The following is a 70,943-nucleotide window of genomic DNA, read 5'->3' on the forward strand; positions in this document are numbered from 1 at the left end:
TTTTGTGCCTACGCCGTCCGAGTGGGTCAGGCAGCCAGGCGCTTGACAGGCGCACTCTCCCTGGGTGCAGCAGGCCTTCTGCCCTCCGCGTCCTCAGCCCCAGTCCCCGCCTGCGCCTGTCGGGTGCGTGCGCCTTCTGCCCTCCGCGTCCCCAGCCCCCGTCCCTGCCCGCGCTGGTCGGGTGCCCCAGCCCTGTGTCTCGCCGCGACCCTCCCGGCTCAGGAGGTCTTTGATTAGAAAGTGGAGGCCTGTTTGCAGTGCAGTAGGGGATGCGGTCCTTGGGCCCCAGCCTGCCCCTTCCCCTCCCCTCTGCCTCCTGCCTCCGGCGAGCTCTTCTCTGGACTTGCTCGGTCCCTTTGTTCTGCGATCGGCCGGCAGTGTGTTCCGGCTGGTTAATTTTCTCTCTCTCTTTTATTGTCCCACAGTTTAAGTTGGTAACTCACAAAAGCTGCCTCCGATTGTCCTCAGGGCACTCCGGCCCGGTCCTTACCCTAAGCAATGCCGCCTGCTCCTCTCCATTCCGCCCCCACTTGCTGGTGACGGATGCGGGCGTCTGGGGTACTTTTCTGCTGGGAGTTGCTTTTAGGCACGTAATCTGTGAGTTTTATTTATTGTTCCCCTCCCAGTCAGGTTGCCCTCCGAGATTCAAAAACTTCCCCCAGACCCGCCAGTGCGAGGGTTTCCTGGTGTTTGAAAACTTCCTCTATTAAGAGTCCCTTCCTGGGACGGATCTCCGTCCTTAGCTCTTTTGTCTCTCTTTTTATATTTTGTCCTACCTCCTTTCGAAGACAATGGGTTGCTTTTCTGGGCGCCTGATGACCTCAGCTAGTGATCAGAAGTTGTTTTGTGAAGATTGCTCTGCGTTCAGTTATTCTTTTGATGAATTTGTAGGAGAGAAAGTGGTCTCCCCGTCCTATTCCTCCACCATCTTGGCTCCTCCCCTATGATATGTTTAATAAGCCCTCCTAACTGCACTTCCTGACCCTAGTTGTGCAACTTTTCAACCTCGTCTCCATATTTTAGGGAGTTTTTCTCTCTTTTGTCTTTAATTGTTCATTGTGCAAGTGATATATGAATTTGTCTTGCTTACCTTAGTCTTATTTCAGTTGACATTAAAGACCTCTTGATTACCTAAAGCCCCCAACTCATTCAGTTATTCCTAAGAGGTGTGCTGTTACTACTTGAGAGGTTATTGTTGCAGAATTTTTCTACAACATGTGTATAGATTCACAAATATTTAGCACCACCTTAGGAGAGAGAGAGAACAGATATGTCCCTTAACAGTATCATATGATGCAATACAATATTTAGAGCCAGGTGCTGATGCAGAGACAGAATTTTACAGGAAAGAAGTCATGAAATATGAAGCCAATAATATCTGAGTTTGAATCCCATTTAGTAGCTTTGTAACCTCAAACAAAAGAGTTGGGGTACCAGTTCACCTTACCTGTTTCCTGAGAAACCTGTATGGGGCTCAAGAAGCAACAGTCAGAACCAGACATGGAACAACTGACTTAATCAAAATTGGGAAAAGAGTATGTTGAGGCTGTATATTGTCTTATTTATACCCATTTATTCAATATACCCTGCTTATTTAACTTATATGCAGAGTATATCATGAGAAATACCGGGCTGAATGAGTCACAAACTGGAATCAAGATTGCTGGGAGAGACAACAACAACCTCAGATATGCAGATGATACCCCTCTAATGGCAGAAAGTGAAGAGAAACTAGAGAGCTTCTTGATGAGGGTGAAAGAGGAGAGTGAAAAAGTTGGCTTAAAACTCAACATTCAACCAGCTGAGTTTGGTTGGCAACCAGTCCCATTGCTTCATGGCAAATACATGGAGAAAAAATGAAAACAGTGACAGGTTTTATTTTCTTGGGCTCCAAAATCACTGTGGATGGTGACTGCAGCCATGAAATTAAAAGATACTAGTTCCTTGGAAGAAAAGCTATGACCAACCTAGACAGCATGTTAAAAAGCAGAGACGTCACTTTGCCAACAAAGTTTGTCTAATCATAACTATGATTTTTCCAGTAGTCATGTACAGATGTGAGAGCTGGACCGTAAAGAAGATTCAGCACCAAAGAATTGATGCTTTGGAATCGTGACACTGGAGAAGACTCTTGAGAGTCCGTTGGATTGCAAGGAGATCAAACCAGTCAATCCTAAAGGAAATCAACCCTGAATATTCATTGGAAGGACTGATGCTGAAGCTGAAGCTCCAATATTTTGGCCACTTGACACAATAAGCAGACTCATTGGAAAAGACCCTGATGCTGGGAAAGACTGAGGACAGGAAGAGATGGGGGGGGACAGATGATGAGATGGTCAGATGGCATCATTGACTCAATGGACATGAATATGAGCATACTCCAGGAGACAGTGAAGGACAGGGAAACCTGGTGTGCTGCAGTCCATGGGGTCACAAAGAACTGGACACAGCTTAGTGACTGAACAACAACCTCAAGCAAGCTATTTAATCTTGTCATACCTCAGTCATGATGCTTAAAGAGGAAAGCATTCTGCACACAGAGGTTGTTGAGTTACCTCTTCTATATATCATCTATCTATCTTCTCTTCTCTCATTGTCTTTCCCTTTCTCCCTCTCTTACTTTCTCTCTCTCATCTGATATATTCATTTATTACTAAGGAGATATAGTCCCCTTGTCTCAAAAGCTGGTTTGGAAAACAAACATTGCCCAGCACCACAAAGTTTGTGGGTTTGCTTTTTCCCAGAAAAGTTCACTGCTTGACAAAGTCCAGGATTCAAGTTACCTAAGTGCTGCCGGTGGCCATGAACTCTGGCCCAGCCCTCTGTTCAGGAGGGTATAAATCTCAGTGGCTCGGGTCTTGCTTCATCATCAGCACACAAAGGCCTCAACTAGCAACATGAAGCTGGGCGGCCTCTTCCTCCTGGCCAGTCTCCTCACCCTCAACACAAGGCTCCACGCAATTGGTAAGTCTTGTCCCACCTCCCAGAACAAGAGAGTCAGGAAGTGGGAAATCTAGGACTGTTCTGTGCAGTCTAAAGAGGGGATGGAGCGGGGATGGGTAAACATGGAGAACAGTCCACATGAGGGGACGCTGGGACACACTTTAATTTTCCCGACGAGTCCCCATGACAGCAGCCCTCTGGGTCTGCCGACCTCCACTCTCCCTTTTTCCAAAGGCCAACCTCTCCATTTGCACTGCCCTCACCTCCCCCTCTGACTCTGCTCCATCAGCTTCTGGATCTCTCCCCAGTATTTCTAACCCTCTTCTCTCCATTTGATTCTACCTACAAGCAAATAAATTCCCACACTGTTGAGAAAACATTTTTCTGAACCCTCTTCTGTCTTCTCTTTCTCTTTCTTCCAAACCACTGGCCCCTGAGCCCTTCCAATACAGCTTCAACCATCATCATTACAGTCACCACTGATACCAACCCCCCACCCCCAACCCACACTCCACTCTCCAAAGGCACCAATACCTTCTCGCGTGACAATCTAAGAATTTTTCTCAGTTGTCAATCTCCTTGGTATCTCTGCAGAACTGACATTGTTCAGGATCTTTTCAGTCTGAAACTCTCTCTGATGGCTTCTCTCTTTGCTCTTCCTTTTCTGTGCCTTTGGCTTTCTTTTCTTTCTATCAATACCCACCCCCAACTTTATAGGCTCATGGTCAAAGATGATTTCTTTGGTTGCCTTGCTCCTGCCTTGAGCTCAGTCACTAAGTCGTGTCCCACTCTTTGAGATCCCATGGACTGTAGCCCACCAGGCTCCTCTGTCCACGGGATTTTCCAGGCAAGAATACTGGAGTGGGTTGCCATTTCTTCCTCCAGTGGATCTTCCCGACCCGGGGATCGAATCTATGTCTCCTGCATTGGCAGGTGGATTTTTCACCACTGCGCCATCTGGGAAGCCTGCTCCTCCCACTCCTATGTAATCAATGACCAGTCTTTGTGAAATCTTCTTTCACAACTTCTCTTACAGCCTTTCCAAACTGACCTGTACCACCCTAGTTACATCCCTGGACCCTTGCAATACTCTTGGAACTCTCTCTCACCTAAAACACGTGTTGTGTGTTGAATTCCAGCCAATTCTATGCATGAATGTGAGATTGTTCTTCCCAAAGTGCAGCTCTAATCAGGTGACTGATTTCCTCAAAATGCAAATGTGTTCTTTTATGTGACGACCTCCCCAACTCCTGCCTGTGGAAATCTCCTTAATCCTTGAAAGCCCCACTGTACTGGCTATTTCCACCATAAGCATAATGAACATACTCATTCCTTCTAGATTAGGGCAGTAATTCTCAAACTTTAATATGACAGGAGTCATCCGAGGATCCTGTTAAATTGCAGATTGTGATTCAGGTCTGGAGTGGGGCCCAAGATTACGAGTTCTTAACAAGCTTCATGGTGATGCTAATAACCCTGGCCAACAGACCACATTTTAGGTAGAAGAGACTCTGCCAGCACTTTTGAATCACCCCAAAACGCTTGTTAAAAGAGACCAATGCCAACATCCTCTGCTCAGGCTGTCTGAGGTCTCTAACTTTCTCTGTGTGGGGTGTGTGTTTTTACTGAGATAAAATTTACCATTTTAAGGTGCACCACTCAGTGCTTTTGGTATATTCACATTGTTGGACAGCCATCACCATCATCTAGCTGTAGCTCATTTTCATCACCCCCAGGAGAGATCCCATATCCATTATCCAGCTCCCTGTTCTGTCCTTCCCCCACCCCCTGGCAACCTCCAACCTACTTTCCATCTCTAAGCATTTTTATATTCTAGCTATTTCATATAAAGGAACTCATTTAATAATGTGGTCTTTTGTGTCTGGCTTCTTTCACTATTTTCAAGGTTCATCTAAGTTGTGGCATGTCAGTACCCACTCCTTTTCACGGTTGGATTGTTTAGATCTGCCAGATATGATTTATACATTCATCAGTTGATGAACATTTGGGTTATTTCTACTTTGTGGCTAGTATGAAGTTAATGTTGCTATGAACGTTTGTGTGCAAATTTTTGTGTGAACATGTTTTCAATTCTCTAGGGTAAAATGGCTAAGAGAGGACAAAAAATTGCTAGGAGTGGACATAGTCACATAGCAAGTCTATGTTTAATTTTTTGAGGAACTGCCAAGCTGTTTTCCACAGAGCCTGCACCAATTTAACCACGATCAACCAGTGAGAGTTCCAATTGCTCCCATATCCTTGCCATCACTTGTTGATACCTGACGTTTGATTATAGCCATCACAGTGATTGTGAAGTGGTATTCCATTGTGGTTTCAATTCACATTTTCCCAGTGACTAATGATGTTGGACACTTTTTCATATGTTTAATGACCATTTGCTTATGATGTATTCAAGAAATAACTATTCAAGTCCTCCTTTTGCAAAATAGAAGTGTTTGCTTTTTTCTTGCCGAGTGATATATTCATGATATATTCTGGATATTAGACTTATGATATTAGATTTTATGATATTAGATTAGATATTAGATTTATGATTTGCAAATATTTTCTCCTATTCTATGATTTGTCCTTTCATTTACTCAATAGTGTTCTTTAACGGACAAAAGTCATTAATTTTATGAAGTGCAATTTCTTTACCTCTTTTGTTGCTTGTGTTTTGGGTGTCAGTTTTAAGAAATCATTGCCCAATTCAAGGTCACAAAGATTCACAATGATGGTTCCTTCCAAGATTTTTATAGTTTTAGCTCTTATAGTCAGGTCTTTGATCCATTTTGAGTGAATTTTTCTGTATGTAGGTATGTATATTATGTATGTATGCATTTATGGTTTGAGGTAGTAATCCAAATTTATTTTTTTTGCATGTGGATATCCATTTGTCCCAGCATCATTTGTTGAAAAAAAAAAATCCCATTCTTTCCCAATTGAATGGTCTTTGTCAGTGTGTGTGTGTGTGTGTGTGTGTGTGTGTGTGTGTGTGTGTGTGTGTGTGTAAATCCCAGCTGATTCTCTAGCACAGTAATGGTTAAATCACTCCTCTCCACTCTTTTCAGTACCTCTTTCATGTCACTTTCTATCAAACGTGTTTAACATTGTGAATTACAGTCGTTGAGAGCAAACTTTGATTTCCCATCCTGATTATTTCTGCCTTGCTGATATGAAACCTGACTCATACCTCTATTTCCTCAAATATCTAGTCCCTATTCTCTACATATAGTAGGTACTTTTTAAAGAATAAGTTGATGAATTAGAAACAAGGGAATGGATGAGTAAATAAACTATGAAAAATGAATGAATGGCTGAATATTAACGAAGAGTTATGATCCCCAACCTTCCTCCACAAATTGGCAACAGCTTATGAAATCCTAAAATGTCAGAGACATGCTGTCTCTGGGAGCATCTCTAGTCCAGCTCAGCATCAGCGTCATCTGGAGCCCTTATTAAAATATACATGTATAGGCTCAACCTTGGAGAACCTGAGTAATCAGGTCTGGACCTGGTCCTACTCTCTGTAGTTCATTTGAAAGCTCCCAGATGATTCTGATCATCAGCCACACTTGAGAGTCACTCATCTAGTCCAGCTGCTCTTTACTTGCTCAAGCCACACACCAGACAACCCCCATTTACAGACGATAACAGGGAAACTGAGTGAGATTCATAGTGAGGGTGACAGAAGCAGGTCAACCGCTGGCAGGACCCACAGTGAGAATCCTCTTGTAGGTGGTGATGTGCTTGTTGGTTGAGATGTTCTTTTGCCCAAGACTTTGAAGCAGCTTTGAGGGTCTGCCTCCATCTTTAAACTCTGTCTCTATGAGTATCAAGACTAGAATCCAATAAGTGCTTCCATCAGAAATAGTTTCTTTGTTGATATGTGGCAGAAACACAATGTTGTAAAGCAATTAACCTTCCATTAAAAATAAATATTTTTTTTAAAAAGTTTCTTGACCTTTGGGGACTCAAGGTTAATCTCACTGAGTTGCATAACACAAGGGACGTGTGCTTTAATGGTAAACAACCCTGAATTCAAATCTGAATAACCCAGATCTTATTTACTGGAAGGGTCAGATGAGGAGTTCATGTTTACACAGTGAAGTCCTAGATCAAAGTGTATCCTGATGTTATTAGGTCATGCTCATTTACAGGATAAATGTTCATGGTATTTAAGTGCCTCAACCCAGTCTTTTCTAACCGTGAAGGTGTCTGTGTGGAGCAGTGCAGAGGAGACCGGGACTGTGCGGCAGGAGAGAAGTGCGTCAGCAAGGGCTGTGGCCATGTGTGCTCACCAGCCCCGCAAGCAAGTAAGGCTGAGCGCCCTGCCCTAATTCCTCAGCTCAACAGGAATATGTTTGGTCCTGCCCAACCTTCCAACTGCTTAACACAAACACACACCCAAATAGCTCAAACAGTTACCTTATACTAAGTTCTCTGAGTACTACCTACTACCCCACGTGCTAAGTCCCTTCGGGTTTGTGCCACTGTGTGGCCCCTTGGACTGTAACCTGCCAGGCTCCTCTGTCCACGGGATTCTCCAGGCAGGAATACTGGAGAGGGCTGCCATGCCTTACTAGGCCCCACTTTGCTATCTCTCCAGTGCTTGGGTTAGCTGACAATCCATCCTTAGTAGATTCCTCAGGAGGTTCCCATGGAGCGATGTCCCCAGTTTTCTCCATCAGCCACCGCATTGCTGCCCACAGATTTCTGCACGGAGGCAGACGTCTCATGGCTCTGGTGGGGTTTAGTGCTGTGTCTCCTTTCATCCACTCGTAGTTTGGACTTTGAGGGGATACCTTTTTGTCTACATGTTTTAAGTTTTGCTATTTTGATAGCTTTGTGTGCTTTTACGGGGAGATTTTAGAGAACTCAAAAATGTATGCAATCTACACAATTAAAACCATTTTTCCAGAATCTGACATTATATTTGTTGAACAAATTCTTTTGCCTTTATGAAGCATCTGCTTGATCCTTTTGCCCATTTTTCTGTAATGTCATCAATTGTTACTATTGATTTATAAGGAATTCTGGATGCAAGTTGTTTGCTGTATGCATGGATTATAAACAGTTTCTGCTAATGGGGCTTTCTTTTCACTCTCTTAATGCTGTCATTCAATGAAGAAACATTACTATTTTTAATGAGATTCCATCTACCTATCTGTTTTAACGGTCAGTAATACTTCTGTGATATTTAAGAAATACTTGCCTATCCCGAGATCATAAAATTATCTGTTATAGTATCTTCTAGAAGCTTTATTGCTGTACTTTTTACTTAGGTCTATAACCTATTTGGAACAGATTTTGTTGTGTGGTATGAGGTAAGAGACAAGATTCCTTTAAAAAAAAATATATATATATATATATATAAAAACAATCCAGTTAACCCAATTTCATTTCAGTTCTGCAGCTTTGCTTAAAATTATCTTATTTTCTTGATTATTGTTGGTTTGGGGGAAACTTTCATATAAACTTTTAGAATAAGCTTATCCATTTTTGTGAAAAATTCTTCAATGATTTTGACTGGGATAGTATTAACTTTATTGGGGTGGGGGACATGATATGTTTATGACACAATCTTTTCATCCATAAACATGGCATCTCTCTCCATCTATAAGATAGTTATTTTTTTCTTAGTAGTCTCACATATTTCTCTGCACATATTTGGTTAGATTTTTTTTTGAATGTTATTGTAAGGGCATTTAAATTATTTATTTTCGAACTCAAGACTTGAAAGCTTTTAACCGCATCCTTCCTCTTGTCAGGCATCTGTGTGAATGAGTGCAGAGACGACAGGGACTGCGGAGTAGCAAAAGAGTGCTTCCAAGATGGCTGCCGGCGCGTCTGCCTGCCTATGGTCATAGCAGGTGAGTCCTGACTTTCTCCACCACCGTCTGTCCTGGGAGGGTTAGGAGCTTGGGGTTATCTAAAGTTGCACAACTGTGTGGTCACCCAGAGAAACACTGGAATGCCTGAGGTGTCTCTCTGTTCTTGCCTTTTGAGCAAAAGATTGGTCACCACACCCTTTTTCCCTACATTGTGAAGTCTGGGAATGCTGGGGGGAAAAAAATCTCATCTAATTTTGCACAAGGAATGTATACTTATTACAGAAAAGTCAGGAAGTACAGGGCAAATTGATGGCAAGATGTGCCTATAATTGTATTACCAGGAGATAAACATATGTATATGTTCATATCCTTCCACATGTATATTCTGAGGGTAAGGCCTTGGCACCACAATGAAGATCCCACATGCTGCAATTAACAACAGAAGGAGCTAGAAAGAAAAAAAGAACAGAAGGAAGGAAAGAAGATTTTTAAAAAACAGAGAGAGCAAGAGAAGAAGAACTGGATGGGAGCTGGCGAGCTAAGAATGGGTGGAATAGAAGCCCTAGGAAAGAGAATAGCATATGCAAAGGTCCTGAGGTGAAAATGAAGATCCTACATTTGAGATGAGACAAGAAGATTGGTGTGGCTGGAGCTTCAAAACAAGGGAGCAGGCTGAGCCTCAGGAGACAGGCAGGGACCCAATTATGGGTCATTTGGCAGGATATGCTACAAGGATTTTGAATTTTATTCTGGGTATAATGGGAAGCTTTGGAGGGTTTTCAGGTGACTGCAGTGGAGAATGGAAGGGATGCAGGAAGAATGGAAGTGGAGAGACCTAGTGGAGGATATTGTGGTCATCAGGGTAGGAGATAAGGATGATTTCTATTGGCATGAGTTTTTTCATGTCTGCAGGTAAAGTTTGTGTGTAGGAATATATTGCAGTTACTTTGATTTTTAAATGAATATTCAGTAAAGCAACAAATTAAAAATATAGCCTACCAGGGGATAAAGAAGATGTGGTACATATATACAATGGAATATTACTCAGTCATAAAAAAGAATGAAATGATACGATTTGCACCAACATAGATGGACCCAAAGTCTGTCATACTGAGTGAAGTAAGTCAGATGAGAATCAGAAACATCATATGGCATCCCTTAGATGTGAGATCTAAAAAGACATGATGCAAGTGAGCTTATTTACAAAACAGAAACTGCCTCACAGGCTGAGAGAATGAACTTAGGGCTTCTGGGTGGAAAGGGGAAAGCGATAGTAAGGGAGTTTGGGATGAATACGTACATACTGCTATATTTTAAATGGGTAACCAACAAGGACCTGCTGTGTAGCACAGGGAACTCTGCTCAATGTATGTGGCAAGCTGGATGGATGGGAGGGAGGGGAGTTTGGAGGAGAATGGATACATGCGTTTGTATATGTATGGCTGAGTCCCTTTGCTGATCTCCTAAAACTATCACAACATTGTTAATGGGCTATACTTCAGTATAAAATAAAAAGTTTTTAAAAAGGAAGAAAAAACATAGTTTCCCATGTTTCACCCATCTTAGCCTACTTATAGCAAAATTTAAGAAGTCCTTAATGAATGCTTAATCAAGTAGAACAGATCAGTCTTAAACAATCTTTCCTATATAAATTTTTGTGGATTAAAATTTGATAAACAATTAAGCTGCTTTGATTAATTTATTGAATTTTAAAAAGTACTTTCCACACCCAATCTAACCCTCAGAACCTTCTAAAGTACTGGACTCCTGTAAATATAACAAATTAAACTTATGACTCTAGAAAAATCAAGTTGTGTTAAACATGTCAATGTTCTCTGTTAACTTAGCCAAGTTCTCTTACATCTCTCAACTCAAAATCACAAGCACAAAATAAACTGTTTAATTACACATCTTATATTAGAATTACAAGGATAATCTGTTATGTACTCTAAGAGGCCATTAAAAAATATAAGTGCTCTAAGTTCAAAATTATGTACATGATTCCAGTGATTACAAATTTATGGGAATTCCCTGATGGTTTAGTGGTTAGGACTCAGCGCTTTCATTGCAGAGAGCCCGGGTTCAGTCCCTGGTTGGGGAACTAAGATCCAGCAACCTGCATAGAGCTGCCAAAAAAAAAACAAAAAACAAACTTTTAATTAATCTCTGCATCTGAATATTAATAGTTTGGACCTGGTTTATATATTTTTTAATTAATTAATGAATTGTTTATTAACCTATTTGTCTGAGTTGAGTCTCAGCTGGTCCGCAGGATCTTCCTTGCATCAGTGAACAGACTCTAGTTGGGTCGTGCGGGCTTAGTTGCTCCAAGGCATGTGGAATCTTAGCTCCCCGCCCAGGGATCAAACCCGCGTTCTCTGCATTACAAGGTGGATTCTTAACCACTGGACCATCAGGGAAGTCCCCATATCTTTCTGTGTTTAATTACCACCTTTGTGAGGCTTACCCACTGAAGTGCAGTGTTACTATCTTACGCAAATTGAGATTACTGGGCCAATTTTATATGATCACCACCAGATCATCATCCCAGCACTGGAGGGTGCTTATTGGCCAAAATGGACTTCTGACCTGGGTTTGTGCACTTCAAGTGTGACGCCATGACTGGGTACATGGAACTCTACTTTAATACTCAAAATGGCAACAGGAGGCTTGGAATTCACGTCTTTTAAATAGGGTTGGTGTCTTCTAAGTTCTGATTAGACCCTTGAGTGCTTCTTCGTGTGACTTGTGTAGACAGAAGCCAGCGCCTTCACTGAGGGTGTAGCAAACAGTCCTAACGGCTATGCTAGACTTTGTTCATGTCTTTAGCTCTTTCAGGACATTTATTACCCTTCCCTCTGGCACTAACGATGCTTGAAACCAATCCATCCGTCTTTAGATCCCGTAATTCTGTAATTCTCTGTGATCTATCTGTGTGGATAGAATCCTGCATCTTCTTCTAAGGTTACAGCAGATGCCCTGCAGCAATTTCTTCCCACATAATTCAGTTCTGAATGCCTGAGTTCTTCCTGATGCTCAGCCTTGACTCCAGGTGCCTGGTTGGATTCTGCACACCGACCAAGCTCTCATCCACTTCTGAGGCACATCCTGAGGTCATGCGGATGAGAGCTTGGATGGGGGTGGTGGTGGAGAAGCCAAAGTGGCTGGAATTGAGAGAGGTTTTGAGAGAGTTGACAGGATTTATTGATAGACAGGATTTGTTGATAGATCGGATGGATGGATCAGGGAGAGTGTTTCAAGGATGACTTCCTGTTTTCATCTGGAGCAGCTTGGAGGATGGAGGTTCCATTCCTGAGGAGGGGGACTCAGGGAAGGAACGCAGCGGCGGTAGTTATAGCTCCACATTCAGGGGACGCTCGGTAGCCACCCAGCTCCCCGCAGGCCCGAGCACCCCAGTCACTCAGGAGGAGAGCCAACCTGCCTGGCAGCGGGGGTGAACGGCCACAGTACGCCACTCTGTGGAGCCTGTTCTGCAGAGGTCGTCAGGGGCCCCTTCTGTGCCCACCCCCTCCCTGCCCCTTCGCCCCTGCACTCCCGCCCGTCCTTCCCGGAGACCCCAGGTCTCCCCACCTCCTCACTCACTCTAGTCCCTTTGGCTTTGAGATTTGGGCTCCCATCCCATTTGAGTGTGGATGGAGGTGCAGAGAACTGGTTTTCCCATGGGATTTGTGTGCAAGAGCACAGAGGTGCTAAGGACTGGAGTTTGGAAGAGGAGGGGGCCGTCAGGTGAGGAAATGGCCCTGACCAGGGCAGCTATGGGCTCTGAGGACTAACTGTGCTCATTTCCTGACTTTGCCCCTGACAGTAGGTGGTCGTCCACTCCCCACCACTAAACTCATGGATGTACAGAGACCTCTGACCTCTGGTGTTGAAGAGCATCCTTCCTCCATGGGAGTTTAGGGTCGAGGCCGACAGCCACAGAGTGCCTTCTCCAAGGACTGAGTTGGAGGGCGTGCGCTGGGCCACCCTGGTGTCCCTGAGGCCCTTCTGCAGTCTGAGTCCAGGGAAGCACGGCCAGACTGAAATCAGCCTCTGCCTCCTGCCTGCCTCCCTTTCCTCCTCACGCCCACAGAGCACTGCCCTGTACCTGCCTCTGTCCTTAGTTGAGGAGGTGGTGGGGAGGATGGAGTGGAGAGGATGGCTGCATTTCCAAGGTCACTTTTACCCCAGGTGTCAAGGATAAGGGCCAGGCAGGATCTAAAGAGACTGTAGGACTTCAGTGTTGGGGTGCACGGATTGGGGAGGGAGCACCGATTTTGGGGGAGAGCTCAGGCTATGGTTTCTCCAGTGGTCATGTATGGATGTGAGAGTTGGACTGTGAAGAAGGCTGAGCGCCGAAGAATTGATGCTTTTGAACTGTGGCATTGGAGAAGACTCTTGAGAGTCCCTTGGACTGCAAGGAGATCCAGCCAGTCCATCCTAAAGGAGATCGGTCCAGGGTGTTCATTGGAAGGACTGATGCTGAGGCTGAAACTCCAGTACTTTGGCCACCTCATGCGAAGAGTTGACTCATTGGTAAAGATCCTGATGCTGGGAGGGATTGGGGGCAGGAGGAGAAGGGGACGACAGAGGATGAGATGGCTGGATGGCATCACCAACTCGATGGACATGAGTCTGAGGAAACTCCGGGAGTTGGTGATGGACAGGGAGGCCTGGTGTGCTGAGATTCATGGGGTTGCAAAGAGTCGACACGACTGAATTGAACTGAACTGACTGAACAGATTTGAGGGGGGAGCACAAGGGGGCGCTATTATGTTTTGAATGGCTGAGACCTGAGGGAGAGCTTTCTAGCAAGGGTGAGCCGCACCGCCCACTTGGACGAGGGAGTGAGGAGGTGTGTTTGGAGTGCACCTCAGCTCTGCACATGCAAACAGAGGGTCTCCCCACGGTCGTCTGTATTCACACTCTTCCTCTTATCTAAGGGCCCTGAACTGGGATCACTGTTCATCCCCCTGATTCTAACTACACCCCCATCATTCCACTATTTACATCTACTCCTACTGAAATGTTTACAAGGCCCCGGATATGCAGTAAATACCATAGATGTGTCTATAAAATCAAAGAAATGACCAGGCTGTCATGTAGAGAACCAATTTAAGCCACCAGTCCCTTTCTGCAGCACAGATTTATTTCAAGACCTGAGCGCCTGCAAGGAGACGACAGATGCTTTCCGAGGGCCACAGTCTCCTCTGGCCCCAGGAGGCGGAGCTTCACAGCAAAGCTTCAGGAGAGCGCAGACCATCAGAGCAGGAGCAGGGAGACACACACACGGGCTTTCATTCAGGCCAGGACTTGTCCAGGGCCCATCTGGGCTGAGGGAGCTGGTTGGGGAGGGAAGGTGGCTCTGTGGCCTCTTCTCATGATCCCTCGACTGTGAAGGTCCCACTGCTCCCAGCTCCCTTGGACTTTTGGTCAGGTATTTGATGTACTTCTGCACCCAGGCCTGGCCTGGGTCGGCACAAATCGATCACCCATGTCTGGTCTGGAAGCTGAGGAGCGAGAAGGAGAAGATGAGAAACGGAGAGTCAGCAGGCAAAGAAGAGTCCACCCTGCCACCCCAGCCTCTCCCGCCGCCCCCACCAGCAGCTCCTCCCGTGTCACCCCCCCCCACCCCATTCTTGTCTCTGTTCCTAGAGAGTCCTGCCCCCCTTCCTCCCAGCCCTACTGGTTCTTGAGATCGCACCCTTTCCATTGTTGGGGGGCTGTACTTACCTGACCCCTGGCTGGGACACTGGTCCTTGGGTAATTTTCCAAACGAGAGTGGTATTGCCATTGACATGTAGGAGAAACAGCAGGTTATCAGCTGGTTCTGCCACACCTAGGGCTGTAAGATGCTGGAAGCTTCTCCGTGAGGAAGCTTAGACCTCTATCTGCACCCTCACAGCCCCTGAGGTGGGGGGGGTGTAGGGAGGGAGACAGGAGACTGGAGCATCTGGCAGGAAGTGTTCTGGTCTTCCTCCTCCCCACCCCACTCCCTTTTTAAAAACCTTTTGGCTGCGCTCCCAGGCATGTGGGATCTTAGTTCCACAGCCAGGGGTGGAACCAGAGGCTCTGGCAGCACAGAGTCTTAACTACTGGACGCCCAGGGAAGCCCCCTCCCACCCCTTAAATTGTCCTCCTCTGAGACATCTTCTCCCTCCTACTGCCAGCCCCTCCCAGCCTCATCTCCCAGACCCTCTCCAGGGCTGGGATGGGAGTCTGTGGTCCTAGTGTTTCAAATTTCTGATTGTCCTCAGGATTCAGAAATAAGAAATCAGAATTCCTAGAAAATCTCAAATCATAAATTTTTTCATATTTGTCTTTTTTTAAAAATTGAGATATAAATGGACGTATAACACTGTATTCATTTTAGGTGCACTGTATGTTTAAATTTTTTTAAATTTTCATTTTATTTGAAATTATTTTATTTAAATTTTATTTTATTTTGAAGTATAGTTTCTCTACAATGTTTGTTAGTTTGTATATTTTTTGCAGCACTTTATTCTCACTTTTAAAAAATAATGTAACTACATAGTAAATAATGAATCATTTTTTACTGATAGGGTTTTTTTTTTTTTTTTTAAGTTTCAGAGGTTTTCTGTAAAAATAAATAAATCCAAGGTAATAATAAATGATGTTTCTATATATGGTGACAAGATGACTCAGTAACACGTTGAATGTTCTCTAGCAGATAGAGACAGTTGATAATAGAAAACATGAAGAGAGGGTCCATTAACACAAAGTAAAGGGTTGATGAAAATCATTTAAAAATTGAAAAAGTGCTATAACTATTTGATATTTGAAATATTTAAAATTTATCATTCAAAAATAAAAATTTTAAACATAGGAAGCATTGAGACTTCCATGGTGATTCAGTGGTTAAGATGCCACACTCCCAATGGGGCCCATGTTTGATCCCTAGTTAAGGAACTAGATCCCATATGCTGAAATGAAGACCTATGGCAGCCAAATAAATAAAACAATAAAAAAAACCTAAACAAACAAAATAAAACACAGGAAACAGTTGCAAGTTATTTGTAGTCTTTACTTACCTCTGTTTAGCCTCAAATATTTCAGACATGGAACATTTTTTCCATATTGGGTTAGCCAAATTGTTGAAAGTATGTCTAAATGCATTTTCAAGTTGGAGTTTGAATACTAAATGCTTCATATAATCTCATTTCCTATTTTAACAATGGACATGTCTTGTCTGCTTGTCCTGAATTTAGTTTCTCCTTTCAAATTGGTATTGCTTTGGCAAATTTAGATTTTACAGAAAAGTTAGCCAGTGTTTCTGCTGTCATGTCCTAGTATTCCATAACATTTACACATTTACTCTGTGTATTTTTTCTGTCCAAGAATTTAGGAAGAACTATCACCTTCAGCAATTATTCAAACCCTGGGCAACTGAACATTATGGGCAATGTCAGTGAATGTTATTATTCAAATAACATAATATCCACATCTCTGAGCAAGAATCACAGTTGGAGTTGCCCACTTAAGGACATAATTTGCTTCTCCCAACTTGTTCTTTCTTGAAACACCACTTACATGATTGTGAAAGTATATGAGTTTTACAAACTCATTAGCATTTCTTAGCAACAGATGGAGCTGTGAACTCACACTTTTACCGGGGCAATGGTCTCAAGCTACCGGATGGGGATCACCTCTCCCCTAACTGCTTCCATTCGCTCCACATGCTGATCTTAACCTTGAACTCCACGTGCCAAGTGTTTACCGCTTTTGTTCCTGATGTCAGCAGATTCCTTTAAGTCAGTAACATCTCTCTGTTGAGTGTCATGTGGTATTCTATCAGAGAATTAGAATACTTTTTCCCATTTTCCCAATTGCTCTACTGAGTTTTGGGGGGACTTGTAATTTAGAAAAAAACACATAATTTCCTGAGAAATATAATTTCCCACATGAAGATGCTAGTGGACGCCTAGGGTAAGCCACAGCAGGGCGGGACTGGTCCCCTGCATCTGAGAGCACCCTCCCTCACAGGTCTGGCAGTGGTGGGCACTGCTAAAAGTAGGAGGTTTGCTCGACTCAAGGAGCAGGGCCTTGGCTAGGAGGCAGGAAAGCTCCATCTGTCTTTGTTTCTTCTCCTGAAAGCTATGTGACTCCAGGCAGGACACCCACTCTTTCTGAACCTTTGTCCTTAAAATGGCAAATAGTAGCCTTAGGGGAATTACTGTGCAAACTGATATTCATACCGGTGATTGTTTTGTGCAATAAAGGCCTTATTACCCCCACGGAACAGACGAGGAAGCTGTGGGTCAGGAAAACTAGACAAGACACAGAAGGTCACAGGCTGGCCAGAGCAGAGCTTCCAGACCCAGGCTCCTGGGGAGAGATGATCTGCTTCTGCCCCCAGTGCATTCCAGCGTGTTGCCTGAGCGAGTGGCACAGAGTCGGCTTTTTGTGTATACCTGGAATAGATCCTCTCTCGGGATGCTGGGCAGGGCAGCTGCAGCTCTGGGTCGGGTATGGGATCACCAGGGTCAACACTGATGCACTTACCACCAGTCTGGACCCAGACAACCATGCTGTGGGTCGTTTTCAGTACAGTGTTCAAAAACATTACCTGTGTTAGACAGCATTCCATCATGAAATAGGCTTGTGTTGGATGACGTTCCCCGACTGTCGGCTAAGGTGAGTTCTGATGGGCAAGGCTAAGCTATGGTGTCTGGGAGGTTCGGTGCATTATATGCATTTTCAACTTCCGGTATTTTCCATTTCCGGTGCGTTTATTGGGAGGTAACCTCCTCGTGAGTCGAGGAAGATGTGCGTTGAGACTCTACTGAAGGCCTGGGGCCTGGCTTAACTCCTGATGTGGCTCATCTCCCTTCCTCACACCCTTTGAGAAGTTATCACTGATCCCGTTTGCAGATGAGAAGTCATACGACAATAACTGAAATTATTGAAAAGCAGTGAAAAGCTCTTTCGCAGTCAAAATTCCTGGAAAATAGCTGTCAGATATGCCATTTGACATAGCAGAGTGTCAAATGACAGTCCTAGCATGGAGTGTTGTTCAGTCTCCGATTCTGGTTGACATTCAGCTCAGGAGAGTCGTTTCTTGGGAAGCCTCCTCCCAGGTCCACCTTCTCCCCTGGCCCCAGCCCCCTGCAGAGAGGCAAGCAGGCCTGCTGAGGGCAGTGAGCTGGGGGTCAGGACACTGGGGTTTGGCCCTGCCTCTTTCACAGTCACCTGCTGCTTCCTCTTCCGGTAGCACAGGTATTTACTGAGAGCTCAGCACACGGCTCTGGGCCGTGAACACACTGGACAGGTCTTGCGGGGAGAGGAGGGAAGCGGACCTGGGTGACTCAGGCTCAAATGCCCCGAGACCACGCAGACAGCAGCTGGGTGTGGCGGGCAGTGGGCACCCTGAGGCCTGGGCAGCGCCCCCTGTCTAAGGGGGCAGCACCCCCACCTCAGTCCCAGTTGGAGGTGAGCTTGTGGGAACTCGGGCTCGTGTCTGCTTGGTCTTCCATATTTGTGAAAGAAAGGGGCAATAGGGGTTTTTAATGTTTCCAGTTTTTCAATGTTGGCAACCATCCAAATATGGTCAGACCCTGTCTAAGCCATGAAGAGAGTGTGATCCTTTATGGTTTCCTCTCGCCCAGATTCTGCTCCTGCCTGGACGCAGCTGAGCAGACACCCGGAGGGCTCTGGGTCAGCTTCTCGAGGCTGGGACCAAAGGCCAGGAAGGCTGTTTTCAGAGAGGTTTTCCCCAGCCCAGGAGAGGCAGAAGTGAGCCCCGACCAGAAATGGGGAGACACCCTTGGGAAAGACACTGTCTGTTTGGCAGGAACCCCAGACCATGTTTTCCAGACCACACACACCTCCTCACTGCAGCCCCCGACCCTGCCCACCCCCACCTTCAGTCTCCAGCCCCTGAGTTCTCTTTGTTCAGAGCAATGAGAGTAGCCGCTCTCACTTTCATTAGCCTCTGAGTGCAGGATGGCAAGAGTGAGGAGGAAGGCCAGGGTAGCCAGGCTGACCCTCATCGTTCTGGGTGCCGACCAGCAACAGGAACAGGGCTGGGCTGAGGACTCCTGGGTTCTCTGGCTCCTTGAAATCTGGGCTGTGAACCTCCTTTATAAGAGACTGCTGCTCAGGAAGTCAGAAGATCCGAAAATTTAAGGTTGCGTGGCAGTTTTGATTCTTTGGAATTGTGACCAATGACATATGTAAATTATGAGAACTCAGTCAATTTAGGCAAAGAAAAGAGGAAGGCAGAGAATGACCCTGGCTTTCGCATTTGACTGGTATCTTGAGGGTGGTGGTGGGGGAGGCCCGGAGACCAGGAGCTGTGTCAGAAACGGCCCCCCTCTCCTGGTCTCCCCTGGGAGCCTGGTTAAGCCCGCTCAGTGAGCCCGACCTCAGGTGTGGACCGTGAGCTCAGAGGCCGGGTGACTGTCTCAGGATCAGTAGCTCCGGCCGGATGCCAGGAGAGGGATTTGGGGGTGAGTGCAGGGTTCACCCTGAGCACAGCGTCCAGGTCTGATGGGGGCTGGGGGGAGGAGCAGGGTCCAGGGGGTCCTGGGATGGCTGAGCCTTACCAGCCAGGGTGGACTGGAAGTTCTTACCTAGACGGAGCTGAAGCGCCCTGCCCCCTGCCCAGCCGAGGGAGCTTCATCAGACCCTTAGCTACCCAGGCAGGGGCCCGGGCTCTCTGCTCAGCCAGGCCGGCCTCCAGGACAAGACTGAGGGCAGGTTTCTTCTGGACTGAACTGGGGGAGCCAGAGGCAAGGCAGTGTTGTCCACAGAATACAGTTGTGTCTTGTCATCCTAAGTGTGTGCTGCAGGGGCCGTGCTCAGGATGTCAGGATGGTTTAGTGACCGAGATGAAAGGTGCCAACCATCCTGGGTGCCTGGGACCAAGGAGGTTCCTGGGATGTGGGACTTCCAGTGCTGACACAGGGATTATTGGTCATCCTACTAGGAGGTCAGGCAGAGGTGACTGTCCCCACCTCCAATCCCACCAAATTCAGATCAGGCCCCTGTGTGGTTTTTTCCCATTTCTTTTCATTGTGATTACAATACATATAATGTAGAATTTGCCATCATAAACAGTTTTAAGGGTACAGTTCAGTGGTGTACATTCAGTGGTGTTAAGTACATTCATACATTGTGCAGCCAACCCCCATCCATCCACAGAACTTTTTTCATCTTCAAAATAGAAATTCTATGCCATTCGACAGTGACTTCTCATTCTCCCTCCCCAAGCCACTGGCATTCACTATTCTACTTTCAGTATCTATGAATTTGACTATTCTAGGTACCTCACACATGAGTGGAATCATACAGAGTTTGTCTTTTGGTGACTGGCTTTTTTTCTCTTAGTATAATGTCTTCAAGGTTCATCCATTTTGGAGCATATGTCAAAATTTCCTTTCTAAGGCTGAATATTATTGCACTGTCTATATACCATGTTTTGTGTGTCCATCCATCTGTTCATGGACATGGGCTGCTTCCACATTTTAGCTGTTGTAAATAAATGTTGCTATGAATGTGGCCATACAAATACCTCTTTAATATCCTCTTTTCAATTTTTTTTTAATTTTCAATTTATTCATTTTTTTAATTGAAGGATAATTGCTTTAAGTATTGTGTTGGTTTCTGCCAAACATCAACATGAATCAGCCATAGGTAGACATATGTCCCCTCCCTCTTGACCCTCTCTCCCACCTCCCTCCCCATCCCACCCCTCTAGGTTGTTACAGAGTCCTGGTTTGAGTTCCTTGAGTCATATTGCAAATTCTCACTGGCTATCTGTTTTACATATGGTAAAGTAAGTTTCCATGTTACTCTCTCCATACATCCCACCCTCTCGTTCTTCACCCTGTTTTCACTTTCTTTTTTTTTTTTGCCTATACATCCATAACTGGGATTGTTGGGTCATATGGTAAATCTATTTTAAATTTTTTCAAGAACTACCACACTCTTCCACAGCCATTGCATCATTTTATATCCCCATCAACATTGTACAAGAGTTCCAATTCCTCCACATCTTCACTAACATTTGTTATTTTCTGTATCTTTGAGATTAGCCGTACTAATGGTGTGGGGTGATATCTCGTGGTGTTAAATATCTGTGTTTTCATCAGTTTTACATAATAGGGTTCCAGTTTGTTTGCAAAGAAAATGTCCCCTACTAAAAGGAAAAAAGTTAAACCCCTGTTCTTATGGAAAGAGCAGGAACTTTTGATCTAGTCAGAGGCATTGTTTCAAGTCCAGGAGTTCACCACTTACAAGCTATGGGAACTTTGAGGTAATTTTGTTAAACTTTTAAAGCTTTGCATGCTTACTGAAAGGTGTATGTGTTACCGACAGTGAGGTCCAGCTGCTCACCACTCAAAAGCCAATGAAGAGGCGGGTTGGTGGAAAGTAAAATTTGCTTTGTTTCGGATGCCAACAGCCAGCAAGAATGGACATCTGTCCAAAGGCCACCTCCCCACCACTGACAATCAGTGAACAAGAGCTTTTATAGACAGAGGGAGGCAGATTCATGCAGAAATAGCACAGGCAGCTCCGACACTCATCTTGAAATTGTCCTCAGTGGTCTGACCAGCATCATCTTGATTATTTTAGGTACTGTTAATCTTAGGGTTGAGGCTGGTTCTCAGAATTGTGGCAGCTTATGTCATGGCTAGTCTGGTCATCACATAGTTCACTTCTTCCACCTGGTGAGAGTTTCAGTATTGATTAATAAAAGACAACTCACAGGATATGGACCGTAATATTATCTATGGCCCTTGAGAAGGAGTTAAAGGTCCTTGACTATGCTTAGTGAATACACTATTATTACGTAGTCTCCTGTGACTGTTTTCCCTTGTTTCTGCATGTTCGTACTTCTCTAAACTTATTCTTTGGCAAAAGTTTTTCCACAGACAAATGGCAGGTAGAAGTAAAGGGGGACAAGAACCATAGGTTCTGCTCCATTTCATATACCCTAACAATCTAAGTGAGTGAAATTTTCCTTATGTGTCCATATTGAGACCTTCCTTGGGGCTGAGGTTCATTCATTCAGTAGGTTTTTTTTTTTTTTTAATGTTACTTTATTTTTAATTTTTAAAATTATTTTCTAATTTTTTAACCTATGTTTATTGAACTGCTACTGTGTTACAGGCACTTTCTAGAACTTGGGGATACAGAGGCAGACAAGAAAAGCAAGGCTTTTGCTCTTCAGGTGCTCAAATTCCAGAGGGGAATCAGACAAACAACAGAGAGGTAGATGGAGGTACAAACTAGAAAGAAAATGAGCCAAGGTGTTGGGATGGAGCCTGAAGGTTGAGTTAGGGGAACCTCTTCAGAGGGGGTGTCGTTTCAGCTGAGACTGGCTTGTTGAGGATGAGCCGGGCTTGCAAAGATCAGGGGAGGTGTGTCCTAGGAGAGGGAACAGCTAGGCCAAGACCTAGAAGTGGAAATGGGTTTAGGACCTTTGAGGAATAGACAGACAAGCAGGTGACTGAAGAGAAGGGAGGTGAGGGCCATTGTCCAGGTCCTTTGTGTCCAGTCATTTGACAGTTCACTTTCCATTTCATCCATGTGGGCCCTGAAGGTAGCTGTATCCTGGAGAACAGGTGGGTTGATGTAACAAGAATGCTTGTCAGTTGCTTTAAGGAAAAGCAGGAATAGAAGACTGTGGATTCCTTCCCCTGAGATTTCATTCTCCCCGCTGTAGGTGGATGGAGAGGGTCTGAGCTGCCTGATTTCTCCCAGCAAACCAGAGCCCAGTGGGGAGCAGGGCATCTCCCCAGTCTTTATAAGTTCAGAGAGATGGAGACATGTAGTGGGTGCCTCTGATGGCTGCCTTTGTCCTCCCTGCTGACTGTGGGCTCCTGGGTGTGCACCAGGATGGGGCAGGTGGCCGACACTGGCCTTTGTCCCTTGGTGAGCAGAGCATCAGATGTGGGGGAGGTGGGGGATGCACATGGTCAGGAGGAGGGGAGAAGCTGATTCATATCATTGCTTGGGTCCCTGTGCCAAGTCCTCTGCTCTTGAATCTAAATTCCTGGTAACACTCAGATATCAGACTTCCGTGCTTTTGTAAGCAGCATGCACCCTTATCCTCAAGATTTATTCTTGCATAACTGACCCTACTTATCTACTCGAAAAAGAAGGGCTGGAGTAAGAGAGGAATCTTGGGGAGGATTTAAGGCTCCAAGATATTTGAAGTGGGGGGTAAAGTTGCTGTTCTTGTTTTTACACTAGCACAAAGGATAATATGCCAGCCCATAATAGACTGTACATTAGTTTCCTGAATTTTACTGTTTTTCCAGCTGGTTCGGGGTTACCTTTGTTAAATGCTAGAGATCAGAGCCTTTGCTCACAGCTTTTTCCAGCCCACAGTTCCTCAGATGTCCATTGCTGCCAGAGAAGAAAGTGGAGTTAGTCCAGCCTCACTTGCCCTAGCTGCACCCACGCTGACTTGCAGTGAATACTTCCTTTTCAAAGTGCCAACAAAGGATTTCTTACCAAGAATTGCATAGACATAGAATCTTGCCCTTAACAGAGGTGGATGACCCCTCTCAAGTTCATGGAATCCATCTTCTTTCCTGTTCCTTTTTAGGAAAGTCAAAAAAGCATTGAAGACGGAAACTGGGGGTGACTGGAGGGGAATATTTTAATCACAGCGTTGGTGTCATACTGTCAGTTGCACAACCCAGGATTGTCAACACCCTTTGGTTAACAGAGGGATGTTCAGAGTATTTGCATGAATAACTCAATTTCTCCATTGGTTGGAAACACTTCTGATGAAATTGCTTGTTCTTTGAGGTTCCTCTGAAGAAATGATTTCCTAGTTAGAGGGTGGCCAGGAGCTGGTATTGCAGCAGGCCCCCTTCGGGGACAGATAGATCTGTGAAGTGTGTGCTAACTGCTGCTCCCCACAGAGAAGAAGGTACTGATATTCTTTCACAACTGATCTGACCACACAGATGTGATATCAACGATGATGCCACCAGCAGTCCAGGTCAGAAATAGCCCTCACCATCTGGGCTGGAAGATCCACTTCTAAGACAGCTTCCTTGGTCACATGCTGTGCCTGGGCTGGGAATTTCACTGAAGCTGTGTACATATGGCCCTTCTAGATGGCAGGCTTAAGGCTCAAAGATGAGTGTTCCAGGTGAATAAGGGAGAATCTGCCTGGCTTTTTATGACTTAGTCACAGAAGTCCTATTGTATCTCTTGCATCATAATCTATTGGTCAAAGCTGTCACAAGGTTGATCAGATTCAATTATTGGTCAAAGCTGTCACAAGCCTGATCAGATTCAAGGAGAGGGGACCTAGATCCCTGCCTCTTCTTGGGAGGAGTGTCAAAGAAATCATGGCCATGTTTTAAAACCACTATAATATCATTTTATCTGTTAATGTTTCTATAAGCTTCTTATTTTTTATTTATTTTAAAATTTTATTTAAATATAGTTGATTTACAATATCATGTAAGTTTCAGGTGTTCAGCACAGTGCTTCAGTTGTATTAGCTTCTTGTTGCTGCTGTAACAAATGAACCTCAATCTTAATGGCCTAAAACAACACAGATGTATTCTCTTACCTTTCAGGAGGTCAGAAGTCTGAAACGGGTCTCTACTGGGTTAAATCAAGGTATCTGCAAAGCTGCCTTCCTTTTTTGGAGGCTCTAAGGGAAGATCCATTTTCTTGTCTTTTTTAACTTCTAGAGGTTGTGTCACATTCCTTTATCTGTAGCCAGCAATGGACAGTCAAATCTTTCTCACATTACATCACTCAGACACTGACACTCTTGCTACCCTTATGAGAATCCTGATAATGACACTGGGTCATGCAGACAATCCAGGATAATCTCCCTGTTTCAAAATCAGTTAATGTCTATCTTGATTCCTCTTTTCTGTGTAATGTAACATATTCACAGGTTACAGTGATTAGGACATGGCCTCTGGGAGAAGGGTCATTATTCTGCCTACTGCACTACTTCAGTCTATATCTTTAAAAAAAAATAAGAATTAAAAAAGTACAGTCACAATACCATTGCTTATTGGCCATCTGTATATACTCTTCCCTGAAACTTCTGTTCATGACTTTGGTCCACTTTTTAATTGAATTGTTCATTCATTTGTTTACAGTCGAATTTTGAGAGTTCTTTTTGTATTCCAAATACAAGTGCTTTGTCAAATAAGTCTTTTGAAGAGCAAAACTTTAAAATTAATGTGCTCCAATTTTATCAATTTTTCCTTTTATGTGTTGTGCTTTGGGTATCAAATTTGAGAATTTTTTTTCCTTGTCTTAGGTCTAGAAGATGTTGCTCCTATTTTTTTTCCAAAAAGTTTTGTCATTTTATGTTTTGCATTTAGGTTCATGATCCATTTTGAGTAATTTTTTGTGTGTGTAAGGTATGAAATTAAGGTCAAGTTTTCTTGATTTTGTTTGTTTTTTTTGTTGTTGTTGCTTTTGGTCCATAGATGTCCACTTACTTTGGTACCATTTCTTAAAAAGTTTATTTTTTCTCCATTATCCCTTCTATAAATGTTTGCTAGAATTTGCTTTTGAAGGCAAATTCTCTAGGTATGAGAATTTTGGTGGGGAGGAGGATTTAAATTACTTAATAGAAATAATTCCTTAATAGATATATTCATTCTATAGGCCATTCATATTTTCCATGTATTTTTGTTACATAGTCTTCTCATGTCAGTAAATTATATTTCTGGTAAGGGCAAAAGGGATTATACTCCAAAGAAACAACAAAATTTAGCAAGCATGTACCAGCCTGACCTGGGAGAGAAACTTGGGTCTGGATTTTGAGGGTGACTTGATCAAGGATGAAGCACAAGCCGGAGTCAAGATTGCCAGGATAAATACCAATAACCTCAGATATGCAGATGACACCACCTTTATGGCAGAAAGCAAAGAGGAAATAAAGAGCCTCTCGATGAAAAGGAAAGAGGAGAGTGAAAAAGCTGGTTTAAAACTCAGCATTCAAAAAGCAAATATCATAGCATCTGGGCCCATCACTTCGTGGCTGATAGATGGGGAAACAATGGAAACAGTGACAAACTTTACTTTCTTGGGCTCCAAAATCACTGCAGATGGTGACTGCAGCCATGAAATTAGAAGACGCTTGCTCCTTGGAAGAAAAGCTATGACCAACCTAGACAGCATATTAAAAAGCAAAGACATTACTTTGCCAACAATGGTCTGTCTGGTCAAAGTTATGGTTTTTCCATTGATCATGTATGGAAGTGAGAGTTGGACCATAAAGAAAGCTGAGTGCCAAAGAATTGATGCTTTTGAACTGTGGTGTTGGAAAAGACTCTTGAGAGTCCCTTGGACTGCAAGGAGATCCAACCAGTCCATTCTAAAGGAAATCAGTCCTGAATATTCATTGGAAGGACTGATAGTAAAGCTGAAACTCCAATACTTTGGCCACTTGATGTGAAGAACTGACTCATTGGAAAAGACCCTGATGCTGGGAAAGATTGAATGCAGGAGGAGAAGTGATCGACAGAGGATGAAATGGTTGGATGGCATCACCAACTCGATGGACATGAGTTTGAGCAAGCTCCGGGAGTTGGTGATGGACAGGGATGCCTGGTGTGCTGCGATCCATGGCGTCGCAAAAAGTCAGACACAATTGTGTGACTGAACTGAACTAAACTGATCAAGGAAGCTGGAACACAAGAATGGACTAGGGGGAGCTTATTGACTTGGGGCAGTCTTTCTGGCAAGGATCTGGCAAGGCTATAACTTCCTGGCAAGGATCCCAGAGGTTGGTGCAATTTTGCAGCCAGGAAATCTCCAGAATCCTGGAGAAGGCAAGGGCTCATGCTGAGTGATGTTAAAATACTTGAATTGCATGACAGGTGGAGAAGAAAGGGATAAAAATGACTATGGAAATAAGCATGGTGCAGTAGATAAACCATGTGAGGCTGAAAGATCCTCCAGATTATATTCTATGGAAAGTCCCAGAAAACACACTCTTCATCAAAGCCATCAGGATTGGCTGGTGAGACAAGGGCCAGCATCAGTGGTATTTCTCCTTTTCCAGCTAGGACTGAGGGTAGGAGTGGCTGATACAAAACTTGGCCCATTGATAGCAGAGGGGATAATGCCCTCCCTCCTTAAATCTTCAGAATTATATCTCTCACCATTTTGTAAAACTGTTAGCCATTATCTCTTCAGATCCGTTTGCTGTCTCATTCTCTCTTTCCTCTCATTTTGAGATTCTAATTAACCAGATGGCAGATGCCTTGCTCTATCCTCTATGTGCTCTTATCCTCTCTTTTGTATTTTTCATTCTCCTATTTCCCCTTGGTTCATTTTGGTATGTTTGAACTTAACTGATATCTCTTCAGTTGAGTTTAGTCTACTCTGAGGTTTTGTTTCAGTTTTGCATTTTTTGGACCTGAAATTTTTATTTTTACTTTTACAAATTTGCAAAAATACTCATGGTAGTTTCCAGTTCCTCACCAAAAAGCTCAAGCTTCTTCTCAAGGCATTTGTGGCATCAGCATCTGGGATCATGTTTAAAAATGTTTTAGTTTGAGGTTTTCTAAACCACCCAGGTTACAGGGGCTGGCCTCCACTTTGTTCAAGGGATGGTTTTCTTCTCATTTATTTTTCCTCGCATCAGCCCAGACAGGGGATGGTTTCTTGCAGTCCCTTCACTTGGGGAGCACTGGACTTTGTTTTTCTCCAGCCCAGCAAGGCTGTGAAAGGTTCAGTTCATCTTCTCAGCCACCTCTTCTGAGTTGCAAACATCCTCAGTTTAGAAGACACTTCACTGCCAGGCTCAAATTTCTGGATTTCTATCATCTCTGGATAGAAAGAGCCTCTTGATGAGGGTGAAAGAGGAGAGTGAAAAAGCTGGCTCAAAACTCAAAATTCAAAATACTAAGGTCATGGCATCCAGTTCCATTACTTCATGGCAAATAGATGGAGAAAAAGTGGAAACAGTGACAGATTTTATTTTCTTGGGCTCCAGAATCACTGCAGATGGTGACTGCAGCCATGAAATTAAAAGACACTTGCTGCTTGGAAGAAAAGCTATGACCAACCTAGATAGCATATTAAAAAGCAGAGACATTACTTTGCCAACAAGGTCTGTCTATTCATAGCTACAGTTTTTCCAGTAGTCATGTATGGATGTGAGAATTGGACTATAAAGAAAACTGAGTGCCAAAGAATTGATACTTTTGAACTGTGGTGTTGGAGAAGACTCTTGAGAGCCCCTTGGACTGCAGGGAGATCAAACCAGTCAATCCTAAAGGAAATCGGTCCTGAATATTCATTGGAAGGACTGATGCTGAGGCTGAAGCTCCAATAGTTTTGGCCACCTGATGTGAAGAACTGACTCATTGGAAAAGACCCTGATGCTGGGAAAGATTGAAGGCAGGAGGAGAAGAGGACGACAGAGGATGAGATGGTTGGATGGCATCACCAACTCGATGAACATGAGTTTGAGCAAGCTCTGGGAGTTGGTGATGGACAGGGAAGCCTGGCTTGCTGCAGTCCACGGGGTCACAAAGAGTTGGACATGACTGAGTGACTGAACTGAACTGACTTATGAGGAAATTGTTTCTCCAGATGTGGAACCAGGAGTTGGCATCACCCAGGGATCAGCTTGGGCTTCCCTGGTGGTTCAGATGATAAAGAATTTGCCTGCAGTGTGGGAGACCTGGGCTCGGTCCCTGGATTGGGAAGATCTCCTGGAGGAGGGCATGGCAACCCACTCCAATACTCTTGCCAGGAGAATCCCCATGGACAGTGGAGCCTGGCAGGCTGCAGTACATGAGGTCACAAAGAATCAGACACAACTGAGCAATGAAGCACAGTATACAGAATAGGGATTGGGCTTAGCTCTCTCCTTTCCATGTGACAGATTTTTCTCTGAAGTGAATGATCACAGCCTTCTTCCAGAGAGCAGGGTGCCCTGATGGACTCCCACAGTTGTCCTAAGTGTATAAATGTGACATGCAAAAACACCACTAGGTCTCAAAAAGGATAAGCCAAGCTCAACCACACCCTAGATGGAAAGAACAGAACTGGAAAGCCTGGAGGTACAAGGATGGTGAAACTCAAGATTATCTTTCCAATAATTTGTCTATTTGTTGAATACTCACCATAGACCTACAGTCCGATTTAACACTTTAGGAGGGTCAGCAGCTTTAAAAATGGCCATACTCTTTGATCCAGAAATTCTATTTTTCAGAAGCTATTTTATGGAAATTAACTCACAAATGGCGATAATTTTAAGGACAGTGGTTTTTTCGTGGTAGTTTATCTATGATCATATAACTGATAGCCAACTATATAGTCTACATTGCTGGACTGGTAAACTGATAGACATAGTGGTTAATGTTTAAGAGCCTAATGCCAGTCTCTTAAACAAATAGAATGACATGAAAAGACTTGATTTTTAGTATTACATATGAATAAACAAGATGCAAAAAAAATCCAGGGAAGAAGAGAAAAATAGAAAGAAATAAACCTACTTCATATGCCGATCTGCTCTTCACCCCATGTCCCATAGGCTGTCTCTTCTCTTCCTGCCTCTAGGAAGGAGGAATGATTCTGATATTATACCAGAATAAGAACACAAGATCATCAACAAATTTTTGATGGATCTGGAGAGAAATGAGAGAAACAGCAGGCACTGAGTTGTCTGCCCTAACCAGGAGGAAGTGGCAATCAAGAACCCCAGAAAAGCCAGGTCAATTTCTTCCCACCTTGGAGGGCGGCCGGCCAGAAGTTGGTGGAGGTGTTAGTGCTCAGGGCTGCGGAGTAGGGCACAAAATGAACCAAGTAAATTAAGCATTTCTTCTTGACCGTGAATTACTGTTTTGAATCTCTGCCTGTCTTGTTCTCAGTCTCTGGCTCCCTCTTCAGGGAATATAGCTATTAGGTTAGGGAGCCCTTGTTCCATCTCTTTTGGGGAAATTCATCTGGTCCACAGAGACAATTTCCAGCAAGATGCCACCTTCTGTACCTCATCCAAAGGGTGGAGCTCCTTATGAGAGCCAAGGGACTCTGTCATTTTGTTCATCCTAGGAACCAACTGGACCTGGCATTTGCATCTTATTAGTGAATGCATTAGACCTCAGTTTTCCCCACTAACAATGGGTCTACCAGATCCAGAGACAAGATAGTTAAAACTTCCTGAGAAGTTTGGGAAACAACTCAGAATGTTTTAAAACCTTCTGTGAAGTTCTTTGCTTTCATGTGAGAAATCTCAACCATAGAGTTTAAGTGATGTGGTTTAGACATCCGTCCAGAGCATTGAGAAACAATTCTAAAAGAAAGGAAGGATGAGAGTCTTGTGATACAGACAAGACTCGTGAGCTGAGGGATGTAGTGAGGAGATGGTTGACCAGAGCAGCGTGGGGAACTCATCAATGATGGGCAGGTAGAGGGCGAAGCCAAGACAGGACCAGGCAAGTGCTGCTGCCTGCATCCTTCGGGAGTCCATCCTGTATCCTTGTCCCTTTATAGGCAACTCTAGAGCATGAGAAGCTGGAGGCTGGTGTGACCAGAGGGGAAGTTGCTGCATGGTGTCTTGTTATGAGTTGCACATGTTGGGGTCCCTGGGGTCACACAGACATTCAGAGCATCCAAGAAGAGCCCAGTTGCTCATTTGTTGGGGCTGATTGGCTGGAAAGGTTTTGGCCAGTGACAGGAGGTGAGATGATGCTAGTGTCAGAGCCGAAGGACATGGAAAGATCTACAGATTAATAGTTCCTCCCACAGAGCAGATCTGATGCTCTGCTGCAGCTGTGCTGGTCACAGAGGGTGACACCTATGGGTGATGCCACAGCACTCTGAGCACACAGGCCCCACTGGAAACCGCATCCTGGGTGGAAAGGACCATGACATCATGTTGCTTGGACCGCTTCTGAGGAAATGATTCGTGAAAACGGAGGTGGGGGGAGCCAGGAGTTGCTGTCACTAAGGGACCGAGCTTAGCTGGTCTTCTACCATGAACAGATCTTTAGGGATCATGCCATTCCCTTTTGCCTTTCTTGGAGCAGACATTCCTAATGTTCTTCACAGGTGTTTTGACTGTGACATATCTACTGATGCCGTAGAGTCTTCAGTAGCCTGAGCTGTGTTTGATCAAAACTCAGATGGACAGAATGGAACTGGGAAAGTCTGGGACATGACAGACTTGACACGATAGATAGTCGGCTTTTAAATCACTGTTTCATTCATCAAACATTCACCAGTCCCTACTATGCCATTAAAATCTTGTTTAACAGTTGGGTATATAAATGAATGCACATTAGACATAGGGTGTCTCTATAAATCAGGAGCCTTAAATGTCCTTATTTTTTGGCCCAGAAAGTCTATAGCTAGGAAAATATCTTATGGGGGAAAAAACCTCATTTGTTGAAAAAGTTTTATGCATATAGATATTTGGTGAAGCATATTTATAGCAATTAAAAATCAAAAACAGTCCAAATGTGCTACAGTAGTGCATGACAATATTAATACACTAGGCTGATGGATGAGGAAATTAGGCAGCTCTTAAAAATACTGGAATGATTTGGAAAAGTCTTGTACTGTTAAGTGTAAAGAAAAATAAAAATTTGCATTCATATCGTGACTACAATTATGTCCCTTCCCTTTCCCACATACATGATAAAAAGAGATAAAAAGCAAGTAAGTAAATGGAACTATCATAAGCTTAGGGGAAAATGCACTTGAAAGAAATAAACCAAATTAATAGTCATTAGGTTTGGATAATAGAACTTTTCCTACCTTTAAGGGAAATTCATTTTATTCAGATTGTGCCTGAGTTCATTTATGCCACAATAAGACAGGAAGAATGTAGATGAACCCCTCCACCCCCGCTCCACATCCTTACTTGCATTTGCCATGCTGCCTACCCAACTTTCAGAAGTGAAACAATTCTTTATTCTTTTCTGTATTTTATATATATTTAAAATCAGCTTTAACTACTTTTGAGAGTATTCTACAGTCAACATTACAAATTATGATTTTAAAAAAGCCCAATTAGAATTTAAAACACTAGCAACATTGCTTTCTCTCCTCTTCTGTAAGACTCCCTCTTATGCAGTGGATGAAACTTTTTGAGAAGATGTGATGCATGAGTAGCAACAGGTATTTCCCCTCATGAGGGGACAAGCCCAAAGAAGAAAAGCCAACGAACTGTTGAGGGAAGGGGAGATATTTTAAGAAGAGTTGTTAATGATGTCATTGAGGTGCTAGACAAACCCTGGAAATGCCTTGACTTTACAATAAGGAAACAGGAAATGTTCTAGGATTCTTTAATAGCAAGGACTTCCTCTAAAATTTATTTACTTCCACAGTTTCTAAGGGCAAATTATTACTACAAGAGGTGAATTTGTTATCATATTTAGTTGTAAGTCATCTTTTAATTGTTATAAATAAGTTGTGACAAACACTGATATACAGATGACCTCATCATTTTGCTTATGTCCATAGGATAGATCTCTGGCAGAGAGTTTTTCTGTTTAAAGGGTAACAACAGTTTAAAGGTCACCATATCAGCTCCCAATTAGCCCAGCTAGAAGGTCTTGTAGGTCTTCATAGAACTGTTCAACTTCAGCTTCTTCAGCATCATGGTTGGGGCATAGACTTGGATTACTGTAATATTGAATGGTTTTCCTTGGAAATGAACCGAGATCACTCTGTCATTTTTGAAATGCAAGTACTGCCTTTTGGACTCTTTTGTTGACTATAAGTGCTACTCCATTTCTTCTAAGGGGTTCTTGCCCACAGTGGTAGATGTAATGTTCATCTGAATTAAATTCACCCATTCCCATCCATTTTAGTTCACTGATTCCTAAACGGTTGATGTTCACTCTTGGCATCTCCTGTTTGACCACTTCTAATTTGCCTTGATTCATGGACCTAACATTCCAGGTTCCTATACAATATTGTTCTCTATGTCATCGGACTTTCACCACCAGACACATCCACAGTTGGGCATCGTTTCCACTTTGGCTCAGCCTCTTCATTCCTTCTGGAGTAATTTCTCTGCTCTTCTCCAGCACTTTGGGCACCTACTGACCTGAGGGGTTCACCTTTCACTGTCATATCTATATCCCTTCTCATACTGTTCATGGGGTTCTCAAGGCAAGGATGTTGAAGTGGTTTGCCATTCCCTTCTCCAAACCAGGGACTAGCTATTTTGTGTCGGTTTCAGCCTGTTGATGGCGATGCCTGCAGGCACTTGCCTGGACTGCCCTTTTTGTGGGGGCCCCACAGATATTTCTCGAGCTGGAGCCAGTGTTGAAGCTGGACCGGCCATTGAGATTCTTATTATAAGACAAACCTCAACAACCATCAGGTGACTTTGAAAGACAAGGTTTGTTTCTCAGAGTCCCAGAGGGTACAGGGTCTCACAGAGAGAGAGCTCAGACCTGGGGCTCTGCCTCTGCTGGGGTGAGGGTGGGGTGCCCAGGGTTTTGCAGGTTCACTCTTTATTGGTGAATTTAAAAGATAAGAGAGAAAGTATAGAAGGGAAAAGTGAAGCCGCTCAAATGGTCAGTTATCTAGGTCATCCAGAAATTTCTAAAAGGGGAACTTCATGGGTAGGGCAGCCTGGCCTGTGATCTAGTTCTGTATAAGGTGATGTGCTTATTCAAGATGGGTGTCTTCAAAATGGATGCCTCATAATCAAAAGCTTAAGGTAGAATGTTTCAGGAATGAGCCAAAGTCTGAAAGGCCAGCCTCACTCCGGCCCCTTCTGCAGCTGAGAATTCCCCAGATCTGCTGTCCCGTTGCAGGGTGTGGTTTTAGCTTGAGGGGGCCTTCTCAAGACTCCATGGTATTATGGTGTAGGTCAGAGCTGTGTTGTCGGGACAGCTGGGGGTGGGTCCCAGAAGGTTCAGTTCTGTGGGGAGATGCTTGGTGTAGAGACCTGCTCTTGTGAAAAAGCGCCGCATGAACTTGTCACAGGGTCACACCAGCCTCTCACCTTCTCTCACTGGGGAAACTATTTCCCCATCAAGAAAGCAACACGACCGTTCTTGCAAATACGCTGAGCCTTTGTGGTGACCCAAAGCTTTCCTGGCTTCTGCCACTCACAGCATGATACCAACGCTGTGATGAAAAATACACCCGCTGCCTCGGTCTCCACAAGTTTCCATCCTCTAGTGTCCCAAGGCTGCCTATAAAGAGAGGGCACAGCTCAGACCCCAGCAGGAGGCTGCGACTTTGGGTCTCCGGGTCCAGCTCCACTGGCCCCACCTGACCCTCTCACCCGCCCGGCGTCATGGAGCTCCGCGGGGCCGCCCTGGCCGTCCTGCTGCTCACCACGGCCCTCTCTGCCCACACCTGCTCGGCCAGCCGTGAGTCTGTCTTCCCTTCCTTTAGGCCTGTCCCCCACTCTTGGCTGGGGCTTGGGCCACAGGGCCGAAGTCTTTGACCTGACCCCTTAAGCAGAGAGCTTCAGAGAGACTTCAGACACTATTTCCTGAGCAGAACTTTCCTTCCCAGGGGGGTTTGTAGCAGTTCTATTCTCTGGCTCTGAGAGACAGTGGTGCAGAGGCCCATTTTATGGATTCTTGGGAAAATGAGGCCCAGGCGGGAATCTGACAAAAGGTGGAATCTGTGTCCAGTGGGCTCCCACTGTTGTGGCCTTTGCTCTCCTCAAGAAACCAGTGGAGACTCCCCAGGGAGAGATAGAGAAAAAAATAAAGTTTGCTCGGAAAACTAAATTCTTCACAGAGAGACGTGGAAACACCACATCCGGACAGACAAAGCATGTGAAACGTCACAAGAGAGACCCAGAAATAAAAATGTCAAGGGAAAGAAGAAATGCCCCCATCCCCACCCCCAGCGCTGTCTCCTGCAGGTCTGCCTGACCCTCGAGGGGCAGCTGGCTGCCTTTCCCCCTGAACAAGGACTTAGCATGGTCTGTCCCGTCTCTCACAGTTGGTTCCATCACCCCAACGGACTGCTGCTTCTCCTTCGTCTCCCGGCAGATCCCGCGCAAATTAGTGGACAGCTATTATGAGACCAGCAGCCAGTGCTCCCAGCCCGGCGTCATGTAAGGGCCAGCCTTCCTGCCCGCCCTGGGGAAGGAGCCTGGGGGTCTGGCCTGAGGCACCTCCTCGGAGCTCAGGACACCAGGGGGGCCCCTGCCGTGTTTTCTCACCTGGTTTGGGGCCTGCAGAGCGTCCTGGGGGGTCTGCCCCTGGGCAGAGGGAGGAGAGGAGAGGGGTGACAGCAGGAAATTGTCCTCCCCTCTCATTTGCCAAACAACGATGCTGGCTCTCCGAGGGGACCCCCACAGGAGACCCAAGAAGGTCTGTGAACCCCAGGGTGAAGGAGACACGATATGAGCATGTGGACAGGCCCTGAGGTGTCCGGGGCAGAAGGAGGGGGGGTCCCTGGGGGCCCAGGATCCCCCCCACTGCACTCACCAGTGTGTAACCCTTCCGTTCTTCTCCACAGCTTCAAGACCAAAAGAGGCCGGCAGGTCTGTGCCGACCCCAGTGAGGACTGGGTCCAGGAATACATTACCGACCTGGAGCTGAATCCCTGAGTGGCCTGGGAGCTGCAGGGAAGATGTTCCCTCTATGGACAGTTGGGGAAGGAGGGCGATGACCCTGGGGCTCCAAAAGGCACCTCTTCTGTGGGTCACACCCCATCCCCAGCCACTCACTGGGGCCCTCCTTCACTTTAATGTCTCCTATTTAACCTTTGTCATTTATTTCCACCATGGAAGTGTGTGATGTCATGAATACCTGCTCTGACCCCCCCCCCCCCCCGCCCCCCGTCACCCTCTTCCCCACGCATCCCTCGCCTTCCTCCATAACTGTCCTTACTCTCAGTACATGGATCAGTCAGTGTGATTGGTCCTCTCCTGGCAGCCAAACAACAAATGCTGGTCGAGTGGTTTTGCCCAGGACCGTGATTCAAAATGTTGAAGGCTCTTCTATAAAAGGTAAACCAGCCTTTTCCTTGTGGTGACTCTCTTGATTTTGCTTTTCTAGCAGCCAGAATCATGGGTAGAGACTAATACGGGGTGAGGGGGGAGAATAGGAAAACATGAAAAGGGGCTGACCACGAGAAAGGAAACACATCCTAGAACGAGAACACCAGACATTCCCCTGGAGATACTGTCCTGGAAAGTTAAAACTGGCACATTAATTTTTTAAATTTATTTTTATTTAAAAAAAAATATTTCTTTGTTTGTTTATTTTTGTTTGTGTGGGATCTTAGTTCCCTGACCAGGGATTGAACCCATATTCCCTGTATTGGAAGGTGAATTCTTCACCACTGAACTGCCAGGGAAGTCCTGACATGTTATTTTATAACCAAATCATTATTTACCTACTTAAATGAAAACCAAGGTGGTGTGTATTTGTGAACACAATTGCATTTTTGTATATGATTTCCTCAAAATAATGGCTCACACTTGTTGAGGGCTTATCGAGTGCGAGGTTTTATGATCAGTGCTTATAGTAGTACTGTGCCAACTGCTTGCCTTGGTGACAGGTAAGCCAACCTTGCCTGCAGTCTAACAAGAATACCCTAGCCGCCAGTTGGTGGAGAGTCTGGCGCACCTTCGCCATTGTTCTGCACTCTGCTTTTTGGGGGAATATACTTCAAGCCTATATCTGAGCTGAGACTTGGGGGCTAGAGTGGCCAGAGTTAAATTAACAAATATGGGATGAAGAATTCTTTAGCGTAAGGATATCCCATGCAATTGTTGGGACATACTTATACAAAAATTATTTGTTGGGTATCTGAAGTTCAATTTTAATTAGGATTACTGTATTCTACCCGGTGACTCTACTTGGGGTGCACACCTCTCATTAAGGCTGCCTGTTTCCTGTTGAAGTTGGGTACCTAAGGATTGGCTTGAATGCAAGTACTTTGCAACATTGAATTCACATTAGAATCACTTGGTGGTGGTTTAGTTGCTCAGTCGTGTCCAAGTCTTTGTGACTCCATGAACTGTAGCCCACCAGCCAAGAATACTGGAGTGGGTTGTCATGCCCTTCTCCAGGGGATCTTCCCAACCCAGAGATTGGCAGGCAGATTCTTTACTGCTGAGTCACCGGGGAAGCCTCAGAATCACTTGGGAGAGCTTTTTGAAAACTTCATTGCCAGGAGCTCGCCTCCAAAGTTAGGGCTCTAATGAGATCTAGGTGAAACCTGGGCATCAGTGATTTTAAAATGTTAGTAGTGCACACCTAGTTTGAGAAGTGACGTTGGGGTGTAGTCATAGCCTGTTTTTGGCTGGTCTTGGGGGTTTCAGAGGTGAGACAGCTCTCTCCCGGTTTTTCAAGGCTTCTGATCTGTTTTTCTTGTCAGGTTCGTTGGATGGTTAATTAGCAGAAAATCTGTCCTGTCAGCTACTGTTACTTTCAGAACGGGATTTTAGGACTCCTCTCTCATAGCACAGTGCTGGGAGCTCTGGGCATCCCGTTTCCCTACCGCTCGCACCCATGTAACTGGTTCCGGGCTCCACACTGCCCTCTGCTGATGAAACGATGCCACAGGCGGGGAGGTTGCCCTGATCAGCTCCCTGCCTCCAAACGCATCCCACCAGCCCACCTCCTCACAGGGTACACGAGGGTTCATTTTGTTCACAGGATGAATTTCTTAAAGGAGGGGTCTGAGAACAGGATGAACTGGGCTGTTTAGGGATTCCACTTTTTGTCCTTCCTAGTCTCCCATCCTGTCATTTCTGCTTATATTAACATTAGCTTGGAGGGGAGAATTCTGCTTTTTCAGGTGACTGATTCTCAACCAGCAAGCAGAAAGGGTTTCTCTTAAGCAAACTATATTTTTCTTCCTTCTCTGCTACCGGAGGAGCCAATTTCAAGGTGAGCTAATCTCTTTCTTAGCCGGCTTTGCTGATTTATGCAAGAAGTAAACATTCTTCGGCACCCTGAGTTTTCCTTTTTGGTGTAACCTTGGTGAGGCAGATGGCCTTGGTGAGAATATATAAGAAACCATGGGGATGACCAGCTGTCGTGCTGGTTAGAGATGTCCTCCCTGACTTTGACCTCAGCTACTGCCCTCGGCCAAGTCCACTTTTGGGGTCTGTTGCCAGTTCGGGGTATTTTGAGTTGCTGTATCAGAAAAGCTGGCTCAATCTGACTTAACTGATAAAGGGAGCTTGCTAGTTCACATAATTGAAGTTTCAAGAAATGAATTACCTTCAGGCAAAGCTTGATCCTGTGGTCCATAAAGTATCACCATGCGTCTTTATAAATTTCTGATCTCCCTTCAATTTGGGAGCTTCTTCTAAGGACAGCTACTGCAGAGTGAGTCAGCTTGCTTGCAGTCCCCACCCTCCTTGAGACCCCTTTGTGGGGTTCCAAGAGAAAAACCAATGACCTCTCCACACAAAGGTGGAACCCCTCAGGTGGGCCACTCTTTCTTCTTCCTGCAGATGCGACTTTCTGAGCCAGACTGAGCAGGAGAGCGGAAATCAAGATCAGAGGCAGGGCAGAGAAAGGAGTGTGGGGGCAAGTGTGCTCTCACCACAGGGAGTGAGTTTTCTCGTGGCCGGACCACCCTGTGGAAGGTTCTGGAGCCTGAGCCTTCTTCTCAGTGACACTGCACAGATTGGGGAATCATATATCCCACCTTGTCTGGGGAAGACCCAGCTTTTGCCAGTGTGCCAGCATATTGTTAATAACAGTATCCTCTTGGACTCTCAAAATGGTCATTTTATCGATGGTAGGTCTACTGCTTGAAGGGTCTCCAACAGCAGGAGCCGGTGAGACGGTCTCAGGATTGATGTACACAGAGGTCCCCGACTGTGTGGGCAAAGGATGCTGAAGTCCAGTCTGCATGTCACCTCTACAGTCTTACACCCAACACAGGGTTGGGTGTGCTCCAAGAGGGAGCCTTTGCTTAATGCCCTCAGGCTAGCAAAGGCCCAGGTGTGCTACCAGTGGGGTGGGTGGAGGGAGAGATGAAGGATTCAGGCAAGAGTGGGGTGTCGACATCAGGGAACTAGGCAAAGAAAGGACCCACAAAACCCCTTCCATGCAAAGAAATGCATGCACTGCTCAAGAGAGCATCAGTGGCTTGTTGGTATTAAAAAAAGAGGCAGAGTTAACAAGTCAAATGAAACAGGGACTCCATCTGTGTGCAGTTAAGACCAGTTCTCTTAACTCCATTATCACCCCACATAGACCACCCTCTCCCCAGGACCCTAGAAGAATTAGGCCTTCAGAAGAGAAGAAGAGAAGGGATCCAGGACTAAAGCCTCCTCTTCCTACAAAACCCCTGAGCCTGATTTGCAGCAGTGGGGGGTGTGGAGGGGGCAAGAAGTGGAGATGAGATCAAATTTGAGACTGAAATTTTAAGCTGAAAGAATTTTTATTACTGAATGTGACCAGAAAGTTATGGGATCTGCCTCAAATGCTGTTAAGGGGGAACCAGTGGTGGGAGAAAAGTTCAGCATTTTGTGTTTATTTTCTGTAAGCGTCAGGATAGGACAGGCTATAGCTGAGTAACAAACAACCCCTCAATGGATTGACAAAATAAAAATTTCTCACTGGCACCAGATCTGATGTAGGTCAGATCATTGGTTCTCAAAATTGAGTGTGCACCAGAGTCACCTGGAGAGCCTGTCTAAGCAGAGTCCTGGTCCCCACGCGAGAAACTCTGATGCTACATGTCTGGGGTCTGGCTCAGCTCTGCTTTTCTCATGGGCTTTCAGGTGACGCTGATGCTGCTGGTCAATGAACCATATTTGAGTAGTACTGACCCCAGAGCGGCTTGCCTCCAGGTAGACTCAAGAATCCAGGCAACTTCCATCCTGTAGCTATCGATTCTGGAATGTGGAAGTAGGAGACAGAAAAGCCATACTGCTTTTAACTGTCCTGGCGCAGAAGTGACACACATCACTTCTGCTTGCAGTCCATTCAGAATTAGTCACAAGAGACAAAATCCATCTGCGATGCAGGGTAACATATGGGCTATTAATATTTAGGGAGCACTAATATCTCTGCCGGTTACTGTCAACAAGAGGTTTACTGATGAAAGCGGCGGTCCAAGATGAACGTTTTTTTGGCCACACCAGGTGGCTAGCAGGATCTTAGTCCCCCAGTCAGGGAATTGAACCTTTATTCTTGGCAGTAAGAACTGGGTCCCAACCACTGGGACACCAGGGAATTCCTGACCAATGTGAACTTGCAGTCTATGCAGATAGTTGCAACATCTACATATGAAAGGCATATTCGATATTGAGAGTTTTAAATTAATATCATTGACATCTTTTCACTCAACACATTTCTATCAATACTGCATCCTTTTCACTGGTTCCGTATTTATGCTATGACTGTACTGTGTGTGATTTTTTTTTTAATTTAGAATGCTTGTGCACTGTTTTTTGTTTGTTTGTTAGTTTGTTTTTGGCTGCACTGGGTCTTTGCTGCTGAGAGCAGGCTTTCTCTAGTTGGAGCCATTGGGGGCTTCTCCTTATCAGAGTGCACAGGCTTCTCATTGCAGTGGCTTCTCTTGTTGAGGAGCGTGGGCTCTAGGCTTCTGGGTGAAGCTTATGGGCTTCAGGAGGTGTAGCACACAGGCTCAGGAGTTGTGGCTCGAAGCCTTAGTTGCTCCTTGTCATGTGGGATCCTCCCAGATCAGGGGTCGAACCCTTGTCCCCTGCATTGGTAAGCAGATTCTTATCCACTGTGCCACCAGGGAAGCCCATGTACTATGATGTTTTAAACTATTCTCTTTCTCTCTCTTTTTGATGAATATATTTTTCTTTCATTGTTTTTGCAAGCTGGGCTGCAAGGACATCTGTGTGCCTACACCTTTATATCTTTACATAGTGTTTCTTGAAATAGATTCCTCAAAATAAGATAGATTGAAGAGTATGTACATTTTAAAATTTGCTAGAAACTGTCATTAGGCTTCAAAAATGCTTAACATCAAAATTCCACTTTTTAATACTAAAGAAATAGAGTGCTAGTGCTAAGTAGCTTCAGTCCTACCTGACTCTTTGCAACCCTGTGGAATGTAACCACATGGCTCCTCTGTCCATGGGATTTTCCAGGCAAGAACACTGGAGTGGGTTGCCATGCCCTCTTCCAGGGATCAAACCCTCATCTCTTATGTCTCCTCCATTAGCGGGTGGGTTCTTTACTACTACTGTCACCTGGGAAATAGCGTTTAAAACAAAACAAAGTAAGTAGGGCTTAACAAAAATTAATACACATTTGCATTTCTCACAAGCATGTAGAATTTCTCCCTCTGGAGTTTTACAACAGAGACTCTGATTTAGTCTAACTTTCTTATTCTGAAAAACATAATCTAGGCCAGGACTCAGGAAAGTTTTCCATGAAGCGTCAGATAGTGAACATTTTGGGCTTTGCAGGCATACAGACTCAGATGCAAGTATTCAACTCCGCCATAGTAATGGGAAAGCAGTCACAGACATACCATATGAAATGGAATGGGCATGGCTGTGTTCCTCTGAAACTTTATTTACAAAAACAGGAATTGTGTTCGATTTTAAATAAAATTTTTGGCAGTGCCACATGACATATTGGGATCTTAGTTCCCCAACCAGGGATCAAACTGGTGGCCCCTGCAGTGGAAGCATGCAGTCTTAACCACTGGGCCGCCAGAGAAGTCATGGCTTTGTGCTGGATTTGTTCTGAGGATTGTAGTCTGCTAAACCTGATCTAGATAATTGATCTAATAAATCATTTGTCCTTCATTATAGAAGTCTTATTGCTTGTATTGGCTGATTATCTTTTTCTTCTCTAATGTTAGCTGCTGATTTTGTCGAGTCAAGAATTATAGGAAAATGATATCCAGGTATCATGTTTATTGCTATATGTATTTTATTAAGAAGAGTGGTAAATCCTTATTGACTAATTCTGTGGGTTTTGGTCTTTTGGCTTCATGTAAATCACTTGGGAATTTGGGGGGAAATCTATATTTCCCAGATCCTAAGAAATTCAGTTGTGACCATTTTAAACAACTCTGCCAGATGTTTCTGGGCTGCTTGGAGAAATGCTGATATCAGCTTGCATTTTAGTTATATTATTTATTAGCTTTAAGACTGTGGGTGAGTTGTTTTAACTCTCTGAGCTAACATTTTTGCTTCTCTCAAATGGGGATACTTAGCTCTTAGTGAAATTGTTGGAACGTAGAGAATAATACATAGTTCTTAAGAAAGCCTGATTTAGGAGAAAAATAGATTTCAATGCATGAATATATATCAAGAATGAATTTACCTAAAGCATAGATTATACACTAGGTGCACACCAGTATTCTTGCCTGGGAAATCCCACAAACAGAGGAGCCTGAGGGGCTACAGTCAAAATGGGGTCGCAAAGAGCTGGGCATGACTTACTGACTAAACAATAGCAGAAACCATGTCATTACTCTTCTAAGACCCTGACTATCAAAATCTCACTTTTTGTTACTATAAAAATAGAGTTTAAAACAAAACAGAATAAATAGGAACAAAAATTAATATGCATTTGCATTTCTTATAAGAAATGCCTTACCAGTTTCCATAGAGAGAAATAGAATTTTCCCTTAAATATAAAGGCAGTTTAAATGCAGGTGAGGGACTTTCCTGGTGGTGCAGTGGTTGAGACTCCACACTTCCAGTGCAGGGGGTACAAGTTTGATCCCTGGTTGGGGAACTAAGATCCCACATGCCAGGCGGTATGACTGAAAAACAAACAAACAAAAAAAGAAAAAGTAAATGCAGATGAGAAAAATGAGTTACTAAAAGGTACAAACAAATTTCTAGGAACACCTGGACTGTCTGGAGGGCAGGAACGTAAGTGGAAGTTGTAGGATGCCATCCTCAAGTATCTTTGCAGGAGAAGGTCACACCTTGGCATTCAGAATGGCAGATAACAGGTGAAACTGATTGAGAACATTTTAGGAATATCCTCATGACCAAAGGAGACAGGAGCCTGGAATGGTCTGGGATGGGGATGACCAGCCAGTGAAAGAGGATTTCAATGCGGATTTGCTGGCATTCTGATGCTCAGACAGGTGAGGCCACGGGACACTGAGGTTATAAGATGTACAAGAGCAGTGCTGGTGACCAGGACACACAGATACTAAGGACCACACTGAGCAAGTAAGTGCAAGGATCTCGGTGGGAAGAAGAGACAAAATGTGTAGCAGTCAAGTCCAGTTCATCACTTTTGCCAGAATCTTAGAGAGACCAAGTTTTATCCTCTTCCTCAGGGAAAGTCTGAATCAAAGGTTCCAGCCCCAGAGCCCATCTCCTAACTGTATCCTAACTGCTCATCATTCCAGGACAGCAGTTGGCATTTCCCAACTCATGTCACCCACATCCCAAGGATCAGGGTCACTCTCCTGGAGCTAGGCCTCCGGTCCTGCTAGATGTCTGTGTGCTGCCTTGGAATGGGGTATCTGCACCCTTGCTCCTGCTCCTTTGGAGTCTTGCCCTAATAAAGGCTGCTGCAACAGGCATCCTATGTGCTACATAGTCATTCATTTTTTTTTTGCTTGACCAAGGTCATATTCACGAATGCTTGAGAAAATATTCTCGTGCCTTCTGCCCTGTCTAAAGACAGACATGGAAGGAGGAAAGGAGCTAGCTGGGAGGAATTTGCCTCTGATCTGTTGGTTTCCTAAGTGTCCTGTATTTATGGACCCACTGCAGTGTGCACATATGGTCCTGCTAGCTAAAGAAGGTCCACCAGAATGCCTAAATAGAAAGAAGGACACAGCCTGAATAATGCCATAGAAACAGTTTATTTTGGACACAAGCTCTTTAGAAAGCAATCATTCCACCATTTTAAGATCTTCATCTTCCAGGGCTCCAATTCCAGGATTAGGAAATAGCCAGGAGTGTTTTGTCACCATGCCATGCATCGAATTCATGGATTCATGAGAAATCTTCTGGTGCTGGTCTCCAGGCATGCTCAATAAACCTCCAGTCCAGCTTTCCCACGGCCACCATAGTCACCCTTCTAAAATACAGATTTGATCATGACGTAAACCGTGCATGGGCTTCCCTGGTAGCTCAGCTGGTAAAGAATCTGCCTGCAATGCAGGAGACCTGGATTTGATCCCTGGGTTGGAAAGATCCCCTGAAAAAGCAAACCGCTACCCCCTCCATTATTCTAGCTTGGAGAATTCCATGGACTATTCCATGGTGTCACAAAGAGTCAGACACGACTGAGTGACTTTCATGTTCACTTAACTGTGCTTAAAAACATCCAGCAGTTGACCAAACTCTTCAGCAGGAAGCTGTCTTTCCTCATTGGACTCTGGCATGGATGACCCTCCACTACCCCCGGAGATGTACAACCTCTTTCTACCACCATCACCTCCCCATCTTCAATGGAGGACCCACACTCCTTCCACCCTCTCAACTGCACCGTCCTCCTCCAGGTAATTTCTGCATCCTTTATGCCCTCCTTCGATGCTTTCTACTCTCCGACAACTTTCCCAATCACTCTCCCTTGAGGCAAAGCCAATAACTTCTCTCTTTGTTCCCACAGATCTTAGGCAAACTATATGTAAAGCACTCTTCACACCAGGCTGTGATTATTTATCTAGGTAATGTCTCCCTCACCCTGTTGTTCTTGTCTTTTTGTTGCAACTCTAACACCACACCTGCCTGACACAGGAGATACTCTGTCCCATGGGGTTCCCTTTCCCTTTCTTCCTCCTCCAAGGATGACCCATTTCCAGGAAAACTTTAGCTTTGCAGGGGTGGGGGTGAGGAGAAGGAAAGTGGGATGCCCTTGGTTAAGAGTAACCTGTGAAAGAATTCCCTGATGGTTCAGTGGTTAAGAATCCAACTTCCAATGGAGGGGACCAAGGTTTGATCCCTGGTCAGGGAACTAAGATCCCACACGCCCTGGGGAAACTAAGCCGGCATGCTGCAACAAGAGAGAAGCCCAAACAACACAACAAAAATCCTATATGTGGTAACTGACTCGGTGCAGCCAAAATAAATAAATATATATTTTTTAAATGACCTGTGCATCTACGGTCGTGGATACATGTCTCATCTGGACTCATCAGGGCCCTCCTGGGATAGGGCTCCTCTGCAAGGAGGAGACTTTAGATGATGCAGCCAGCTGTCCTTCTGCCACGTTTCCAGCCTCTTTCTCTTGGGGTTTTCCAGATTCCCATGTGCAGTAGACATGTGAGCAGCCCTCTGTTCCAGCAAAGTCCACTGGGGTGCTGTTGGCACCCTTGGCCAGCTCTTGGCTGATTTATACTCACCTTGAAGACAGGCTTTTTTGGAAAAAAGACAACCTCTTTAACAAGTGGTGCTGGGAAAACTAGTCAACCACTTGTAAAAGAATGAAACTAGAACACTTTCTAACACCATACACAAAAATAAACTCAAAATGGATTAAAGATCTAAATGTAAGACCAGAAACTATAAAACTCCTAGAGGAGAACATAGGCAAAACACTCTCCAACATAAATCACAGCAAGATCCTCTATGACCCACCTCCCAGAATATTGAAAATAAAAGCAAAAATAAACAAATGGGACCTAATGAAACTTAAAAGCTTTTGCACTACAAAGGAAACTATAAGTAAGGTGAAAAGACAGCCCTCAGATTGGGAGAAAAATAATAGCAAATGAAGCAACAGACAAAGGATTAATCTCAAAAATATACAAGCAACTCCTGAAGCTCAATTCCAGAAAAATAAATGACCCAATCAAAAAATGGGCCAAAGAACTAAACAGACATTTCTCCAAAGAAGACATACAGATGGCTAACAAACACATGAAAAGATGCTCAACATCACTCATTATCAGAGAAATGCAAATCAAACCCTCAATGAGGTACCATTACACGCCAGTCAGGATGGCTGCTATCCAAAAGTCTACAAGCAATAAATGCTGGAGAGGGTGTGGAGAAAAGGGAACCCTCTTACACTGTTGGTGGGAATGCAAACTAGTATAGCCACTATGGAGAACAGTGTGGAGATTTCTTAAAAAACTGGAAATAGAACTGCCATATGACCCAGCAATCCCGCTTCTGGGCATACACACTGAGGAAACCAGATCTGAAAGAGACACGTGCACCCCAATGTTCATCGCAGCACTGTTTATAATAGCTAGGACATGGAAGCAACCTAGATGTCCATCAGCAGACGAATGGATAAGGAAGTTGTGGTACATATACACCATGGAATATTACTCAGCCGTTAAAAAGAATTCATTTGAATCAGTTCTAATGAGATGGATGAAACTGGAGCCCATTATACAGAGTGAAGTAAGCCAGAAAGATAAAGACCAATACAGTATACTAACACATATATATGGAATTTAGAAAGATGGTAATGATAACTCTATATGCAAAACAGAAAAAGAGACACAGATGTACAGAACAGACTTTTGCACTCTGTGGGAGAAGGTGAGGGTGGGATGTTTCGAAAGAACAGCATGTATATTATCTAAAGTGAAACAGATCACCAGCCCAGGTTGGATGCATGAGACAAGTGCTCGAACCTGGTGCACTGGGAAGACCCAGAGGAATCGGGTGGAGAGGGAGGTGGGAGGGGGGATCGGGATGGGGAATATGTGTAACTCTATGGCTGATTCATATCAATGCATGACAAAACCCACTGAAATGTGAAGTAATTAGCCTCCAACTAATTAAAAAAAAAAAAAAAAGACAGGCTTTTTGCAGATGTAGCCCAATCCATTGCTGCAGCATTTCATTCCCTTGGGACAGGAATCATCTCCTGAGCACCCATTAAGACAAATCCCTGGAGAATCTTTGGGCACCTCTGGGCAGAATCCAGGTCTCTGCTTTCCTGAAACACAGGGTGATTTTTGTGGAGCCTGGAATGCAGACTGAGACAGGTTTGAGAACTGAGGCTGGAAGTCTGAAACCCTCATTGCTGGCAGGACTCCCGCCTCTCCCGTCGCTTCCTTTCGGCTCTGGGCTCCTCCTTCAGCCTCCGCTGCTCCTTTCTCGCTCTTAAGGCCAGAGTCTGTGCCTTCAGAGAGAGTTCTTCCTGCTCCCAAAGCTACACAGACTCAGAAGACAAGAAACCTGTATAATAGCCCTCTTTTTCTTGCTGCATAAGATCTTAGAGAAGTCCCTGCTTACAGAGATCTCCGTCTCTCCACTCACACACCCTGTGTTTGTTCTGCAGGTTCCTGTGGAGTCCCACTTCCAGGCACATGTCCTAACTAGAGAGGACCTTATACTTTACCCACAACTTTTTTTTAGTTAAATTATTTGTTTTTAATTGCTTTACAGTATTGTGTTGGTTTCTGCCAAACATCAACATGAGTCAGCAATAGGTATACCTATGCCCCCTCCGTCTTGAACCTCCCTACCTGTCCCACCCCTTTAGATGATAACAGAGTCTGGTTTGAATTCCCTGAGTCATAGAGCAAATTCCCATTGGCTATCTATTTATCTATTTTACCAACAGATGGGTTGGTAATCAGATCCAACCCAATCCGATAAAGAGAATTGGAAACAGGATAAATGCTCATTCAGATCAAAAGAAATGTGTCTGATTAATGTTGACTCTCCACTCTGCAGTGGGGACACAGCTGATTCCAGGCCAAACCATCTCCAAGTCTAACACTGGCCTCTGAGCCTTCTCTGCTGTCAGGAAGGATTCACTTCAAAGCACCCTCACCTTTGACAGGAGGTCTCTGAGCACAGGCCACCTCCAGCCCCATGATGATGAAAGCCACCAGAACGAAAATGGTGCCTGTCTTCATGCTGGCCTCTGGTGTGGTGCAGGGCAGACCCCAGCCCCTGCTGATACTCTCAGTGTCACCAGAAAGGAGGGTGGGGCAGGAGGCAGTAGAGCAGGAAGCGTATCAAACAGAAGCTCTCCAGAGAGTGCCCTCAGAAGTTCTAATTTATTGTTCTACTTCACAACTGGTTTCTTAGACTTGGGAATGGTTTCTTGGATATGCAAATACCAAACTGGAGAGTTTGGAAATACTTTTTAACTCTTCATTTATTACTCCATCACAACTTGGCCCTGGTTTCCCTGGTGCCTTTAGGAACCGTGGTCAAAAGTGTTGCAGGAAGGGGGACCACTTCCAGGGTCCGAAAGTGAACTCTTGTCTAATACTCGAAAATGAATTGTCTGAGGAGACACACATGCTGACAAAGTAAGAGACTTTATTGGCAAGTGATGCCCAGGTGTAGAAGAGTCCAGGATCACTGCTCTGCCTCTTGACTCACAGTCCTGGATTCTATGGTGATGAGAGTGAGTTTCCAGATGTTCTGGCCAATCATTCTGACTCCAGCTCCTTCCTGGTGACATATGCATTGCTCAGCCAAGATGAATTTCAGTGAGGAGGATTCCGGGAGGTAGGTAGGACTTGTGGTGCCTCCTTTTGTCTTTTCCCAAATTCTCCCTGTTGGTGATGACGTGTTACTTCCGTGTTCCTTACCAGGACCTCCTGTCATAAAACAACTCATGCAACTGGTTACTATAGTGCGTGGCTAGGGTGGGCGATTTCAGTCAATATTTCCCTTACGACTCTCCCCTAAGAGAGTTCATACTCAAGATACTTCTTGAGTTGGGAATTGGGAATTGGGGTGGAGTTTTCTTTCTTCCGTAACTACTTCCAGCTGAGAATGGGTATGCCGCTGCTGTTGCTAAGTCGCTTCAGTCGTGTCTGACTCTGTGTGACCCCATAGAGGGCAGCCTACCAGGCTCCTCCGTCCCTGGGATTCTCCAGGCAAGAATACTGGAGTGGGCTGCCATTTCCTTCTCCAATGCATGAAAGTGAAAAGTGAAAGGGAAGGCGCTCAATCGTGTCTGACTCTTAGAGACCCCATGGACTAAAGCCTGCCAGGCTCCTCCGTCCATGGGATTTTCCAGGCAAGAGTACTGGAGTGGGTTGCCATGGCCTTCTCCAGAGAATGGGTACAGTCCTGCCTAAAAACTAGCAATAGCAATTTAGCCTGAAACTGTTGGAGATGAAACAGGGGCCAAACAGGAGGGCTAACAGGATAGTCATCACTGGGCCCAGAAAAAGAAGGTAAAATTTGGGGTGAGGACTGAAGGATGTGTGACTTTCTTCTGATTGGTTGCTGGCGAGGTAACAGGGTAGTGCTCCAGGAATCTTGCATTCAGCCTTAAGTTACCATCCCCCACCAGGGTGGGGGCTCAAGTTCAGCAGAAGAGCTCAAAGATATTGTTATGCATATTCCTTGGGTAGGAACCAGGACCTGCCCCTAGGTAGGAACCACTTGACTGCTCCTCCTCTGCATTCCCTCCCTTCCCTGATTAGTAATTGTCTGAATCTGCCCTTTGGAACTCAGAGAAGGTCAAGGAAGTAGAATAAAGCTTACATCCTACAAACAAGAAATGGGACACAGAAAGGATTTGTACTCCAGAATCCCAGAGTCCTGTAGTTTTAATTCAGAGAACTGAACAACTGTAGTTCTGACAACTTCCTGTCAAAATGGAGCATAGTGCTGCCTCAATTTGGAGAATAGACACTGAATTGGAAGTATGTCTGAGTTCCAAGTCCCAGATCTGAGTCTTGTTTAATTAAAATCTCAGTCCCTTCATCTGCCACTTTGATGTAACAGACCCAATCAGAAGTAGTTGGAGGAGTAATAACTAGAATTTTAATAGACAAAATAGATCTCCTTCCTTTTCAGAAGATTAAGCCTGAAACCCAGTCTGGACCTGGCACTTGGGGAGACTTGTAGCCAAGTAGCCAGTTGTCTAGTTTTATCTAAGTAGGTTTTAACTTTTAATGTGGTATCAACATATAGATAACAGGTGCTTTTGGTCATCATACGTGTCTCTTGTTTTTGTTAATGTATGATCTAAAGCAATTTCCTTTATCTAGAAATGTAATAGTTACAAGAGGAACCCTTTAAAAAGTAAAGTTGCTAGATGCCAGCAGACATCATTTTGAGAATGTCCGGTGGCACCCAAGACTGACACAGCTCAGAAAACTCAAGTTCTTAACAATACAAGGGCTTGTCTGAAATCACACTCATAGTGTCACCCAGGAATTTCCTTGGATGTCTGAGCCATAGCTACTCCATTTTGACTTTCAATTGTAATATTCTCCTTAATAGCCAAAGCAGATGTCAACATTAACAATGTTGGTGTTTCTCTAGGTAAGAGAAGATGCAAGAAGTAGGACCCATAAAATAGCCTCCTGAAAATGTCTAACTATCTGAAGGCCAATTCTGCCAGCTTTTCCCAGAGCACAGAGGGCCTCGTTCCTGATCGCCACACTGAACTCCTTTCAGGGGTGTTGAAGGTCAGAAGCTGCAGTGATCCTAAGTTAATCTTTGCAGAGGTAGATGGCAAGTGCCAGTTTCCAGTTGGCAGGACCCCTTCATGATCATAAATTTGGGGGGTGCCTTTCATGACTATTTTGCCCATGGTTCTGAGACTGCTCATTCCCAGGTCTGGCAAAGATTTCATTGATAGGCCACTCAATGCACTGTTACTATAAAACAGTACCCAAAACTCTCTAGATCACCTGTCTATAATAGCCTCTTATGGCCCAGGAAAATGTTTTCCCTGTTCCTTCTTCCCATATCTATTAATACACAATTATAACTATTGATTTTATATAAAACTATTTATTTCATCAGAAGCTCAGTCACACATTTGATAATGTAAGAAACAGCAATTTTGTAAAACAGGTGAAATACAAATGACATAGCTAGCAGTATCATTAAAGTCATAAATAAGAATTAAGCCAAGAACTTCCATTAGGTGCAGTCCAGTGTATCCCAGGTCATTTGACTTAGTCTGTTCTATCCCAATCCTTACCTTTCAGGCAAATTATATACTGGCATTGTCCATAAGCATACAACCCAGTTTCCTAGTGTTACTACACTGATTATCTTTAGTATGATTTAATTCTTCCCAACATAAAGGAGACTTTACACTTAAATTACATTCAGTTCAGTCGCTCAGTCGTGTCCGACTCTTTGCGACACCATGAATCACAGCATGCCAGGCCTCCCTGTCCATCACCAACTCCCGGAGTTTACTCAAACTCATGCCCGTTGAGTCGGTGATGCCATCCAACCATCTCATCCTCTGTCATCCCCTTCTCCTCCTGCCCCCAATCCCTCCCAGCATCAGGGTCTTTTCCAATGAATCAACTCTTCACATGAGGTGGCCACAGTATTGGAGTTGCAGCTTCAGCATCAGTCCTTCCAATGAACACACAGGACTGATCTTCTTTAGGATGGACTGGTTGGATCTCCTTGCAGTCCAAGGGACTCTCAAGACTCTTCTCCAACACCATAGTTCAAAAGCATCAATTTTTTGGCACTCATCTTTCCTCACAGTCCAACTCTCACATCCATACATGACCACTGGAAAAACCATAGCCTTGACCAGATGGACCTTTGTTGGCAAAGTAATGTCTCTGCTTTTTAATATGCTATCTAGGTTGGTCATAATTTCCTTCTAAGGAGTAAGCATCTTTTAATTTCATGGCTACAATCACCATCTGCAGTGATTTTGGAGCCCCCCAAAATAAAGTCTGACACTGTTTCCACTGTCTCCCCATCTATTTCCCATGAAGTGATGGGACCAGATGCCATGATTTTAGTTTTCTGAATGTTAAGCTTTAAGCCAACTTTTTCACTCTCCTCTTTCACTTTCATCAAGAGGCTTTTTAGTTCATCTTCACTTTCTGCCATAAGGGTGGTGTCATCTGCATAACTGAAGTTATTGATATTTCTCCTGGCAATCTTGATTCCAGCTTGTGCTTCTTCCAGCCCAGTGTTTCTCATGATGTACTCTGCATATAAGTTAAATAAGCAGGGTGACAATATACAGCCTTGACGTACTCCTTTTCCTATTTGAAACCAGTCTGTTGTTCCATGTCCAGTTCTAACTGTTGCTTTCTGACCTGCATGTAGGTTTCTCAAGAGGCAGGTCAGGTGGTCTGGTATTCCCGTCTCTTTCAGAATTTTCCACAGTTTATTGTGAGCCACACGGTCGAAGGCTTTGGCATAGTCTATAAAGCAGAAATAAATGTTTTTCTGGAACTCTCTTGCTTTTTCTATGATCCAGCAGATGTTGGCAATTTGATCTCTGGTTCCTCTGCCTTTTCTAAATCCAGCTTGAACATCTGGAAGTTCACGGTTCACGTATTGCTGAAGCCTGGCTTGGAGAATTTTTAGCATTACTTTACTAGCGTGTGAGATGAGTGCAATTGTGCAGTAGTTTAAGCATTCTTTCAGATTGCCTTTCTTAGGGATTGGAATGAAAACTGACCTTTTCCAGTCCTGTGGCCACTGCTGAGTTTTCCACATTTGCTGGCATATTGAGTGCAGCGCTTTCACAGCATCATCTCTCAGGATTTGAAATAACTCAACTGGAATTCTATCACATCCACTAGCTTTGTTCATAGTGATGCTTTCTAAGGCCCACCTGACTTCACATTCCAAGATGTCTGGCTCTAGGTGAGTGATCACACCATTGTGATTATCTGGGTCGTGAAGATCTTTTTTTGTACAGTTCTTCTGTGTATTCTTGCCACCTCTTCTTAATATCTTCTGCTTCTGTTAGGTCCATACCATTTCTGTCTTTTATCAAACCCATCTTTGGTGAAATGTTCCCTTGGTATCTCTACTTTTCTTGAAGAGATCTCTAGTCTTTCCCTTCTGTTGTTTTCGTCTATTTCTTTGCATTGATCGCTGAGGAAGACTTTCTTATCTCTCCTGGCTATTCTTTGGAACTCTGCATTCAAATGGGAATATCTTTCCTTTTCTCCTTTGCTTTTTGCTCCCCTTCTTTTCACAGCTATTTGTAAGGCCTTCTCAGACAACCATTTTGCCTTTTTGCATTTCTTTTCCATGGGGATGGTCTTGATCCTTGTCTACTGTACAATGTCACGAACCTCCATCCATAGTTCATCAGGCTCTCTGTCTATCAGATCTAGTCCCTTAAATCTATTTCTCACTTCCACTGTATAGTCATAAGGGATTTGATTTAGGTCATACCTGAATGGCCTAGTGGTTTTCCCTACTTTCTTGTTTAAGTCTGAATTTGGCAATAAGGAGTTCATGATCTGAGCCACAGTCAACTCCTGGTCTTGTTTTTGCTGACTGTATAGAGCTTCTCCATCTTTGGCTGCAAAGAATATAATCAATCTGATTTCAGTGTCGACCATCTGATGATGTCCATGTGTAGAGTCTTCTCTTATGTTGTTGGAAGAGGGTGTTTGCTATGACCAGTGAGTTCTGTTGGCAAAACTCTATTAGCCTTTGCCCTGCTTCATTCTGTACTCCAAGGCCAAATTTGCCTGTTACTCCAGGTGTTTCTTGACTTCCTACTCTTGCATTCCAGTCCCCTATAATGAGAAGGACATCTTTTTTGGGTGTTAGTTCTAAAAGCTTGTAGGTCTTCATAGAACCGTTCAACTTCAGCTTCTTCAGCATTACTGGTTGGGGCATAGGCTTGGATTACCGTGATATTGAATGGTTTGCCTTGGAAACGAACAGAGATCATTCTGTCATTTTTGAGACTGCATCCAAGTACTGCATTTCAGACTCTTTTGTTGACCATGATGGCTACTCCACTTCTTCTCAGGGATTCCTGCCCACAGTAGTAGATATAATGGTCATCTGAGTTAAATTCACCCATACCAGTCCATTTTAGTTCGTTGATTCCTAGAATGTCGACATTCACTCTTGCCATTTCCTGTTTGACCACTTCTAATTTGCCTTGATTGATGGACCTAACATTCCAGGTTCCTATGCAATATTGCTCTTTACAGCATCGGACCTTGCTTCTATCACCAGTCACATCCACAACTGGGTATTGTTTTTGCTTTGGCTCCATCTCTTCATTCTTTCTGGAGTTATTTCTCCAGATGATCTCCATTAGCATATTGGGCATCTACCAACCTGGGGAGTTCCTCTTTCAGTATCCTATCAATTTGTCTTTTCCTACTGTTCATGGGGTTCTCAAGGCAAGAATACTGAAGTGGTTTGCCATTCCCTTCTCCAGTGGACCACATTCTGTCAGAACTCTCCACCATGACCCGACCATCTTGGGTGGCCCCACACGGTGTGGCTTAGTTTCACTGAGTTAAACAAGCTGTTGTCCATGTGATCAGAATTGTCTAGTTTTCTGTGATTACGGTTTTAGTGTGTCTGCTCTCTGATGCCCTCTTGTAACACCTACCATCTACTTGGGTTTCTCTTACCTTGGACGTGGGGTATCTCTTCACGGCTGCTCCAGCAAAGCGCAGCCGCTGCTCCTTACCTTGGACGAGGGGTATCTCCTCACGGCCGCCCCTCCTGACCTTGGTGGAGTAGCTCCTCTCGGGCCTCCTGCGCCCACGCAGCAGCCGCTCCTCAGAGGTGGGATTGCTCCTCTCGGCCACCTCCCCTGGCCTCGGGCGTGGGGTAGCTCCTCTCGGGCGCGGCCCCTGACCTCCGGCGTGTGGTAGCTCCTCTCGGCCGCAGCCCCTGACCTCCGACGTGGGGAAACTCCTCTGCGCCGCTCCTGCGCTGTAGCAGCCTGGCGCTCTTGGTCGCCACCCCTGACCTTGGGCAAGGGGTAGCTTCTCACGGCTGCGCCCCGTGCGCCTCTGCGCTGTCCGTCGCTAGTGTAATCTACCTAAGTCCACCCATAATTGTGGGAGATTTTATTCCTTGGCTGAAACTGCTTATTGCTCTGATTTAGTTTGAGAAATCAGACAGATGAAAACTCATATTTATGGCCAGGGTCAGAGCAGACATTATTAATTGGCCAGGTGAGATGTTTCCATCTAATGATATCAAAGTGATATGAACATGACTATAATTTTTTTAAGGTAAATTTCATCATGGCCAACCAATTAAAGCTTTGGAGTGGAGAAATTCACCAAGGAAACCCAGAAGCACTAGATATAAGTAATTGGCCAGAAAGCCAACAATTGGATTGATTTCTAAAACTAGCATGGGATCATGCCTATGATAGAACAACATTTGATTCATATACAAGGGTCCAAGAAGTCAAGAAAACCTCAGAAATGATCGTGCAAGTCAAGCTGAAGATCTTGGGGGAGCTGTCTACTTCTGATAGTGTCTTCTTCTTATCCCAGTGTGAGTGGAGTTTCTCTGTTTGAGAATCACTTTAAAGTAATTTTGAAGTCAGTCATCCTTTCTATAGGCAAGTCCTGTGCAAGGGCCCTTTGTGAGTGGAAATTACTTCAAGAGTCAATTTCCTTCAGTTTCACTGTGCATGAGATAAGAGTGCCTTAGAGACAGATAAGTGTCCTCTGTCCAAGTTGGAGGTAGTCCTTTAAATTACGTCTTTTCCAATATGCATACTCTCCTGGTTGCAAGTCTTGGGGCATCTGATACAGTTTACCATACAATATAACCTAAGGTGATTTATTACTCATTTGGTAATACTTTCCATGTAACTTAACATACCAAATGAACCTAATTCATTTAATATATCTCTTTGGGATGTTTCGGGGGCCTTTCAAAGCATCCCAAAGTTAGCTAGAAGTCAAGAGGACTTCATTAGAGTTTCATTCAGGAAGTTTTGTTAAAAATATCCCAAGAATCTAGAACACTCAGTCATATAGAATCATGGATCACTGTGAAACTGTGGTTATTTACTTAGCCAGCGCTGGTGGGTATGTAAGTTAGCTTGCTGATATATTACAGTGAGCATAAACTGAGGCTCAAAGTCTAGTGGAAGTCAACTCTGCCATCTTGGCCCTAGTTGGTTCTACCAGTTTCCATCATATCCTGTGGACTGTTCTCTTAAATGTTGTGCCCTGCCCCCTTCTCTCCTGTTTCACTCCCCACCTCAGAGACTTGGCTTCCATACTCTTACAGGAAGCAGAGGGGCATCAACCCTGCCTGTGAAGGAGTAAAAATCCCTGGATGCCTGATCTAGGGGCCCCAGGGGCAGGACAGCTGCTTGTTTTAATCTGTATGGGCTGGAATTCTCAGGTAGCCATAATCTTTATGTGGAACTGTTGGAAGTGCTTCCATAGCCTTTCTATGAATCTCTTAATGATGAAGTGCTTTTTGGAACATATCAGAGTAGGAATGTGAATGTGAGTGTGTTAGTTGCTCGGTTTTGTCCAACTCTTTGCGAGTCCATGGACTTTAGCCCACCAGGCTCCTCCATCCATGGAATTCTCCAGGCAGGAATACTGGAGTGGGTTTCCATTCCCTTCTCCAGGGGATCTTTCCGACCCAGGGATCAAACCTGAGTCTCCCGCATTGCAGGAAGGTTCTTTATCATCTGAGCCACCAGGGAAGCCCACAGAAGTGTCTATAAAGGATAAAAGACTTAAAAGACATGGTTAAATATCTGATTACAGTGCAATCAATAAAGAAACTTGGTTACAGTAACCAGAATTATGAATGATTATATTTAACATAGCACAATGGTAAAGAATCTGCCTGCCAATACAGGAGACACAAGAGATGTGGATTCAATCCCTGGGTCTAGAAAATCCCTGGAGTAGGAATTGGAAACCCACTCCGGTATTCTTGCCTGGGAAATCCCATGGTCAGAGGAGCCTGACAGGTTACAGTTCATGGGGTCACAAAGAGTCAGACACAACTGAGCTCAAGCAAGCACAAGCACAAGAACCAAATAATCATAGTTAAATATTCCTCTTTAAGATACCTTGTTGTTTTTCAGCTGCTAAGCTCTGTCTGACTTTGCAATCCCATGGACTGCAACACACCAGGCTTACCTCTCCTTCACTACCTCCTGGAGTTTGTTCAAACTCATGTCCGTTGAGTCAGTGATGTCATCCAATCATCTCATCCTCTGTCACCCTTTCTTCTCATGCCCTCAATCTTTCCCACCATCAGGGTCTTCTCCAATGTGTTGGCCCCTTGCATCAGCTTCAGCATCAGTCCTTCCAATGAATATTCAGGGTTTATTTTCTTTAGGATTGGCTGGTTTGATCTCCTTGCTGTCCAAGGTACTCTCAAGAGCCTTCTCCAGCACCACAACTTGAAAGCATTAATTCTTCGGTGCTGAGCCTTCTTTATGGTCCAACTGCCACATCTGTACTTGACTACTAAAAAAAATCATACCGTAGACTATGGTTAGTTCTATACTTGGTATCATTGATCAGTTCAGGAAAATTCAAGATTTAAAAGGGAAAATCAATTTTAAAGTGTAACTCACAAAATTTTTGTGTACCTGCCTCTGGGTGCTACCACTCCATCCCCAAGACCATTCCTAGCCTTTGTCAGCAAAGTCATATCTTTGCTTTTTAATATGCTGTCTAGGTTTGTCATAGCTTTTCTTCCAAGGAGCAAGTGTCTTTTAATTTCATGGCTGCAGTCACTGTCTGCAGTGATTTTGGAGCCCAAGAAAATTTGTCACTGCTTCCATTTCTTCCCCTTCTATTTGCCATGAAGTAATGAGACCAGATGCCATGATCTTAATTTTTCTTAATATTGAGTTTCAAGCCAGCTTTTTCACTCTCCTCTTTGATTCTCATCAAGAGGCTCTTTAGTTCCTCTTCACTTTCTGCCTTTAGAGTGATTTTATCTGCATGTTTGAGGCTGTAGATATTTCTCCTGGCAATACTGGCTCCTGCTTGTGATTCATCCAGCCCGGTATGCAAGATACTTCAAAGGCCCTCTAAATTATCCCAAATTTACTTGGAAATCAAAAGAACTTTAATTAAAATTTGGTATTTGGGACACTTGTCAAAAAGTTTTAAAAGCACGTGGTCAAATAAGATCGTTAGTCACTGTGAAACAATACTTATTCCCTATTGAAAGTAACAAGAGATCACAAAAGCAAATGCAAATCATTTAGAGGCAAATAAACACAGTATCTGTTGTCAAAAGCAGCATTTCTAGAATACTTTGGAGGGAGAAACCAAATCCAGTCTTGTTCTAATCCATTTACCCAGCTAAATTCAATCCAATCTTAGAAAATCCTGATTGTACATAACTCTTTTTAGTACTTTTTCATTCCTCAATCTACTAGGACTTGTTCCCTCAGGGTCAGAAAGCCGTTTGAACAAGCTTGCTTATACTCACTGTATATGCAGAAAAAACTAGTTTTGAAACCAGTTTTTAAGAGTTTTGTTAAAACCAACTTTATCTTATGTCTAAACAAAATGGTGACCACACAATGTTACCCCATGTCACAAGGCAGAATGGCCATCACAAACCACAACACAGAGCTCAAAGTATAAAATACACACAGATCCAGCTGTCCTCATCAAACATTTCCTAAAATATAAGATTGCAGTCTCTCAGGAAACCTCCTTCAGAGACACGAACTTCAGTTCCAAGTATGAACAGAGTACATAGAAATATCTCAGGTCTTCAAGGTTTCAAAGGGAGGGAAAGAGGCTAGGCTGAAAGAAGAGTTGGATGGTGGAGGGACTAAGGGGGTGCCCTTACAGACACCTGGTGGTCTCTTGCAGATAAAGGTGTTATGAGACTTTCCCCTGGGCTTTCAGGAAGGGAGGTTGGGAACTCAACCCTACCTGAAACTAGAGGCCAGATACCAGACCTGAACCAGAATTAGAGTTCTCTGCCCACCAGAGGTGATCAGGTGTCAACCCTCAGATCAGGCTGAGGCCCTCCAACCAGACTCCTGTGTCCAGGACCAGGACAGAAGAAAAAAAGATAGGATAGGGGAGGTTGAAAAGAGGAAAGAGAGAGGGAAGGGGAAAGAGGTCAATAAAATCTCCTGTTCCTTCCCTGGTCAAGACCAGGGATGATTCTGGCCAGTCATCCACGTCAGGAGGAGACCAGGGACAAAATGGCCCCAGTTGTGACCACTGGGTCTGGTCCATCAGTGGGTGAACTGGTATCTGAGTACCCCAAGTGGTCAAGATGTCAGTTGTAGTGAAGAAGAGATCCCACCAGAGTCGCCATTTGTTGCAGGAAGGGAAACCTCTTCCAGGGTCTGTGAGTGGGCTCTTATCTAACATTCAGAAATGAATTATCTGAGGAGACACACATGCTGACAAAGCAAGAATCTTTATTTGAAAAGGACACCCAGATATAGAGCTGAAGGCCAAGGGAACCCAGGGGAACTGGCTCCCAATCTCAGATTTTATGGTAATGGGGTTAGTTTCTGGGTTGTCTCTGGCTAATCATTCTGACTCAGGGTCCTTCCTGGTGGTGCATGCCTCACAGCCAAGATAGATTCCAGTGAAAAGGATTCTGGGAGGTTAGCAAGATATTTGGACTCGCAGCTCATCCCTCCTTTTGACCTTTCCTGAATTCTTCCAGTTAGTGGTAACCTGTAGTTCTGAGTTCCTTACCAGTACCTTCTGTTGTAAGATAACACATGCAAGGGGCTATTGTTTTGCCTGGCCAAGTTGGGTGGCTCCTCTGACACTGCCATTGGAAATTCCACATCAGTGGATCCATGGTGGGTTTGAAGTGTTTACAAGGAATGCCATTCTTTGTTTCTTTTGTTTTTTTTTTTTCCTCCTTTATTTATTTATTTATTTTTTTCCAGTGGGTTTTGTCTTCCTCTGTGACATGATGCCCATGGAAGCAACTCCATAGGCTTGTGAGCCTTCAGTGAGATGATTCACACAAAGTACAAATGCAGGACCTGCCAGACAATTTCATGCTTAATAAAGGTCAAGCATCATCATTATTATTGTACAGAGTCTCTCTTTAATAATCTTGCAGCATCTGTTCTTGCAATGCCTATTCAGCAAGACATTACAGGCCTTAATTATGCTTTGCTTCATATTGGAAACTCAAAGTACTACAATAACAAGCAGATTATATTGTGTTATACAATTTCTCTAGTTAAATTCCTTTACTGTGCTTAGTATTCACTGCCTCATATTCCCAGTTGAGATACATGCCAAGGGGAGGATGAGACTAGAAGCTTCAACTAGTCCATTAAAAACTTAAGAGGGGAGGGATAAATTAGGAGGTTGAGATTAACAGATACACACTACTGTATATAAAATAGATAAACAACAAGGACCTACGGTATAGGACAGGGAACTCTATTCCATGCCTTGTAATATCTATATTAGTCACTTAGTCATGTCCAATTCTTTGCAACCCCATGGACTGTAGCCTACCAGCCTCCTCTGCCCATGGAATTCTCCAGGCAAGAGTACTGAAGTGGGTGGCTAATCCCTTCTCCAGGGGACCTTCCTGACCCAGGGATCAAACCCTGGTCTCCTGCATTGCCGGTGGATTCTTTACCATTTGAACCAATACCTATAATAGAAGAGAAACTGAAAAAGAATAGACATTTGTATACATGTATAACTGAATCTTTTGAACTATGGTGTTGGAGAAGACTCTTGAGAGTCCCTTGGACTGCAAGGAGATCCAACCAGTCCATCCTAAAGGAGATCAGTCCTTGGTGTTCATTGGAAAGACTGATGCTAAAGCTGAAACTCCAGTACTTTGGCCACCTCATGCGAAGAGTTGACTCATTGGAAAAGACCCTGATGCTGAGAGGGATTGGGGGCAGGAGGAGAAGGGGATGAGAGAGGATAAGATGGCTGGATGGCATCACCAACTTGATGGACATGGGTTTGAGCAAACTCTGGGAGTTGGTGATGGACAGGGAGGCCTGGCGTGCTGCGATTCATGGGGTCGCAAAGAGTCGGACACGACTGAGCCACTGAACTGAACTGAACTGATAACTGAATCACTTTGCTGTACACCTAAAACTAACACAGCATAGTAAATCAATTACTTCAAGAAAAACATAAATAAAATTTTAAAACATTTGACTTGGGAAGCAAAGCTACAAATGTACTTGATCAGTATGTGAGAAATCCATGTCTCCTTTGCTGTGGAAGGAAGTGTAGATTGTATGGTCTCTTTTTTTTTTTTCCTTTCAGCTTTACTGATATATAATTGACATACAGCACTGTACATGTTAAAGGTATAAAACTTAATGATGTGACTTACATCCATCATGAAATGATTATCACCATAAGTTGAGTGGACAACTATCATCTCTTAGAGATACAACAGTGAGGAAATATTTTAAAAAATGTTTCTGTTTGTGCTGAGAACTCTTAAGATTGTCTGTCTTAACCACTTTCACAGTTGACATGTAGTGGTCTTAGTATATACAATATTTATCATATTGTGTGTGTGTATATATATATATATATATATGCACTACAAAGTATATGATACACATTCACAGCAAATTATTTGATAACCAAGAAATCCCCAAACCTGCTAAATGTCAAAACTGGAAGCTTGGTTAAGTTAATTATAAACCATTCATATAACAGAATTTTAGATAGTAGCTAGTTTTTAAAAGGAAAAGAGGTTACTAACCTAGAAAACCCTCAGAGACATAACATTACATGAATAAAGCAAAATAATACATATAACTATTTCTGCAAAAAAAGTATATATTTGTGTATACACATATATGTGTACACAAAAGCATAGGAAAGGGGCATAGAAAAATACATAGCAAATTGATAATATTGATTACTTCCTGGAAGGTTACTCTGGATATATCTGTATTGTTGGAATTATTTACCACAATTAGGTGTTTGTTGTGTGAAAATGAACTTTGACAGATTATGTTAACTCAGTGGTGATGGTCAAGTCTAGCTCACTTTTTTTTTTTTTTTTTTTTTAAGATCCAAAACAAACTTTATTCATATAGGACAATAAGGGTATTAATAACTCAAATACGGAATAATCAGGTTTTGGGTCAACTAGAAGTCACCAAGATTATTTTAATGGAAGCAGTATAAAATTACATTTGGTATTTTTCTCAGTTCTCTGGCATTCTTCAAGCTTGCAAAGATTCAGTACACTTTAATAATAGCTTGCTGATCAGCAATAAAATGATCTGATGTCCTTAGAAGTCAGTCTCTCACAAAAAAGACATTATATCCAAGCTCTATCAAAGCCCCAGCCAGCAAGGCCCATAAAGGAATGAAGACATAGGACAGATTCATGGTAGTAAACTGTTCCAGTTTAGCACAGAGTGCAAGACAGAAGGCTAATTTAAGTAACATTGCAATGAGGTACCAGGCTTTTTTTTTAATATTGTGTGATCCATGTCGAGGGTCAAAGCCAGACTTACATCGCCCAGCCATTTTCACAATCAGCATGACAAGAAGGATAGTATCAAATATCCAGACTGGAATAAATATGAGGAACCAGTTCCAAGGTGCCTTCTCATCCAGCTTCAACACCAACATGATCAAGAAGAGTAATGTGAAAAGCCAGGTAAGTAGTACTCTCTGAGCCAAGGACATTCTCATTTAAACAGTTTAAAGAAGCTGTTGCAGGGTCGAAAAAAGGAAAATATACCCCGGCAGTTCCGCTGTCTGGAGAGCGGACAGGGGCTCGAAGATCAGGAAATTCGCCAGTTTGGATCCTTGGCCTTTTCCACACTTCTTCCCCCATTAAATCCAGAAGCCATCACATGATAGTCAAGAAGAAGAGACCTCAATTTCGCTGCTTCAAACGACCACAGTGCAGGCTCTCTCAGGTCTCTAGCTCACTTTTTGAGAGGGATTCAAGAGTCCTCTCTTTGCCAACAGTGCTGCTCCAAAGGACTCTCCTGCAGGCTGTTTGGAGCTGTCCATCCCTGGCCCCACGATCACGGCTACAGTATACAGCATCCTGGGGTCCAGCCAGCCATCTTGGGTTTGGATCAGGGCTTCCCCTTTGCTGAGCTGCGTGGGCCCATTGATCTCCACCCCGGACTGAGCTCCCCGCCTGGGAACCCTGGTCCCTCCTTCAGACCAAGGAGTCATTCCTGGGGGCTTGTACCCTTTGAACATGCTGAGACTCCCAGATGCTAATGTGAGCTCTCTGCCTGAGATGGGCAGGCTGAGTCCTCCTTTCTTGGCTGGCTTGGTCTTTCTCTGCTCTTAGGGTAGCAGGCTTCCCCACAGGAGGTCCTAAGGTGCTCACCTGAGCTCTGACCACCAAGGACAAAGTCACTTTCTCTTCATTCCCATGGCCATTCAACTTTTACCTGCACACACCTCTCTCAAAGATTTTGTAATTGGGATGGGAAAGTGGTGGGCTCCTTCCACAGGCCCCTGAGGAGGCTTTCATGTCTTTATCCTGTAGTTCTGTTCATGTAGGTCACCCACACAGCTTTTTCTCCAGGAACTTCTTGGTATGCAGCAGGGTAGCCTCAGAGACCACCAGTCATCAAGATAGACCATGTCTTTCAACTTTCAAGGGCTCCAGCCAGCTTGTGATCTTGCAACATTCATCTCTTTAGATGATTGATTTCACTACCATTGTGGTTCCACCCTCATGCCTAGGGGAGGCTCCAAAGCACACATTTACCATCCTTGAGTAACTGGACCTGCTGGAGACCTCAGATGTACCCTGACAATGCCTAGCTCCATAATTTCAGCTCTCACTGTGAAATTCTAAGTTACATGGAGAGAATTCTTTTCTTTGACCATGACTCCTTAAGGCACCAGGGAAACCAGAGCCAAGTTGTGATGGAGCAATGAAAGAAAGGCTAAAAAACATTCCCAAACTCTCCAGTTTGGTATTTGCATATCCGAGAAACCATTTCCTAGTCTGAGAAAACAGTTGTGAAATAGAACAAGGAAACTAGAATATCCTAGGACACTCCCTTGAGTGCTTATATTTGAATCCTCTTCCTGCTCTACTGCCTCCCACCCCACCCTCCTTTCTGGTGACAGTGAGCGTATAAATTTTAGCTGGGCTCTGTCCTTGCACCACACCAGAGGCCAACATGAAGACAGTCACCGTCTTTGTTCTGCTGGCTTTCGTCGTCATGGGGCTGGAGGTGGCCTGGGCTCAGAAGTCTCCTGGCAAAGGTGAGGGTGCTGAGGGGACCCTAGCTGACAGCAGAGAAGGCTCAGACCCCAGTGTTAGACCTGAGGGTGGTTTTGCCTGGAAGCAACCAGGTCCCCACAGCAGAGTGGGGAGTTGGCATTGATTAGATGCATTTTCTTTGATCTAAATGAGCACTCATCCTGTGTGGCCCATTCTCCCTATCAGACTGGGTTGGGTCTGATTAGAAATTGGGGGTAAAGGGTACATTTTCTCTCTAGTTAAGACCTGTGCCTTGTGTGTGGGACCCCAGAGGAAGTTGGGGGACAAACAGAATGTGGGAGGCAGGGGACGGTGATCTCTGTAAGCAGAGGCTTCTCTAGAATCTTCATATAAGGTGGGAAGAAGAGGGTTATGACTGTGCAGGTTTCTTGTCTTCTGAGACCATGCAGCCTTCAGAGAAGGGAGAGCATTCTCCTAAGGCCCAGACTGTGGACTTCATGAGAGAGGAGCAGTGGGGGCTCGGGGAGGAGTCCAGAGCACAGAGGAAGCGATGGAATAGGCAGGAGTCCTGCCTGTGATGGAGGCATCAGGCCTCCAGCGTCAGCTCTCAGGCCTGTCTTAGTGACTATTCCACACTCCAAACACCATCCTGTGTTTCAGGACGACAGAGACCTGGATTCTGCCCAGAGTTGCCCAAAGGTACTGTGGGAATTTGTGTTGAACGGTGCTCAGGAGATGATTCCTGTCCTGTGGGAATGAAATGCTGTAGCAATGGATGTGGTCACGTCTGCAAAGGAGCTGTCTTCAAAGTGAGTACAAGTCAGTCAAGAGCTGGCCAAGGGGTGCACATAACTCTCCAGTGGACTTTGCTCACATGTCCACCGCACAGGAGAGTCTGGAAAACTCCCAGAGAAAGGGGATGGAAGCATGGCAGAAGGACAGCTGGCCACATTATCTGAGGCCTCCTCCTAAAAGAGGAGCCCTATCCCAGGACAACACTGATGGGTTCAGTTGAGACAAGTATCCATGATATAGATTCACAGGTCATTCTTAACCAAGGTTTTCTCACTTTATTTCTCCTTCCTCACCAAAGGGATTTAACTCTTCCTGGGAAATGGAACATCCCGGGAAGAGGAAGGAAGGGAAAGGAAATCCCTAGGGATTGAGTATCTCCCATGTTGTCAGGCTTGCATTATGCGGGAATTGAAACAAAAAGACAGATACAACTGGATAAATGAGACAGACATAGATAAACAATCTAAATGTAGGGTGACCAGTGCTTTGTACAGATTTCTCATACACTGTGGGAGAAAGAGAGGGGTTATGGGCTTTACCTAGAGGGAGAGAGATTGGGAAAGTTGTCAGAGAGTAGAGAACATTAAGCGAGAGAATACAGGGTGCAGAAAGTCAGCAGGAGGAAGGCAGGGCAGTTGAGGGGGTGGGAGGAGTATGGGTCTTCCGTTGGAGATGAGGACATGGTGGCAGCAGGAAAGGCCTGCAGCATCTCAGGGGGATGGTGGAAGGTCATCCATGCCAGAGTCCAGTGAGGAGAGAGAGCTTCCTGCTGAAGGGTTTGGTAAACTGCTGGATGTTTCTAAGCACAGTTAACGTCATGACCAAATTTGTATTTTTTAGAAGGTTGGCTCTGGTGGCCGTGTGAAAGTGAACTGAACAGTTATTGAGCATGCCTGAAGAACAGCACCTGAAGATTTCTTGTGAATCCACAAATTCTATGCTTGGCATAACAAGACTTCCATATCCATTCTTTGCTCTTTCCTTTGCCTGAAATTGTAGCCCTGGGGGATAAAGATCTAAAAGGGTGCAATGGCTGCTTTCTAAAAAAGACTTGTATTCAAAATAAACTAAATCTGTGGCATAGTTTGAGGCTGTGCCTGTCTTTCCATCTAGGCATTCTGGTGGATCTTCTTCGGCTAGCAGGACCATACGTGTGCCCTGCAGTGGGGGCATGAATACAGGGCGCTGAGAAAACCAATAGATCAGACGCAAGTTCCTCCCAGCTAGCTCCTTTCCTCCTTCCACATCTCTGTCTCTAGACAGATCGAAGGCACCAGAATATTTTCTCAAGCATCCTGTGAAGATGATTTTGTCAAGCAACAAAATGGATGAGTATGTAGCACCTAGTAGGCCTATTGCAGCAGCTTTTATTAGGGCAAGACTCCAGAGGAGTAGGAGCGGGAGCAAGGGTGGGGATACCCCATTCTAAGGCAGCACACTGATATCTTGTAGGAGGCCTAACTCCGGGAGAGCCATCCTGTTGCCTGGGATGTGGGTGACATGAATTGGAAAATATCAACTGCTACCTTGAAGTGATTCGAAGTTAGGATACAGTTAGGAGATAAACTCTGAGGATGTAGCCTTCCATTCAGACTTCCCTGAGACATAAGCTAAATCTTAGTCTCCCAAAGAGTCTGACAAAAATGATGGATGGAACTGACTTTCTCAAGTTCTCAGTTCACTTCTTTCCATCAAGATTCCTCCACTTAGCCTGATGAGTGTGAAATGTGGTCTTCCATATCTGTGTCTTCCTGTCACCAACACTGCTCTTGTACATCTCATAAGCCCAATGTCACGTGGCCTCACCAGTCTGTGCAGAGGAATGAAGGCATATTAGCACTGAAATCTTCTGTCACTGTCTGGTGACAGATAGGAGTGTCACCTCCTCATCCTAAACCCTTCCAGTCTCCTTTGGTCATTTATGAGGGCTCATGAGCATACCTCTGAAAAGTTTCCAATCAATTTCACCATTTATCTGCCATTCTAAATGCCAAAGTATGACCTTCCCTGGCAAAGATACTGGAGGATGGCCTCCTACAACTTCCACTTATGTTTCTCCCCTTCAGGTAGTGCAGATATCCCTAGAAAGTTGTTTGTGCTTTTTAGTAAACTTCTCATTTTTCTCACCTGCATTTAAACTGCCTTTATTTTTAAGGGAAAACTCTATTTCTCCCTATAGAAATTGATAAGGCCCAGATGGTACAAGACTCACATTCCAGTTTTGGAATTCAGCAATATTTCCAATTCAGGGTCAATTCTCCAAATTGGGGCAGAATTATGTCTCATTTTAGCAGAAGGTGGCCAGATCCGTCTCCTCCCGGTTCTCTGAATGAAACTGAGCAGGACTCTTTGGGGGTCCAGAGTACAAGTCTTTTCTGTGTCCCCTGTTGTTTGTTGGGTATAGGCTTCATTCAGCCTCCCTGACCTTCTGTGAGTTCTCTTGAGTTCCATTAGGCAGATTCAAACAACTGCTAATCAGGGGAGGGAGGGAAAAAACAGGGAATGAGCAGTCAAGGGTGGTACAGTCTTGAGGTAGGGTCCCAATTCTTTTACAAGTAGCATCCATAGCAATATCTTTGAGTTCTCCTACAGGAACTAAGGCCTTCAACTAGAAAGAGGATAACTTCAGGCTAAGCACAAGATTCCTAGAGCACCACCCTGTTACCTCAGCACTAGCCAATCAGAAGAAAGCCATACACCCTGCAGTCCTCAGCCCAAATTCTGCCTTCTTTTCCTGAGTCCTGCTAAAATCATCCTTTTAGGCCTCCTGTTTGGCCCGTGTCTGTTTCAACTGCTTATGAAGTTCGTATCTGACAGGGTCCAACAGTTTCAGGCCAAATCGTTGTTACTACAAGGATGAATGCTGGTTTGGGACCCAGAATACCTTGTTTTGGATCAGGAGGAGAGAGACTTCTACCCTGCTAGGAAGGCCTAAGCCCACTCTCAGCAGGAAGTAGTTTTAGAAGAAAGAGACCTCTGCCCCAATTCCCAGAAGGAATCTGGAGTATGAAATCTCTCAGCAGAAGTTGTTAGGAGAAATACTGACTGAAACTGTCCACTCTGGCCAGGAAAGGTAGTAACCACTTCCACGAGTTATCTTACAACAAGAGAGCCTGGTAAGGAACTCAGAGCTAACACACTGCCACCAACATGAAGATTTGGGGAAAGGTCAAAAGGAGGGAGGAGATGCCGGTCCAAATGTCCTGCCAACCTCCCCAAATCTTCCTCACTGGAATCCATCTTGGCTGAACCATGCCTGCACTACCAGGAAGGACCCTGAGTTGGAATGATTAGCCACAGGCAGTCTGGAAACTAACCCCATTACCATAAAACTCGAGCCTGCGAGTCACGTGGCAGAGCAGTTCTGGTTTCCTTTACCCTGCGGTTCGCCACCTGGGTGCCCCTTTCCAGTGAAGTCTCTCGCTTTGTCAGCATGTGTCTCAGTTCATTTCCAAGTGTTAGACAAGAGCCCACTCTCAGGCCCCAGAAGGGATCCCCTTTTCTGCAATGGTGGGGTCCTGAAAAATCTCCAAGATGCTTTTCATGCACCTGGAAATGAGGAGCAATTTAACTGTGTGGTTAAAACATTATTTCTTCGTGAAAAACAAAACAAGATGATGCCCTTATAAAAAGTGGACTTCTGGGACTGGAGTGACAATCACAAATGTGGGGATCTATTAAATTCTCGTGACATATTATCATTTGAAGGCATCAGGTGTCTGCAGCAGCCATGAGGCAGAAATGAATAATTAAGTGAGAAGACTGAGTGGAGACCTTGAGAATTCCTAGATGTTCTGTAATTGAGCAGGATCCTAGGGAGCCGTCCTGGTACAGAACCTTCCCCCATCCTCTGCTTTAGCCCTTCTGAATTGGATACAAATTAGTGACTAAACAACAATGAAGTACCCAGATGATAGTACCTGATACACATTTCTTGAGTTGTTTTACACAAGCTAAAATCATCCCCAAAGGAAATAGATTGACTACCTAATGACCATGAGCACATTGTCCCCAGGCCTACAGGAACCTTGGGATTGATGATGTTAAACCCTGTGACACCTTCACCATCAATCAGAGAAATGTGCATGAGTCAATCACATACCCTGGGACTCTCCTCACCTTGCCTTTTAAAAGGCTTTGCTGAAACTCATCAAGAAGTTCAGGTTTTTTGAGCACTAGCTGTCCCAGAATTCTTTGTGTGGCACCTTACAATAAACACTACACATTCCTTCACAACAATCCAGACTGCATTCGAGGGAGAAGACTCAACTTTGGGTTTGGTAACACTCAGTCTGCAAAAACCATCCATTTTATCAATACTTGCAGCCATCAAAGTTTTATTCCTAATTTTTCTTTTCAGAATGGCATATGAGATGCCTCCATGCTCAGACTCCTAAATTTGCTGAAACTCGACTCTTCCTGGAATTTCATATTCCACAGTCATTTCCCATCTCCACCAAATCTTTTAAACATCCAACTGCTGCTCAGCCCCCTAGTCCCAGATCTTCTTCGTGTTGCATCTTTGTCATCTTTGTCTTGTTTTATGAAGAGCCCATGATGAACATTAAGACATAGTGTCCATAGCATGAGACCTTACTAGGTTAGAGATGATGAAATTTACAAAGTCAGATGTCACAGACCTGACCATCTCCTTAACACCTGTGGGCCTGCTGCCTTTCTGCATGACTTTAAGTGTGTAATAGATAATATTTGGAGGGACTCACAAGGTGTTCTCCCTTTCTCCCCTACTTCCTTACACTCACACCCATTCCCCTGTGTCAACTAAAATGATGCACAGTGTGAGTTTCGAGTTAAGTTTTATTTGGGACAAAATGAGGACTGCAGCCCAGGAGACAGCACCTCAGATAGCTCTGGGAGACTGCTCCAAAGAGACAGTGGGGGAAGGTCAATATATATGATTTTGGCGAAGGGGGAGTTCTATGCAATTAAGCACTCATTTTATAAACAGTTTTCTGCTGGTCACGAGGAGCTGATGTCATCATGATTTACTCCTTTTCTAGGTATGAAAAGATGCAAAGGTTGGGATCATGAAATCAGTTCCTGAGAATATCTAACTATCTAAAGACTTGTTCCACCAGATTCCCTGGAGCAGAGTGCCTCACTGCACCCTGAACTGCCTCAGCGGGTACCGAAGGTCACCAGCTGCAGCAGTACAGGGTTCCATCTCCTCAGAGGCAGAGGCAGATGCTGTTGTTGTTGTTGCCTTGTTGTTGTTGTTCGGTCACTGGCAATGCTCTTGGCAAGTGCCAATTTGTAACTGGCAATCAACTGGGCTTTCCTGGTGACTCAGCTGGTAAAGAATCTGCCTGCAGTGCAGGAGACCTGGGTTTGATCCCTGGGTTGGAAAGATCCCCTGGAGAAGGGAACGGCTACCCATTTCAGTATTCTGGCCTGGAGAATTCCAAGGAAAGACTAGTCCATGGGGTCACAAAGAGTCGGACACGACTGCGTGAACTTTCACTCACTCTCTCAAGCAAACAATTATAAACCCAGACTCACCGGCCTTGGGGGAGGGTGAACTCAGCTTAGGGAAGCAAATCAACTGAGTTCCTTAGCAGGATTTCCTTGCAAGTCTACATTACTAGTTCTGAAAGCACAGGTTTTCCATTTCAAGGTCTGGGATTTGGGGTAGAAAAGGATTTGGGTGGAGGTGAGGGGGTGGGAATAATGCCGAGCCCCCAAAGATAGTTTGAAGATCCTGTCAACTACAAATCAGCGCAGGTGGTTAAATTATCTGCCTGCCAATGCAGGAGACTCAAGAGACACGGGTTTGATCTTTGGGTCGGGAAGATCCCCTGGAGTAGAAAATAGCAACCCACTCCAATATTCTTGCCTAGAAAAGTCCACAGACAGAAGAGCCTGGCAGGCTACGGTCCAGGGGGTCGAAAACTGCTGGACATGACTGAGCACACGTTCGCACACACTCAAGGGCATTTGCCATCTGCCTCTTCCAGGAATGACTCCCATGCTGCTGTAGCTGTTGATCTTTGACACGCCATGAAGGGAGGTCAGGGTGGAGAACAGGAATGAGGCACTTTGTACTACAGGAAAACTGGTGGAACAGCTCTTTAGATAATTAGATATTTCCAGGAACTGATTTTATGATTTCAATCCTTGCATCTCCTCACCCTTTATGGTGGCATCAGCCCCTGGTGACTAGCAGAAAGCCTTATGTAAGGTAAGTGCTTGATTGCATGAACTCCCCCTTCACCAAAATCACATATATTGACCTTACCCCTCTACTTCCCTGGAGCAGTTTCTCAGAGCTATCTGAGGTGCTGTCTCCCAGGCTGAAGTCCTCATTTTGTCCCAGATAAAACTTAACTCACAGCTCTCATGTTGTACATCTTTCTTAGGTTGATAGCCCGTAAAGTGTCAGTAGAATAAATTAATGAAAAATAAATAGTCACACATGGACACACATAGTGAAATACAATAATGATAAAAAAAATAAACAGTAAGTTCTAAAAGTTTCAGAGAGAAAACCACGACTGCCTATGAAAGAATCAGATGAAGTTCAGAATTCTCAGCAGCAATTCTAACCATCAAGATAATGAAAAATTATTTTCAAAGCATAAAGAAAATATTTATGCATAGATTATTATATCCAGGTAAGTGATCTCTTAAATGTGAGAACAAAATTAAGATAATCCTCAGGCATCCAAGGCCACAAAGTCCTTTTTTGAAAACACTCTTGGAGTAAA

At 44.4% G+C, this 70,943-nt stretch overlaps 3 protein-coding genes and 1 long non-coding RNA gene across 6 annotated transcripts; 2 read left to right on the forward strand and 2 right to left on the reverse strand.

The window, feature by feature from the left end:
* Positions 1–2,839: 2,839 nt before the first annotated feature.
* Positions 2,840–35,704, forward strand: LOC122694351 (C-C motif chemokine 3-like). 2 transcript variants are annotated; one of them, XM_043902990.1, is made up of 5 exons: positions 2,843–2,964; positions 7,158–7,259; positions 8,715–8,816; positions 34,680–34,794; positions 35,202–35,704. In XM_043902990.1, exons 1-5 carry the CDS (start codon positions 2,898–2,900, stop codon positions 35,290–35,292), a joined length of 477 nt encoding a protein of 158 aa, XP_043758925.1. In that variant the 5' UTR covers positions 2,843–2,897; the 3' UTR covers positions 35,293–35,704. The 2 variants fall into 2 exon arrangements, with proteins under 2 accessions (XP_043758926.1, XP_043758925.1); XM_043902991.1 differs by lacking the exon at positions 7,158–7,259 and having other exon boundaries at positions 2,840–2,964.
* On the reverse strand, positions 13,905–14,582 carry LOC122694352. The gene is made up of 2 exons (XR_006341173.1): positions 14,511–14,582; positions 13,905–14,287 (listed from the first exon to the last, which is right to left on the reverse strand). It is a non-coding gene; the product is annotated as an uncharacterized LOC122694352 (long non-coding RNA).
* A 25,655-nt stretch (positions 35,705–61,359) lies between the features above and the next one.
* Positions 61,360–62,113, reverse strand: LOC122693386 (transmembrane protein 60). Its single transcript, XM_043900884.1, has one exon. The coding sequence runs from the start codon at positions 61,911–61,913 to the stop codon at positions 61,512–61,514; it is 402 nt and encodes a 133-aa protein (XP_043756819.1). The 5' UTR covers positions 61,914–62,113; the 3' UTR covers positions 61,360–61,511.
* Positions 62,114–63,307: 1,194 nt separating this feature from the next.
* Positions 63,308–65,301, forward strand: LOC122693387 (WAP four-disulfide core domain protein 18-like). Of its 2 annotated transcripts, none has more exons than XM_043900886.1 (3): positions 63,308–63,464; positions 64,084–64,232; positions 65,059–65,301. In XM_043900886.1, the coding sequence occupies exons 1-3, from the start codon at positions 63,380–63,382 to the stop codon at positions 65,092–65,094; spliced, it is 270 nt and encodes an 89-aa protein (XP_043756821.1). In that variant the 5' UTR covers positions 63,308–63,379; the 3' UTR covers positions 65,095–65,301. The 2 variants fall into 2 exon arrangements, with proteins under 2 accessions (XP_043756821.1, XP_043756822.1); XM_043900887.1 differs by having other exon boundaries at positions 65,062–65,301.
* The last annotated feature ends 5,642 nt before the right edge of the window (positions 65,302–70,943 follow it).

This window comes from Cervus elaphus, chromosome 5, assembly GCF_910594005.1.
Source record: "Cervus elaphus chromosome 5, mCerEla1.1, whole genome shotgun sequence".
Lineage (NCBI taxonomy): Eukaryota > Metazoa > Chordata > Mammalia > Artiodactyla > Cervidae > Cervus > Cervus elaphus.

Excerpts from the sequence above, each read along its gene's own strand:
- LOC122694351 (XM_043902990.1), top strand. The coding sequence starts at position 2,898 with ATGAAGCTGGGCGGCCTCTTCCTCCTGGCCAGTCTCCTCACCCTCAAC. Across the intron at positions 8,817-34,679 it reads CCTGCCTATGGTCATAGCAG|TTGGTTCCATCACCCCAACG; the intron begins GTGAGTCCTGAC and ends CGTCTCTCACAG. Across the intron at positions 34,795-35,201 it reads TGCTCCCAGCCCGGCGTCAT|CTTCAAGACCAAAAGAGGCC; the intron begins GTAAGGGCCAGC and ends TCTTCTCCACAG.
- LOC122693386 (XM_043900884.1), bottom strand. The coding sequence starts at position 61,913 with ATGAGAATGTCCTTGGCTCAGAGAGTACTACTTACCTGGCTTTTCACA.
- LOC122693387 (XM_043900886.1), top strand. The coding sequence starts at position 63,380 with ATGAAGACAGTCACCGTCTTTGTTCTGCTGGCTTTCGTCGTCATGGGG. Across the intron at positions 63,465-64,083 it reads TCAGAAGTCTCCTGGCAAAG|GACGACAGAGACCTGGATTC; the intron begins GTGAGGGTGCTG and ends CCTGTGTTTCAG. Across the intron at positions 64,233-65,058 it reads GCAAAGGAGCTGTCTTCAAA|AAGGTTGGCTCTGGTGGCCG; the intron begins GTGAGTACAAGT and ends TGTATTTTTTAG.